This window comes from Humulus lupulus, chromosome 8 (genome assembly GCF_963169125.1).
Source record: "Humulus lupulus chromosome 8, drHumLupu1.1, whole genome shotgun sequence".
In the NCBI taxonomy this organism is placed as follows: domain Eukaryota; kingdom Viridiplantae; phylum Streptophyta; class Magnoliopsida; order Rosales; family Cannabaceae; genus Humulus; species Humulus lupulus.
Window position 1 is genome coordinate 74716088 of NC_084800.1, and position 72089 is coordinate 74788176.

The following is a 72089-nucleotide window of genomic DNA, read 5'->3' on the forward strand; positions in this document are numbered from 1 at the left end:
ACACGGGCCGGCTCGACTGAAGAGTCCCACGGGGAGAGTCGGCTGACCGCGAAGGAAATCCTCGCACCGCTAGTTCTTCCCCTACGCCCAACTCTTCTCGAGGAGGGGGAGTTAGCACTACGGGATGAGCAGGCCCGGCTGATCAACCGGACTTGGGAAAATGGCCGGTGTTGGAGGGACGACACTTACAAGGCCCTGACGATCCATCGCCAGGTTGAATTCTCGGATCGTCCTGCCAAGTTCAGCGCTCCCCAGCCGATCGTGGACCGGCTAGTCGCCGAAGCGGGCTTCCGCCCTAAACTCGGCCAGGACACAGCCCCCTTGGCGGCTGATCTGCTGGCCAAGTTGGGAGCACCATGTCCAACCTTCAGCTGAAGAGGTACGCCATGATAGCCAACCCGGACGTGCTATTCTTCTCCCAGGCTCTCCGCCACCAGGCCACCGCGGTAACTTTTACTTATCTTATACTCCTTCCCTCACTTGTTGATGATGGTTTTGTTTTCTAACTTTTCTTTGCTCCAGGTTGATTTGTTGTCCCAACGGAGTGCCGATCTGGTGGCCGAGCTTGCCATAAAGATGGAGACGGCCAAGCTGGAGTTGGAGGCAGCCGTGAATCAGAGGGAGGCCGCCAAGGAGGCTCTTGGCCGGGAGACAGCCTGCATCCAGGCAGAGGTGGCCCGTGTGAAGGCGGAGCGCGAGGAGCTCGACCGCGCCAAGGCCGGGTTGGAAGAGGAGTTGTCTCGAAAGGAAAAGGATGCCGATGAACGGGCGACACTCTTGGAGACGGCCGTGGCGCAATCCGCCCTGGATAAGGAGGAGATCCTGGCCTTGAAATCCCGAGTTTGCGAATTGGGCGATGCTCTGCTTCAGGAGAAGGCGGCGCATGAAACGACCCGTCACAAAAAGGAAGAGGCCGAGGTCCTATTGGATGTCACCTTTGACGAGGCCATCTACATGGCCTGGTGCAAGGAGAAAAGTATGAATCTCCTTGTCTTTCCTGATCCTGAGTCAAAGCGGGCCGAGTACGAGGCCAAGGAGAGGGAGGATGCGCTGTAGGCCCGAACCCCAGCCTTGTACCTTTATTAGTGTTTTTGGCTTGTAATTGAATTTAAAACACTGCTACTTTCTCTAGTTTTTACGAAGGCTTCCTTCCATTGTTCCAAGTAGAAATTTCATTTTGTTATCACGACTAACTGATTGCAAGGGTTTAGTCCCGGTTCCAACGCCCTGGACTAGACCCAACGACTTAATTTTCCAAGTTTCTAATCCCAGCACCCAGTCCAGGGCCCTCGGGTTTGGTTTAACTTGAAGTTCTGTTCTCCTTTTATCAATTTTAGGCCCTGGCTTTGCCCTGGGACGAACCGGATGCTTTTACATCCCGGACGTCGATTGTCCGGATTGGACGAGCCCTGAGACCCGTCCTCTTTATTTTATTTCCCCGGACATCACTTGTCCAGGGCGGGCCCGGCCTTGGTCCCGGTTTTTCTTTACGTGATACCCCCGGACATCGTTCGTCCGGGGCGGGATCGACTTTTGAGGCCCGGTCCTCTGCTTTATAACTCCGGACGTCGTTCGTCCGGGGTGGGACCGACCATGGGCTCGGTCCTATTTTGTACCCCTGGACGTCGTTCGTCCAGGGTGGGACCGACCTCTGGCTCGGTCCTCTTTTATACCCCCGGACATCGTTCGTCCGAGGTGGGACCGGCCTCGGGCTCGGTCCTCTTTGTTTTATACCCCCGGACATCGTTCGTCCGGGGCGCGACCAGCGCTTGGCGTGGTCCTCTTTTATACCCCCGGACGTCGTTCGTCCGAGGTGGGATCGGCCTCGGGCTCGGTCCTCTTTGTTTTATACCCCCAGACATCGTTCGTCCAGGGCAGGACCAGCCTCGGGCGTGGTCCTCTTTTATACCCCCAGACGTCGTTCGTCCGAGGTGGGACCGGCCTCGGGCTCGATCCTCTTTGTTTTATACCCCCGGACATCGTTCGTCCAGGGCGGGACCTGCCTCGGACGTGGTCCTCTTTTATACCCCCGGACGTCGTTCGTCCGCGGTGGGACCTGCCTCGGGCTCGGTTCTCTTTTATACCCCTGGACGTCGTTCGTCCGAGGTGGGACCGGCCTCGGGCTCGGTCCTCTTTTATACCCCCGGACGTCGTTCATCCGAGGTGGGACCGGCCTCGGGCTCGGTCCTCTTTGTTTTATACCCCCGGACATCGTTCGTTCGGGGCGGGACCAGCTTCGGGCGTGGTTCTCTTTTATACCCTCGGACGTCATTCGTCCGAGGTGGGACCATCCTCGGGCTCGGTCCTCTTTTATACCCCCGTACATCGTTCGTCTGAGGTGGGACCGGCCTCGGGCTCGGTCCTCTTTTATACCCCCCCGGACATCGTTTGTCCGAGGTGGGACCGGCCTTGGGCTCCCGTCTCCCGGACTGTAGTCCGAGCATGGAGTAGCCTAAACTTGCGCCCCGCCAGGTGTTTGCTTATGCATGGGATGGTACCCCCCGCAAGTGAGCGGAGACAGGTCTGGGGTCACTTGAGAAAGATTTAGCATAGTTTTGACAATAGCCCTTTATGACGTTTTGCACACGTCATTTCCATTGTTTAAAAGACATTCGCCCTGAGGTGTACATTGTTTACAACGAAAATATTAAACTGGGAAAAGCTCCCGGACTATTGATAGTATTTTCGGAGATGCTTCGCATTTCAGGCTCGCGGGACTTCCGAGCCATCGAGCCGCTTCAAGCGATACGTTCCGGGGCATACCTCGTGTTGGATCTCATATGGCCCCTCCCAATTAGGGCCCAGAACCCCCACTCCCGGATCTTGAGTAGCCGGGAAGACTCTTCGCAGGACTAGATCGCCGGTTCCAAACTTATGGCTCTTGACTCTGGAGTTGAAGTGCCGCGCAATTTTGCCCTGGTACATCTTCAGCTGCACTTGCGACTCTTCCCGGATCTCTTTGATGAGATCCAGCGATTCCTGGAGTAAGGCGTGGTTCTGGGTGGGATCATATGTGTCGCGTCGGTGGGACGGGACGGTCGTTTCGATTGGGATGACGGCTTCGCATCCATAGACCATAGAGTAGGGGGTGTGTCCGGTCAACGTCCTCTCGGTCGTCCGGTAGGCCCATAGTACGCGGGGGAGTTCCTCGGGCCATTTGCTCTTACAGGCCTGGAGATTTTTCTACAGTGTCCCCTTTAGGATTTTGCTCACGGCTTCTGCCTGCCCGTTTGCCTGAGGTCTGGAAATCGCGGAGAAGCTCTTCACCATACCGTGCCTTTGGCAAAAATCCGTGAAGTGGGCGCTGTCGAACTGCTTCCTGTTGTCGGACACGATTTTGTAGGGGAGGCCATACCGACACACTATGTTGTTGATGACGAAATCTAAGGCCTTTTTGGAGGTGATTGTGTTCATGGGCTCTGCCTCAAACCATTTTGTGTAATAGTCCACAGCCACAATGGCATACTTTACCCCTCCTTTCCCTGTCGGGAGGGATCCCACAAGATCGATCCCCCAAACTGCAAAGGGCCAGGGGCTATTCATCAAGGTTATCTCTGTCGGGGGGGCCTGTGGGACCTTCGCGTACCTCTGGCACTGTTCGCACTTGCGGACGTAGTCGATACAGTCTTTCTTCATGGTCGGCCAGAAGTATCCTTGGCGCAGGATCTTCTTGGACAGACTGGGCCCGGCAGTGTGATCTCCGCAAAAACCTTCATACACCTCATGGATGATGGCGCTCAGCTCAGTCCCGGACACGCTCCTGAGGTAAGGCATGGATAGCCCCCGGCGGTAGAGTTTTCCGTCCATTATGACGTACCGGTGGGCCTGGTACAAGAGTTTCCTGGCTGTGACCCGGTCGTTTGGAACTTCCCCGGTGGACAGGTATCGGATCAGCGGTCGGTCCCATCCAGGAAGCGGAGTGGTCGATGGTGTGTACGGCGGGGTCCCTGATGCTCGGGATGGGGAGATGGTTGACGGGAACCAGCTCGGCCTCTGCGTCGGTGGCCAGCTTCGCTAGTGTATCTGTGAAGACATTTTGCTCCCGGGGGATCTGACGGATGGAATGCGCTGCAAACGTCTAGAGCATTTCCCTCGTTTGAGTCATGTATGCCGCCATTCTCTCTCCCTTGGTTTGATACTCCCCCGAGATTTGTCTCACGACTAGCTGGGAATCACTGTAAATTTCCAGGTTCGCTGCCCCTACCTCTGGGGCCAAGCGCAGACCGGCTAGGAAAGCTTCATGCTCTGCCTCGTTGTTCGATGCCTTGAACTGGAAACGGAGGGCATTTTGTAGCTGGTGCCCCTGCGGTGACACCAAGATGATCCCGGCCCCGGCCCCATTCTATTTCGGGGCCCCGTCCACGAAGATTTTCCACACGGGCGCCGCAGGGGCCTCGGGAATACTGTCTTCCGGAGAAATCCCGGAACATTCGACGATGAAATCGGCCAGGGCCTGTCCCTTAATGGACACCCTGGGCACGTAAGATATATCGAACTGGCTTAGCTCCATGGCCCACTTCAGGAGTCTTCCCGATGACTCGGGCTTCTGTAATACCTGCCGTAGGGGATGGTTGGTTAAGACCTTTATGGTGTGGGCCTGCAAGTAAGGTCGAAGCTTCCTAGACGCCATCAGCAGGCAGAAAGTCAGCTTTTCGATCAACGGGTAGCGAGATTCAGCGTCTAGCAACGGCTTGCTTACATAGTATACCGGGAGCTGTGTCCTTTCTTCCTCTCGTACCAACGCGGCGCTGATCGCGTGCTCGGTCACGGCTAGGTATAGATACAGGGACTCCCCTTCCACCGGTTTCGCCAGGATCGGGGCTTTGGCCAGGTGTTCTTTCTGCTTCCGGAAGGCCTCTTCGCACTCGGGCGACCACTCGAAACGCTGGCTTCCTTGAAGGACGTTGAAGAACGGGATGCACTTGTCCGTGGATTTAGAAACGAAACGGCTCAGGGCGGCCACTGGCCCCGTCAGGCTTTGCACGTCCTTGTGCTTCCGGGGAGAGGCCATGTCGATCAGTGCCTTGATCTTATCCGGATTGGCTTCTATTCCCCGGAAACTCACTATGAAGCCCAGGAACTTCCCGGAAGCCACGCTGAAAGTGCACTTCTTAGGATTCAGCTTCATCCCGTACTTCCGGATAACCACAAAAGCCTCCGCCAAGTCGTCCGAATGTTTCCGGGATGTCTTAGACTTGACCAGCATATCATCGATGTATACCTCCATGTTTCATCCTAACTGGGCCCGAAACATCCGATTGACGAGTCTTTGGTATGTTGCTTCGGCATTCTTGAGTCCGAAAGGCATGACTATGTAGCAATAGATTCCCTTGTCGGTTTGGAAACTGGTGTGCTCCTGATCAGCCACGTGCATATAGATCTGATTGTAGCCGGAGTAAGCGTCCATGAAGCTCAAGATCTCATATCCGGATGTGGCATCCACCATTTGGTCGATCCGGGGAAGCGGGAAACAGTCCTTCGGACAGGCTTTGTTGAGGTCCGTGAAGTCAATGCACGTTCTCCAAGTCCCGTTCGGTTTCGGCACCAGGACGAGATTGGCCAGCCACACGGGGTATACAGATTCACGAATGAAGTTGATAGAAGACAGCTTCTCAACCTCCAGTTTAAGGGCCTCGGCCCTCTCTGTCCCCAAAGGCCTGCGTTTCTGGTGGACCGGAGTCGCGTTTGGGTCAATACTCAACGCGTGGCAAATGATATTGCGGTCTATCCCGGTCATGTCGGAGGGGGACCAGGCCAGAAGGTCCTGGTTTCCCTTGACTTGGGTGATGATGGCGGCCCGGATGTCTGCCGGCAGGCTCTTTCTGACTTGGATGATCCGGGTCGGATATGTTTCACTAATGCACACCTCTTCTATTTCGTCCATTGGCTCCAGGACGCAATCGTCCCCTATCCGCGGGTCCAGGTCGTCCTCTTCCCGGACCATCCTCTCAATGGGCGGGAGGAGAACTGGTTCGACGGGCTCCTTGCGGGACCATGTATATGGGCCGGGCGGAGACATGGTATCACTTCCTGGCGCTCTTTTGGTCGCCCCGGACGGTTCCTACCCCTCCGTTGTCGCATGGGAACTTCATGCAAAGATGGCGGATGGAGGTGATGGCCCCGAACTCGACCAGTGCGGGGCGGCCAAAATTGACGTTGTAAGCGGTGGGGCAGTCCACCACTACAAAGGTGCAGAACTTGAACGAGTGTTGCAATTCGCCCCCCAGCGTAACCGGCAGCTGGATCTTTCCCATGGGGAGAAGCGCATCCCCGTTGAAGCCGTAAATTGAGTCGGGAAGGATGCCAGATCCGCTTCCGTCAAGCCAATGGCGGTGAAGGCAGGCTTAAACAACAGATTGACGGAACTTCCGTCGTCCACCAACACGCGGGACACCAACTTGTTCGCGATTTGAGCATCTATGACCAGCGAGTCATGGTGCGGAAAGTGGACATTGCGGGCGTCGTCCACTGTGAAGGTGATGGGGATGTTTATCAACTTAGGGCGCTGAGCCGGACCCTGGACAAGGGTGCAAACTTCCTGGTTGTTGTCCAGCTCGCTCAGGTAGCGCTTTTGGTCATTCCTCGAAGGCCCTCCCAGGTGAGGTCCGCCCGAAATGGTTGCCACATGTTCGTCAACTCGAGGGGGTGCTGCCCCAGAGGGATAAGGCATTTCGGGGCCGGGAACTTGCCCGGCGAGGGCCCCCTGAGGGGCCTGCGCTGGAGGTCCCTGTGCATACCCTCCCTTGGGGGGGTATGCCCGAGTCGTTCCCGGGGCCGTGGGTTGCCCGGGGCGTACTGACACGCCCGGGACTCCCACGGGCATCCTCACCCACTGGTGGAGGTGCCCCAGTTTGATGAGATTTTCAATCTCATCTTTGAGCTGCCGACACTCATCGGTGGTGTGGCCCACATCCTTGTGATAGGCGCATCTTTTGTTGGTGTCTCTCGGATTCCTTGCCCCCTTAAACATGGGGCTAGGCTTCCGGTAGTGGACCGCCCTCTCTGTTGCCAGATAGATGTTTTCCCTGGTGTCCACCAAATTGGTGTATTCTGAATATTGGGGCTCGTGGCCCCTCTTCCCCTTTTTGGCCGGCTCTGGCCTTTGCCTGATCGCTTCCCCCGGGAGGGATTCACGCTTGCCTCAGTCACTCCCGTTTGTGACTGCTGGGCCACGACGGGGGCCATGCTGTGTCCCGCCGGCGCGACGCCATAATCGAAGAAGTGGGTTGACTGGGCCGGGGCGTACCCCGAAGTGGCAGGGCCGTATACCGTAGGGGTGTAACTGACTCTGGGCGTGACGGCCTGTCCCGGGGCAATGGGGGGCGTGGCGTAGGACTGCACCGGGAACTGTCCCGCATATCCCGGAATCGTCTGAGAGGCGGGATGAGAAGCCGGGGGCCACCCGAAGGCCTGGATCTGGGCTTCCTCCCAGTTGATGAATCCTTGGGCCCTCCTGATGAATTCTTCCAAGGTGGCGGCCTTGCTGCGCTGCATGTCATCCCAAAGGGGGGACCCAGCCCGGATCCCGGACTGCAGTGCCACCAGGCGCTGTCCGTCGTCGACTTTCGTCTTGGAGGCTTTTTCAGTAAAGCGCTGGATGTAGGCCCTCAGGGTCTCCGCGGGGAGTTGCTTAATATTTGCGAGGGCGCTAATTTGCATATCCATCCTCATGGCGCCCACAAACTGCTTTCAAAACGCTGACTGCAGCCCAGACCAGGATTGGATGGACCCCGGTTTAAGCCTCTTCCACCATTCTTTGGCGGGACCGCCCAAAGTGATCGAGAAGCAGAGGCATTTGCCGTCGTCGCTGACATGGGCCACTGTCAGGTGTCAGTTGTACCGGGACAGATGGTCCATGGGGTCGGTATTTCCAGTATAGGCAGTGAGGCTCGGCATCTTGAACCCCTTGGGGAGTACGGCGTCCAGGATGTGCCTCGCGCATGGCTCTTTATCCTCTTCGTCGGAGTCAGTGTCCACGACTTGTTGCTTGCGGACCAGGCGATCAGTGACCTTTTTTAATGCGGCCATCTGCTCCATGAGCAGCTTGGCCGTGCCATCCTTCAGGGGAATTCTCTCGTTCCTCCTGTCATTTATGTTGTTCCTGAGGTCGCCGTCTCGAGGTAGGATTTTTTCCTTGCGAGCTCGCTCTTTCCGAGCGTTCAGTCCATCGCGTAAATCTATCTGGGAAGTGTCGTCCCCTGAACTGAGGGCGTGACGTTCCTCGCGGCGAGGCCGTTCCCGACGGTTCTTGTTAACCGAGGCACTTGGGTACAAAGGCCTTTCCCGCCCGTTTGGCCCTGGGGCGTGCCGGGGCTATGCATTCCGCGGCCGCGTCCCCTGCGGATTGATCAGGTGGCCTCGTCCTAGGACGGGGCGCACCTTCTCTTTCCTAGGCAGCGGCCGTGAACGTGCCCCGACTTTCTCGACGGGGGTGGTCTTCTCCCGGGTCTTCCGTCGCTCCCCGTCCGGGCCTCCCGGAGCCAGTTCAGAAAAAGGCTCCGGGGGATGGACCGAGCTGGCACCTCTGGGGACCCCGGCTTGCTCTCGGGGAGCAAGTTGCTGCGTTTCTGGAAGTGGGCCAGTTGTGGGGTTGGCTGCCGGACCCTGCGCAGCCATGAGCGCCTGCAGGGATTGGAAAGACTCTTGCATCCGTCGATACGCCTCCGCCTGCTCAGCGATCCTGGCTTCCTTATCCAGGACTTGCTGCCTTAGTCTGGTCACCTCCAAGTCTTGCTGATCACCGCAGGGGGTCTTGGGATCCGCAGCTTCGTCGTGGTATTCCCCCTCATTTTCCTCTTCATAATACTCCTCCTCGTTTTCCACTTCATATTCTGTCCCTCCCTCGTAGTCCTGCGACTCGTCTTGGTGAGATGTTTGAGGAGGCACGTCCTCGGGCAGTTCCTGAGGAATATGCTGCGAAGGCAGCGGGTCTCCGTTGCCCTGCTCTGGATTGGTAGGGTCGAAGGTGGTGTGTCATGTGTTCACCATCGTAGTAAAGGCCTGACGTTAGCACTAGTTTCCTTCAGCTCTCAATGAAAGCACCAAACTGTTAACCGAGATTTTCGGCAACTCTATTAATAACTAATATTTATTGATAATAATAATGAAAGCAGACGATTAACACAGGGTTTTTACGTGGTTGGGGCGTTAACTAGCCTTAGTCCACGAGTCTATATTATTAGAGCTTGAAGAAGCTTTTACAATGGAGTTTTCTCTCTATATTTTGACAGAGTTCCTGTCCTTTTTATGTAAGGAGAGACCCCTTTTACAGTGTTCTATAGCTTATATTTATAGACTTAGGGGAACACCGGGTCTGGGCCGGGTCCGACCCAGGGCCATCGAAGAAATGAATATATGTGGCCTTTCTAGTGGAGGCCCAATACAAAAGGTACAAAATACATAAATTCCAAGCCAGCTAAGGCCCAACAGGTTGACCTTAGGGCTACATATCGCCCGACAAAACGACGCTTTTGGTCTGGCCACTTCGAGTCACGAGGCAGATTCAGGAGACAAGACCAGTCAGAGTACTTGGCTGCGCAGGCCTGACACGTCGGCGTGCAATCCCGAGGTGACCTTTTCTGCAGGTGAAAAGTGGGGACAACGCCCACGTGGAATGAGGCGGCTTCAAGATCCTAGACGCTTGGCCCCTTCAACCGGGGGTGAGGTGATCCGGGTCCATTTACCTTTGTCCCGCTTCGTTTACCACAAGCCCGGACCGTATCAGGGTCCGGGACCTGGACGTGTAGGCCTCGAGGGTTCGAACGCTCTGTGCACCACCCGGACTATCGTCGCGGAGGACGGGCCCGGAGGGACATCCCAGACCCCTCCAATGGGCCCCGACATGCATCTCCGGTCCACACCCTTCCCCTTAGCACTCTTCGTACCAAGAGGCCTTGGGCCGGGCCCGCATGCATACATGGCCCCTGACAACAGGCCTGGACGAAGACTCCGAGCCCATGCAGGAAATGGGGATAATAGGTAATACTTTCTTTCTCTAAAAAATAATGTATAAAAAATATAATACATTATTGAACTTTGAATAGGCTATGTTAATAATCTTTGGTTTTGGTTTCCCTTCCCATATATATAAATGGACTCTCTCTGTATTAGACTAAGCATTCAGATAATATCAAATTATTTTCGTTCATAAATTTGTCTCTCTCTTCTTCACAACTGAATCTAATATGGTATCAAAGAATTTCTCTATTATACTTTCTTGATTTTTCTTCCTCTTCCTCATTCGATATTCTTCCTCCTCAATGGCTCGCACACGCTCCGGTCGCACCACACCTTTTGCAGATCCAGTCAGTACCGACTCTTCTAACCCCATTAATGGCACCTATACTGAGCTTCCTCCTCCCATCAATGGTGGTCCTTCTCCCTCTGTCTCTCAATCCACCGATCACACCATCTCAAAGAATGACCTTTACAACCTCTCCAATGCCGACCACCCAGGAGTTGTTATTGCCAATATTCTTCAAGGAACTAGTAATTAGAATGCTTGGTCTAGAGAAATTAAGCGCTCACTGGTTGCCAAGAACAAATGGGTTTCGTTCTTGGCACACTCACTATGCCGCCTATCAACAATCCTTCCTACAACTCTTGGATTCAATGCAACTCCATGGTCACGAGTTGGATTCTCAATTATGTTTCTCCCCACATCGCTAATAGTATTATTTACCATAACAGGGCTTCAACCATGTGGCAAGACCTGCACGACAGATTCCATTAGAGTAATGGACCTAAAGTATATCAATTGAAGCAATCAATTGTTAATAATCGACAAGGGGACCTTGATATCACCACGCACTTCACCAATTTAAAATATCCTTGGGAAGAATTTTGTGCTTTTCGTCCAATCATAGTTTGTGCTTGTGGTGGTGGTAAGGAACTTCTTGATCATCAACATCAAGATTACATTATGTTTTTGTTGTTGGGGCTCAATGAAGTTTACAGCCCAATCTAATCCCAAATCTTGATGATGGATCCTCTCTCCACAATCAACAAGGATTTTTCTTTGGTCATTCAAGAAGAAAATCAAAGAGGGATTCTACCTATACCACCATCATTGGCTGCCCCAGTTCAAGCTCCTCGGTATAATGGCAAGGAACCATTGTTGTGAACTCACTATGGCTTGCAAAACCATACACGTGATAAGTGTTATAAGCTTCATGGTTAACCTCCTAGATGGAAACCTAAGCCACATGATTCTACTACACACTCTTCGTATCACTCAAAGCAAGACCATCAACCACCTCAAGACTCTGTCGTTGCTGTCTGAAATGATGCACCACCAACTACTCTCACTTCTGCTTAGTGCCAACAATTGATGACCATATTAGCTAACCAAATGCAAGCTCATTCCACTGAAACCTCTGCTTCTGACTCTCAAGTTTCTGGTAACCACTCTAACTCATCTATTTGTTGGCTCATAGATACCGATGCTAGCCATCATATATGTCAAGATGTTACATTATTTCACTTTTTTAATTCTTCACTCCATCCTTCTTTTATTTCCTTACCAAATGGTTTAAATGCTCTTGTTTTAAGAGCTGGAACTATTAAGCTTTCTCCCACATTAATCCTCTATGATGTGTTATATGTTCCGTCATTTAGTGTCATTCTCATCTCTGTTAGTGCTCTATGTAAACAATCACAATGCATTCTTCTGTTTGATTTAAATCATTGCACAATTCAGGACAACCGCTGCCATTCTCAAATTGGGAGGGCTGACTGTGTTGGCAACCTTTATATGATGGATTTTGCACATGTTGCTGCCATAACTATAACTATTGATACTTGGCATTCCCAACTTAGACATCCAGCTCTAAACATGATTGAGCATAGAAATAACATGCTTTCTTTTAGTACTTTCAAGAAGACTCATACTCCATGTACTATTTGCCATCTTGCCAGACAAAGAAAAATGTCTTATGTTTCCAATAACAATGTTTCCGATTGTATTTTTGATCTAATTCATATAGATGTTTGGGGCCCTTTTACTCAAGAAACTAGAGAAGGTTTTAGATATTTTCTTACAATAGTTGATGATCATTCTCGATATACATGGTTATTTTTGTTTAAATCTAAATCTGATGTGGTTGCTATTATTTATAATTTCTTTACTGTGATTAAAACTCAGTTTGGTAAAACTATAAAAGGGGTTCGGTCTGATAATGCCAGGGAATTGGCTTTTTAATTTTTTTTTTTAAAACTCAAGGTACTATACACTACTTTTCACGTGTTGATTGTTCCGAGCAAAATGTGGTAGTTGAAGGCAAACACCAACATTTGCTCAATGTTGCTAGAGCTTTAATATTCCAATCAGGTTTGTCTCTTGTGTATTGGGGAGATGCTGTCCTCATACCCACACATCTCATAAATAGTTCACCAACCAAACCACTCAACAAAAGACTCCATATGAGGTATCACATTCTAAAACCCTACTTATGATCATTTACACACTTTTGGATGCTTGTGTTTCATCTCTACCTTAAAAGGAAATCGACACAAGTTTGATCCAAGAGCAAAACCATGCATTTTTATAGGGTATCCCCAAGGTATGAAGGCTTACAAAGTACTTGAAATTCAAAAAAATAAAATCACCATTTCTCGAGATATCATTTTTTATGAGAATGTCTTTCCTTTTTTGTATAATGTTTCTGAAAAATACACTAATTCTTTACTTTCTGACTCTATTTTACCTCACTTTGTGCCAAAAAATTATGACCAAGACATCCCTGATGCCCATACATCATTGCATGGTGCTCAAGTTAAACATTCAACACTTCCAAAGTCAGATTCGACACCAAATCCCATACCTCCTACATCTATCATCACTCGATCAGGGAGGATTTCTCAACCCACTTCATATTTACAAAAATATCATTGTTTTAATTCTCATACAACATCTAAATTTATTTCAGCACATGATTCCACTGCTTACCCACTTTCAAAAATTCTAAAGCTATTGGCTGTAAGTGGGTTTGTAAAACCAAAAGGAAAGCTGATAGTACTATAGAAAGACTCAAAGAACGACTTGTTGCCAAAGGGTATACTCAACAAGAAGGTGTTGATTATTTTGACACCTTTTCTCCAGTTGCTAAAATGGTTACTGTTAAGTTACTATTAGCTCTAGCTGCCCAAAATGGTTGGTTCTTACACCAGCTAGATGTAAATAATGTATTTCTCAATAGTGACCTCCAAGAGGAAGTCTATATGATGATTCCTCAAGGATAGCCACTCAAGGGGGAGCACAAAACTTTCTCTAAACCAGTTTGTAGATTACATAAAAGTTTATATGGGCTTAAACAAGCACCTAGACAATGGAATACCAATTAACTAATGCTTTACTTGCTTATGGTTTCAAACATTCATAAGTTGATTACTCTCTTTTCATTAAGAATGACTCTAATGTCTTTCTTACTCTTTTGATATATGTGGATGATGTTATGGTTGTGAGCAATTCACATGAAGTCATAAAATCATTAATTTCATATTTATCTTCTTGTTTCCAATTAAGAGATCTTGGTTTTGAAATTTCCATGTTTAAAAAATGACTCTTCTTATCTCAAAGAGGCTATGCTTTACAAATTTTAGAAGAAACAGGAAATATAGGGTGTCAGACAGCATCTACACCAGTGGAAGTCAATATCAAACTATCAAATGAATATGGCGAACTCCTTGAAGATCCCACATCATATCGACGACTTATTGGCAAACTTCTCTACCTCACAATCACACGGCCACATCTGTCATATGCCATCAATCGACTTAGTCAATACCTTTCCAATCCTTGCCAACCTCATCTCATTACTTCCCAATTCGTTCTCCATTACATCAAGCAAACATAAGGCTGAGGCTTACTATATCTAGCAAACAACACTATTGCCAAACCTTCCCCAAGTTCATTATGGCATTCAGATTATAATTTGCAAGTATTTTGTGACGCTGATTGGGCTGCCTGTCCGGATAAACGCTGCTCCATTACTGGTTTATGCATCTTCCTCAATGGTTCTCTCATTTCTTGGAATTCCAAAAAGTAACAAATAATCTCACGCTCATCTACTGAGTTTGAATATCGATCCATGGCGAACTCCACTGCTGAAGTGATTTGGCTTGTTTCATTACTCAAAGAACTTGGTTTGTCTTAAGCAAAACCAACCCTTCTCTATTGTAACAACCAGTTAGCATACACATTTCCTCCAATCTTGTCTTTCATGAAAGAACAAAACACATAGAGATTGACTGCCACATTGTAAGGGACAAAATAAATGAAGGGGTCCTCAAAACTCTTCATGTTTCCAGCCACAACCATCTTACCGATATACTAACCAAGCCTCTTCCACTGACTCAATTTCATCACTTAGTGTCCAAGATGGGTCTTCATTGAATTTATGACCCATCTTAAGGGGGAGTATTAGATACAATAAATTGTAATTAGTTATTAGGATTACTTTTCTGTTAGACTTTTCTTTTCCCCATTTCCTTGGTTTTGGGTTTCCCTTCCCATATATATAAAGAGCCTCTCTCGGTATTAGACTAAGCATTCAGATAATATCAAAAGGTATTCGTTCATAAATCTCTCTCTTTTTCTTGACTGAATCTAGTAGTTATTAGTTATGTTTACAACATAACAACTAATATTTTTAATATATTTTACTGGAGTAGTATAATTTATATATATTTACAACTATCTAATTAATGAGTTGCACAGATGGTCCAACTTGTCCAACAAATTTGCATTATTATTTTGAACTGAATATATTTTTAAAGTAAAAAAAATTCTAATGTGATCGGTCAAATTAGACGATTTGATTTGTCCTCTTTTATTAATTACTAGGTGGAAGCAACATGTAATATACGTTTGTTTAGTTTTAAAGTTATAAACATGCTTATTCAAACATGTATTTATTTTTATTATATATTTTTAATTATCATACACATTTTAAATAAATAAAAAAAGTATCGTAAAAATAAATAGAAGATGTTTAGTATAATGTATGACAAAAATGTATTAAAAAAAAATTAGGGCAAAACATTTTCTATTATTTTGATAAAAAAATGGCTCACTTTTAATTTTTTTTACATAAATACTTACATCAATAATCTCTATATATATGACATCTAAACATAACATTGACATATATATATAAATTACAATAATATTTAAAAAGAAATTAATAATAGAATAAAATAAGAATAGAAAAAGTTAAAATGTAGAGTATTATACATGCATCAACTATTTTTAGTTTTTAATGTATATCGCAATGTCTTTTGGTGAATTTGATGAAAAAAAAGCTCCAACCACTTGATAAAAAATAAACTATCAAACAAATTTATAAGATAAACAAAAATGATACGTATGACTTTATTATTTTTAAATAAATATGATTTAATTATTTAAATTATCATAAAATATCTTAAAAATATCATATTTTAATTAATTAATTTATTTTTAAGTTTATGTTTGTTATCCCTGTTTCCTCCCCACACTCGCGACCCTGTATGTTGAGTCCATAGGCCATCCTGAAGGGACCCAGACCGAGCCCAATAGACGGGGAAGGAGTGAGTCCTGGTGGCCCAAGTATCAGTAAGCCCAACATTGTCCCGGAATGTAAGCCAGGACCACGAAGTTGGCACGTTTCATCATCCCGAACCCCTTGTAAAGTGTTGTCCGGGGTGCGATAAGGAAGATGTTTCCTCCAAGTCTGAAAATAGACCGGGAAAATAGTGAATGAGCCTGGGCTCTGGTAAACGAACCAGGGTCTTGGTAAATGAATTAGAATGTTAGTAAACGAACCCGGACCAGGCGATCAGGTTGGGCGTGACAAATTGTTTCCGACACTGACATCACCTTGAGAAACACAGAGTTTTGTCTCCATAACTACTCTGACGGATCCTGTCCCTCGGATCTCCTTAGAAGCCCACGCGAACCAAACTGAAGCTGCGCGCTGTTGTCAGTCTTACAACATGGTTATGCTCAAGCTGGCCCAATGGGCCCTGATTAGTGTATTTTATTTAATAAAATCTGTTGACCGCGTTTTTGGCCAACAACGTGAGAACGTCAAAAACGATAAAACTTTCAAGAGAAATTAAACGACACAGACATTCTTATAAAGAAAGTAAATAACACACGCAATTTTTATAGTGGTTCAGCCCCAATGTGTTGGTAATAACCTAATCCACTTAGAGTTGTGATTATAGATCTATACTCAAGATCAGATGAACTGAGCCAACTGAGTTTCTTCAGTACAGATTACAAGAATACAAGAATTCTTTCAGATACAAGCACTTCCTCTCTCTAGAAAATTCAGACCCAAAATTTCTCCCAAAAATCCATATCTGATCCCATAAGCCATATATTTATAGGCTTAGGATCATACATCTGCTCTCCCCTAGAATCGGGATATTTCATTATATTTATTATATTTAAATTACAAAAATATTCAAAATGTAACAGAACACCCAATTTGTGGGAAGAATGAGAGATTCCCGCGTATGCCAAGACTGATTCTTGTTGAAGCCGTTTCTGGGAATCTTGACGTAGTCTGTTCTACCTGGTTGATGAATATCACCTTCTGGTCGGCCATACCTCTACTGGACAGTCACGCACTTGGCTGGTAGGACACGCACTCCTCTGGTCTAACATGACACTCGGTCTAGCATGCCATGTCTTTGGTCTAACATGGCACTCTGGTCTAGCATGTCATGTCTCTGATCTAACATGGCACACTGGTCTAGCATGTCACATCTCTTGTCTAACATGGCACTCTGGTCTAGCATGCCATATCTCTGATCTAACATGGCACACTGGTCTAGCATGACACATCTCTGGTCTAACATGGCTTACTGAGCTACTCCTAAGCCATGTCACTTTATCACAACTCTGAGGAGCCAATATATTTATTGACTTATTAATGTGTCTTTTATGGACCGTGTACTGCTACTTGTCTCCTCTATTGCCACGTCATCGATCTCCAATTTTTGGGGATAACAAAATCATTTGTATTAAGCCTCCATCAGTGAACAAATAGTGTTTATACCCTTATTGGGCCCAGATTAGTCCGGTCCAAACACAAAGCACTCAACTGCCTATAAATATGAACAGTTGTGCACTGTGGAAGGGATCCGATTTTTCTCCGTAAGCATACACTCTGCTCAAACTCAGAGAAAACTCCATTACTAAAGCTCCTTCAGCTCTAATACAACAGACTTGTGGACTAAGACTCTTTAATGCCCCAACCATATAAAATCCCCTTGTGTGATTATCTCTAATCTTTTCTTTTTTAAGCTCTTTTATCTTTTAAAATTTTAGTTTCCGAAAAACTCGATAAACAATGTTTGTTCTAGTTTTGAATTTGACAGCGAGAATAAGAGATTATATATTATATGTTTAATATAATATAAATATTATACGTAGATTTTAAATTAAAGTTGATTGCTAGTTAAAAAAAAAGTTTGTTGCTAGTTGATGGTAGATTATATGTTTAGTATGATATTATTCTAATATGTGAAGTTTCAGTTTGATTAAATTTTATTTAAATTATAAAACGTGTGATTTTATTATTTTTTAAATAATCATTATTATAAAATATCTTAAAAATATTATATATTAATTTGTTTGTTTATTTAATTTTAAGTCATATTTATAATATAGCGTTAAACATAAGAATATTCTGTTATAGAGAAAAAAAAACCGTTAAAATAAAAAAAATTTGTTATCTCTACACACTTTTTATATAAAAAGATACTTTTGACTCAATTTTCCTAAATTACTACAAAAGAGAGTCTTAAAAAAAACTATAAAAGAGTCTCATATATATCTTTTAAAAAATAAGTGTGGAAACACAAAAATTTGTTGAGAAATTTTTTATCAATTAGCAAATACAATTTCCTTTTGTGATGATGAAAATAGACTGGTCAATAAAAAACAAATTAACAATCTAAAAGCATATATTGATTCCATTCATGATAACTTCGTCATCACTAATATCGTGCTTACTCTCTGGGATAAAAAAGACCACACACACAATCTTATTTCTAGTCACTTCAATTTAAAGTCATGTACATTGTATTTTTAAGTTTCTTTTAAATATGTTAGAATACTTTTACTACTATTATTTGATCTAGAATCAATTTATAAAAGTGGTAACTACTCGACTATATGAGAAGACCAATCATAAAGAGAGATAGATATACAAAAACATTGAGATGTCCTATTCAATCATTTTATAATGTTCTCATTTCCTTTCTAGACATTATGTAGATTGGCATTCAATTTGTATTTAAAATTATTTATAATTACATTTGGAAAGTTTAATAGGTGAAAATAAATCTTACAAGCTTTAATAATAATATTAAGTGTTCCAATAATCGTTTCTTTAATTACTAATGTGTCCCTATTATTTTACTATAACGGATTATACTTCATAATTGATATTAATGATAATAATAAATAAATTTGAATAAAAAGATAAACGGTTTAAATCAATTAGAATACATTAGATGAACAAAATACTTTTCGATTTGAAACAATATTGTTTAAAATAATTTCTAAATTAATAGACTGATGTTGACAACTGAATTATCATTATATATTTTATTTTTGTTGTTTATTTTTTACTTTTTATTTTTGATCTAATTTAGAGTAATTAGTCTCATATATCTATGCTTTCATCATTCCAACTATTTATTTTACATAATATAGATCACTATATAATAATTCTAGTATATAGATCACAAAAATGCTAATTTATTTATTTATTTTTATTTTGTAGTGGTGACAACAAATCGTAAGAACTAAAATCGATTTGACCTTGGAACATCAACACCCTCCACCTACACGCAAAAATCACATGTTCATCTTTCATTATGAACTGAGAAATATATTACATAAGGGATAAAAAACGTACTCGAAAATATAAATATAGTAACTATATTATTATCACAAAATATAATCCATTAAGACAAAAAAAATTATTTCAGAATATTAAGATGGAGAGAAAAACATACATATTGTGGAGCTTACCATAAAAAATAAATGCAAATGAGCCAACATCAAACCTCATTTTAACACAAAAATGCATCCATTAATCCACTCACCTCATAATTTTTCTTAATTCTATAAATCATGTAAGGCTCATTCTACATATCATCACCAAAAGTTATGATCAAATTATTATATAAAATGTTTTAATAGTAAATACAAAAACCTATATATATATATATATAATTTAAATAAATGATAAAATTAATTAAATTGAAAATGACCTGTACAACTTTGATTGCTTTGTGAGTGATGTGAGAAGATTCCTCTATCTAGTTATACTTTGAATTCTGAATACATTTTTTCTTTATGTCCTTGTTTACTTTTCCTTTTTTGTTTTGTTTCAATCATAGTTTCTAGGATTATATTTATATCTTTTTTTTAAGCATGGAAAATGGGGAGGGATATTTGAATCGTTAAATTGTCAGGGGCAAGGAAACTAATGGTAGTTAGATTACCATAGATATATGTCATTAAATACATAAAACTCTCATAAAATTGGAAAAATAGAATGCAAAAATTTTAGGCTGCTAGCTCATCATGTTCAGTCTTTGCCTTTATATTATATAAGTACTATGTAAAAGCATTTTTAAAATTATAAATATTGTCATTTTACCGGTTCCCTATTTTAAAAATAAAAATATATATAATAAAATAAATTAGAATTTTATAGTATATATAAATAATTATATTAATAATCTTTATATATATATATATATACTACAGCTAAACATATTATATATATATTTATATAGTTACATGACATATATATATATATAATATAATAATATTTAAAAAGAATTAATATCAAAAATAAAATAAGAATAGAATAATTCATAGTGTAGACAGTAGTATATATGTATAAATTATTTTTAATTTATAATGTATTTTACAATGTCCATTAGTGAATTTGATAAAGAAAAATAACTCCAACCACTTGATAAAAAACAAACTATCACACAAATTTATAAAATAAAAAAAATGATATGTATGTTTTTATTATTTTTAAATAAATATAATTTAATTATTTAAATTTTCATAAAACATCTTAATAATATTATATTTTAATTAATTAATTTTTGTTTAAGTTTATGTTTGTTTTAATTTTTGAATTTGACAGTGACAACAAAATGTTATATATTATATATTTAATATAATATTAAATTTAAATTTAATTAAATTTTATTTAAGTTATTAAATATATGGTTTTATTATTTTTAAATGATTATTATTGTAAAATATCTCAAAAATATTCGATTTTAATTTGTTTAAGTATTTATATACTTATTTAAGTTTAAGTCATCTTTACAATCTGCCGTTAAATATAAAAATATTCTGTTAAAGTTAACAGAAAAAAATAAAATTCGTTAAAACTAAGAATTTTTGTTATCTACACGCTTTTTATATAGAAGAGATATAAATAGATATAGATATTGATTTTTAAAAATAGTAAACATAATAAAAATAAATATAAGCATTATTATGGTGATTTTTTTAAAATAATAATATGTGCACCCAAAATATACATTCAAACATTACATAGTGATGTGACAATTTAGCATAGCCAATCACATTTATTAAAATTGGGACCCACTGTTTTATAAAGCGGTGCCACATCACCGTATGTAATATTTGAGTACATATTTTAGGTGCACATAACATTACTCTTTTTTTTAACACTGCCTATAGGTACTAAATTTTTATATTAAGATATATATATATATATTTTTAAAGAAAGTGTATTTTGATTTAAAAATATAATTATTACACTTATTTTTGGCACAATAACTTGATAAAAATATGTTGACTCAATACACAAAATAAATTGTTGGCCAATTATGGGTAGCTAGTTGCTATTTAAGTGATCACTATACAAGAAGATGTTTGGTTGCCATACATATAAAACTAGGCAGATAACGTGTATGTGTATTTTTACTTCCTAGGTTCTGGCAATAACCAATAATGAGTGTCTCGCTACCTAAAACCATTACGCTAACAAAGATCATAACAAGGTTAAAGATTCTATATTACTAGAGATTATTTACTCATTTGTTAATTACAACTCACCTACCTCAAGAAACTTAACTCGCCCTAATTCATTTGATTTTGAGATTGGGGAGAAAAAATAATAGTGAGCGTATCCCTTTTAGTCAATCGAACTATACTATAAACCTTCTTTTCATATAGTATTGAATTAATTATTCTTAAAGTTGGTGTGATATTTATTATTATAATATTAAAATATTTATTGATTAAACAGCGAAATAATACTAACAATATAGTATTTAATATAATGCTATTTTAATTTCCATATATATATTTTTTATAATAATGGAATGAGAATTGAAAATTATAAAACTCCCAATAAATTTTATATTAATTATTGCAATAAAATTCTTGATTCCTAATTAGCTCCCCCCCCCCCCCCCCCCTTTTTTTTTCTTTCAGTATTTGGATAATTTTTGGTGCATTTTTATTTTATTTTTATGATGATATATATTGTAGTTATTTAGAGTATGTGTAAATTTTAAAAAAATTCTGAAAAATTTACAGTAATAAAAATAAGATTCAAATATATTATTTTCCATACGCTTATAAAAAAACAGTCACGCATGCAACAAACTATTTAAACATTATTATCGACACTATAAATCATATAAATTTTTTTTCATGATAATCTAAATAATTATAATATATATAATTATAAAAAAATTACGCTAAAAATCATCCAATTATCGAAAATAAGAAAGAATGTAAAAGTGTGCCCTTTTTGGGTGCGTAAGAGAAGCCCCTAAAATATATTAAAGTGAATTAAATTTCTAAAATGGTTTAATTAAGTTAAACTCGATGGTTTAAAATTGTTATCCAACCTAACCCTTTGTCTTCTTTATGATTATGCTCATTAGAATTGGACAGGTGAATAATAATAATTAGGGCTGATCATTGGGCGAGTTGGTCGGGTTATAAAGTATTTTTACCCGTCCAATGTCATAACCGGGTTAGCAAAAATGAACCCGTAACTTGCCAAATTAAGAAAAAAATAAATTTAACCCGTCTAGGTGGGTTGGTCAGGTCAACCCGTCCAAACCGAAGTAATATATATATATTTTACATTTTTGTAGTTTTTTTCTCTTTTAAATACTAGTACTAATAGTGTGAAGTTTATCTTTTTAAGTTTAAAACAATATTTTTAATTTATAGTAAAAAAATAAAACAAAACTTAATTAATTTATATATTTATTTAAAAAAATTTCTTATATATTAATTGACAATATATTAATAATTGCATCAATATTAAAAATATTAAACAAACTAACAAACATATATCATTAAAATGAAAAAGAAAATTAATATAGTCAAAAGTCCAATTACAAATATAAATTTAATATATTTATTTAAATGTATTAAAAATAATAAGTTCTTAATTGGGCGTGTTGATTATTATTTTCAACCTGCCCAATATAATAATTGGGCGGTTTAAATTTTGGTCGGTTTATTCGAGTTACGTTTTTTAGCAATTTTTTCGGATTAGTTTGGACGGTTTATTCGAGTTGAGTAGGTTGTAAAAATTTCTGCATAGCCATAATATTTATTATTATGAATAATAATAATAATTTGTGCACATAAATTTTGTACTGAATTTTTAAACGTATATATTTTTGAACTAATATAGAGTTATGAATAGATGGTTTTTGATTATTACCGGTTTTATTTTGACAAAATGTCCATATTTATTTAAAACACATTGAGAAAATCAAACAATCTTGAAATTCCAATTCTCCAGGCATGCACGTCACCCAATTGGTTCATCAACCCACCACTCTCACGTGTCACACCACCCCATTCTCATTTCTTTCAACACTGAAATGATTTCACACATTTGACGATTTTACCCTTCTCCACCAAACCACTGTACGTCACTGCTTCTACTTACAACCATACCATTCTCGTCATTTCCTTTATTCTCTTTAGGGAATTCAAGCAACCACCCGTGGCCGTGCTTGTAGACGAACAATCTGGAATCTTTTCGCAGCATATACCTATTTCCATAATTTGCTTTCTATAAATTAAAAATATTTATTTACAACTTTTTACACAGTGGTCCCCACATTCTCTATTCTCTTCCATAAAATGGCTCGCCGTCATCAGACCTGAACCAAAAAAAAAAACATAATAAAGAAAACGAAAATGGTCATCGCAATTTTTTTTTGAAATAGTAGCCAAGTTTGTTTTGTTCTGTATTCTATTCAATCAATATATAAGAGTTGGGGATGGGTGCGTAGGATTAAGTGTGTGACACTGGTTTAGGCGGCACACGATAGCCTCGACCAACAAAAACTCCACCATCGTCGTTTCCCGGTGATGCTCGCTGTACTCTGCTCTCGTTCCAAGCCTAGGATCCTCAGCGCTTTCCTCTCATCTTTCTCGCACGGCTCCGCTGTTCACCACCATCACACCTATAACAACTACCAGTACGCCCGCTTCGTTCATGGTCCGGGTACCGGCTCCGGTCCCGGTCCTGTTCAGTTCGCTGACTTAGGGGTTGGTCACGCGCGCCATGACCACCGGCGTCGGCACCACTCCAGTGCCTGCCAGCTCGGCGCATCTTGTGGCGGAGCTGCTTCCATCTGGCACGCCATCCTGCCGTCTGCCGGTGGTCGAAGGTTCGATAGACGCCGCCCCGCGATTCACTTCGACCTGAGGGGCGAGGGCTCTTGGAACGCCGCGCTCGACGCGCGGCCCGCGCGCTGGCTCCACCGTGCCGACTCGGCTTGGCTTCTCTTCGGTGTCTGCGCTTGCCTCGCTCCCGTCGTCGATTGCTGCACCGACGCGAGCGCCGAACCGCCTGCTTCGGAACAGAAGATTGTCGTTTCTGATGAGAACATCGATAGCTCCGCCGATTACAGGGTTACAGGTATATTTTTAAAATTATATTAGTATAATCGTCTGCTACGTCTATACGTATATGTATATCTGGTAAGCCTATATGTATATACGCACTCCTATACTCATATTCGTGTAGCTATAATACATATTATATATGTGGTGTTTTGTTCATTTTTTCCCCTCTTTCTTTCTGATTTTTATATTTCTCGGAATCTTTTTGATTTAGTTGTACGGTTATATGCTTAGTAGCTAATTAGTGATCATTATCTGTTTGATAAAATTACTGATGCATTTTGATCTTGATAATGTTGAACGTTACTTACTACAATGAATTAAGATATCAACTTTTTAAATCGGACCCGCGTGTTGTGTATGGTATGTGGAACTTTGTGTTTGCCTTAATCCTTATACGATAAATGCATGTAGTTGTACTGCTGGAAATTTAGAACTCTCTGTCAGTGTTTTTTATATCTTTGCTCTTTTCTTCGTGTATTTGTATATTTATGCTTTTCTATTGAAATTATTTGAGGACATATTTCTAGTGCAAGTTGATAAGATGAAAACATTAAATGGAACAGGGGTTCTTGCTGATGGTCGGTGCTTGTTTAGAGCCATAGCTCATGTGGCCTGCTTAAGGAATGGAGAGGAAGCTCCTGACGAAATTCGTCAGAGAGAACTCGCTGATGAACTAAGAGCTCAAGTAATTATTTTAATCTCATTTGTTTCTCTGATTGCTTTATTTTTTCTATTTGAGACTGGTACTAAAATGTTTTTTGTTTTGTTGGATTGCAACTTTCTGCTATAGGTTGTAAACGAGCTTTTAAAGAGGCGAGAGGAGTCAGAATGGTAAGCTTTTGTGATTTGGAAATTGGGTTCGAAGTGCCATTTGGTTTTGGATGGTATGCTGAATTGTGGGTTGTTTCTAGGTTCATTGAAGGAGATTTTGATGCTTATGTGAAAAATATTCAACAACCTTATGTATGGGGTGGAGAGCCTGAATTGCTCATGGCATCTCATGTTTTAAAGTGAGTTTTTTTGCACTCCCGTTATCATCATATCTTAATTACATCAATTTCAAGTGACTTCATATTTGCATTATGTGCTTCCAATTTTCCAATACCTTTCTCTGCGTAAGCTGTCTCTATTGTTGACGCAACCTCTCTATTCCTCAGGACACCCATATGGGTTTTCATGATAGATAGAAACAACGGCAGATTGGCTAACATAGCCAAGTACGGTGAAGAATATGTTAAGAATGAAGAAAATCCCATCAATGTTCTATTTCATGGCTATGGCCACTACGATATCTTGGAGACTCCTTTGGACAAAAGCTGCCAAAAACCAAGTATGCTACAAGTTTGATATGGTTCTTAATATATACTATTGCAGTTCGCCGTAATAAATTAAACTCGCAATAAGAGAGTTTCTTTCACCATTAGCAAAAGCTGTCAAGTTCAATAGCTGATAGACAGCATTAACTTGTTCAAATTTTTGTAGATGTCTCCTTTTTCTTCAAAGGTTTGGGTATACAGTACACAGAGGCTTTATAAGAGTCTTTTTCTCGCGGGTTTTTAACTTTGATTGGTTAGTTCTCATTATCTTCAAATATGAGTTTTTAGGAATTTTCAGGACACCTCGTTCCTCTGCTTTTGGGTTGTTTTACACTCTTGTAGTGTTTAGCCTCACACACCTACCTGCTCTGCGTATTTGGTGGCACTGCACTATCTATTAATCTTTAATGAACAATCTTTCTCCCATAAAATAAGAATAGAAGAGTGACAATTTTACATAATTGCTTCCATTTTTTTTTATATTCTATTAGTAGGTGGGTACCAAAATTGCATATTTTTCTGCTCTATTTTGTTTGTCAATATATGATGCTGTCTCCAATTGGTAAACACTTTCCAAACTTGGAATACTGACATGTATATCAGTTTTAGTCGGTTTTGTATACTTTACACCTATGTAAAGCACTAGTGAAATACCTTTAAATTATTTTATTTAAGATTGATACACACGAACCATTATTGTATGTCTCAATCTCTTATTTAATTGTTATTATTTCTATTACAAAAGAGGGTCGAGGAGTCGACATTCAGACCCTCAGTATTGAAAATCTGATTAATAATCGAGTTCATTGTGACCGACAGATATCTGTTTCAGTTTACCAAATTTATTATCCCAAATTATCATTATTTTCTTTAACGAAGGTGAGAAAGAGATTGACAAAGTTACAAGTGGAACAATTAGAACCGCAACACTTAAAAGAGAGATAATACACTCACAGCCAATTATAAGTAAGTATTATAAATAAAAAGACTTTATTTTCATTGGACAAAAAGAAAAATTGAACGCTTTTTGCCTTTTTGGTACCTTCTGCCCATCTTCATGTATTTTTCCCAGTGGTGCACCAACTTCCACAGCCCTTTATGGGCATCGCTTTCTACTACCGATTGTTCTTTCTTGCAAAAGAACATGCGTGAGAACACATTTTTCTTTACTTTTTGCTGATCTTTTTATTCATAGGATCGTGTTACACAAATATGCATCATATCTCTATCCATATATATATATATATATTCCTGAAGCAAGAGAATTACTAATATGACCCTTTTTTTGCTCCAAAATTGAAGGTGAAAGTGGAACTATTACCCAACAAAGAAAACTGACAAAGATGTCAATGATAATAATAATTGGATTTCTTTTGGGAATGACTTAGATCTAAAATGATACCTGGTACGCTATTGTTAGTACTACATTAATCATTCCCTCAAGCATACCAATAAAAATCCCATGGCCCCTAAAAGTTTTTATTGTCAACATCTTCTAATATAACACTTTTGGTGATCCATAACTAAAAAGAAAATTTCTACTTAAAATACATTTGATATAATATCTTATATTTAATTTTCTATTTAAAACAGCTCATTGCCTGGACATTGTCAGACTGAGACACAATTATTTCATCCACAATTCCACCAAACAGGGTGTGACCCATGAAAACATGGGCATGATAATGACAGAGAAATATCACATCTAAGAAAGTTGAAGTTGATATGGAACGAGTTAGCGGTGATTGTATAAGTTGGGGCAATATCTGGGAAATAAAATTTCTAATTTGGGACCTGGCAACAGGGAAAGAAACAAATAGAACAGGCAGGCACACATTGGGTCTTTACATTTTTAAAAGCTATTTTAAGTCATCGGTGGATTTATAAGTATTTTAGGTTTTACTTTAAAAAATCTACATAGGATAAAGTTGGGAAAGGTAGCTTTGTGTGGAAGAGCTTCAAAAAAGCTAAAAAACCAAAAGTTATAAATTAGGCAAATCAAGTCCTTACTGTCTGAGCTAGCAAATGACACACAACTTGATTAATATCTAGAACTAATTATACATATAGTGAACTAATCTTACACGCACGTAATTTATATACAACGACTGTTCAAATAAATATATACTTTGGCAGCTATGAAAGAGAATGCAATTTATTCTTATTTCTTTGTTTCTTTCTTTCTCAAAGTATATATAGCTGCCAAATGTGTCTTATTCATTTAAAAAGAGATGGGAATTTAAGCAATATTAAATACCACACGTATATCATATGATGTAAATGGTTGCAATGTTACATGTTGTCTATAATTGTCTAGGGCTTGGGAGATGTTGTTCTGATGACATTTAACAGTACAACAAAATACGTACACGCAAGTCATTTCTAGGCCTTTTTGGAGTGTTTGTTTTGCTGAAAAGTATTACAAGTTTTTTTTTATACTTTATTTCATCACTTTTCTTTTGAAAAAATTGACCTTCTTATGTATTCTCAGTTCTAACATATTATATTAAGCTTTTCTTTTTCTTTTTACAAAATTCTCACATTTTCTTCAATATACGAATAACATTTTTTTAAAAGATTTTTTTGTATGTTTTGTCAGATCTCCCCCCAAAACCAATTAGAAAACTAGATTAAAGCATGCATAAATACATTAATTTATTAATACTCAAATTTGCTTAATTTTATTTATAGAATCTATTAATTATATTTATTAAATTTGTATCATTGTCATATAAATTTCAAATAAATAAACAATAATATATATAAAAGAATGACATAAACATATGAAATGAAAAATTAAACCGAAACATTATTTATGGTTTTTATATATATATAATATGATAATTTTTTTAAACATAAATTATAATTTTTTTAATAAAAATTAAAACTATGTTATAATGATATTTTATAATAATTAAATTTATATTAATATAAATATTAAATATCTACTCTTGTATTAAATATAATAATAATAATATTTTTATAATATTTGAATTCATATTAATTTAATTAGTAAAAAATTAAGATTATATATTATTATCATATTAATATATTATAAAATTTAAATTTATATTAATATAATTATTAAATATCTAATTTTGTATTATATATTATTATAATAATGATATTTTATAACACTTCAATTTGAATTTAAATTTATATCAATACAATTACATATGAAATAAAAAATTAAACCGTTTATGATTTTAAGCCATGGGTGGATTTATGTTTTTTTATGATTTTAAACCAAAACACTGTTTATGATTTTAAATATCATTTGTTATAAAAATAAATAATAAATAATGCTTGGAATTGTGAGGGTATGCTTTTTACTCCCAAATATTATAACTGAAAATATAAATTAATTAATACTTCTATGAATGGAGCATATTTAACCTAATTTTCCTTTCTACCAACCTTGCAGGTTCTAAGTGAGCACATTATTCACACCACATATAGCACTGACCCATGCAACTCACCAACTTCCTTTCAAGCATTGACAACACACTGTAATGTATATATATAACAAGTGTGAATATTATATACCAAATATGACCATACTTTAATTGTTTCTATCTCACATAAAATATTAATTGGTGCAAAATATGCAAATCTCTTAAAGCTTCTAATTAATAAGCAAATTCACGCCATACTCAGGCTTCACCACCAAAATCTGAATTGGAGAGTGCTCATACTTTGGTGACAAAGAGAAAGAGAAGTTGGACAACAAGACAGAGATAAGGATTTAAAGCTCAGCCATGGCGAAATTCTGTCCCAAACACAGACGAAATTGGTGAAATTCTGTCTTGTTAATAGACAATAAATTAAATTGTAATCTTATGCCGTTTTTTAATCTTAATAGTAATAAATTCTATTCCTATAAAAAAATCTTTTATTTAAATTATATTAATTAATTATTAAAAATGATATAAAATGAAACAAAATAATATAATAAATACATACAATTTTTTTTAAACAAATACAAAATATCATTTAGTTATAATTCAATTAAATAGTATTTTATTTTTATAAAAATATTGTCTTTTTTTTATAGGAAAAAAATGAGTTGATAGTGTCCTCACGCCCCTGCCATTTCAAGAATCTACTACGATAAGACGTGGAATATAAGGGGACCTGTCCCATGCTTTTCAAGGAGTCTACCAAATACCACTAGGGACCACTTCAACCTAAGAAGAGCAGACCCACAAGAAAGGTAATATTTCAATCTCACTGTGGTTGGTGTGAATCTATCCCGGAATGGCCAGAATAGAAAACCTTAGTAGGTATCCTTTGTGACTATGCCACCACACACTTGAATGTTGATATAAAAATATTGTTAATAGTCCAAAAGTTATTTGTCTTGTTTATTTTGACAATCATAAAGTTTGTTGTGGAGTTTTTAAAAAGACGAAGAATCTTTAACTAAAACTCCAGAGTATAACTTGATATAATTTATGAAAATAATAAGAAATCATTAGACATATATGTATACCGTTTCCATCTTGCAGACCATATTAGCATCAGGGAGCTCGAGCTCTTTCTTTCTATTCTGGGTTTGAGGCCAACAACATTAATACCCATGAAACCGCTGTGGATTCAAACCCAGTCAAGTATATATATGTTCTTGAAATTGTCAACGATAAAACGCTCCATGGCGTTTGGGCTTAGATCACTACCACTGTTAATACTGTTTTTGGCACCTTCGAGGATAATTTGAAGTAGGTCATTATTATTACTTTGACATGTTGATCATTTTCTTTCTTCCACAACTTTTAGAATCAATGCTCGAATCTCATTTTTTAATTTCTTTGCTTCTCTATTGATCTTGGATTGGTACAGAATATATAAAGTAGTTAATTTAAATTTAGTTTGGAGATTAAATAAAACAGTATTACTTATATATTATATTAATCACTAAAAAAACATTTACCTACTATTTTAGTGATCTAAAGTTACTTTTCCATAAAGCATGCAATAAGATCCTATTTATATGATGTGTCAATATATATGCCATGTACATTACTGACCCAAGCAAATAATATGTCACACGTTCCTTAAGTTGTATATATTAAAAAAATGAGTTTATATAGTGCTTTTTGTGTTTAATTTGTAAAATGTTTCAAATCAATCCCTAAATCTAATTTTGATAAAAAACAAATTAAATATGACAACACAATTTGTAGGCAAAAATATTGTGTTTTTATTCTGAAATACTAATTTAGTGAATTATTTGTGATTTTAATTCAAAAAAATTTAACTAAAATTAAATTTAAAAATTTATTATTTGAACTATTTTACAAAATATATCATTCAAAAATTTATTTGTAAATAATAAGATAAAACAAGTAATCACACTTACGGAATATAATCCCTTCTTCCTGACGGGGATTTTCCTTGTTCAATATGTCAAGAATATTCCCCAACAAAAACGAGGATGGCGGGCCTCTGATTCCTTGCTTTCGTAGTTTGGATCGAATCTTTTTGGGCTTCAGAATTAGAGTATCACACACTCTAAAAACCGTGCTCATTAGGCCCACCAACACTACTGTGAGCAGCAATAATTGCAACTCCATAGCTTCTAACAATGCTTTTTTTCTCTGTTGATTATTTCTTGTTCAGATAATAGCTAGAAATATACATACATATATATACAGGAGAAATGCTACATATAACGGTGGAATTTTATCCCGAAACACGTGGCTGTACTTTTTTTTTCTATTTTTAATTGCACATGGTTATACTATTGAGTATAATTTTAATAATAGGAACAAAAAAAGAACAAAAGGAGTGCTACTATTGGCCTTTCAGTGTTTCTCGACCCGTGAATAGTTTTCGGCGTGATTTTTTTTTATAACCGTGTATATTGTAGTTATTTAGAGCATTATGCAAATTTTCAGAAAATTCCGAATAGTTTACAGGACCGAAAACTAGGTTCAAACATGCTGTTTTCCATGCGCATAAAAAAAATTAGTCACGCGTGCAACAACATGTTTGACCTTAGTTTTCTGTACTGTAAACTATTCAAAATTTTCTGAAAATTTGCAGGATGCTCTAAATAGCTACAATATACACGGTCATAAAAAAAAATCGCGCCGAAAATTGTTCACGGATCGAGAACAGTGAAAGCATCCTGCAAATTTTCAGAAAATTTTGAATAGTTTACAGTACGGAAAACTAAGTTCAAACATGTTGCTTTCCACGCGCATAATAAAAATTAGTCACACGTGCAACAACATGTTTGAACCTAGATTTCAGTACTGTAAACTATTCGGAATTTTCTAAAAATTTGCAGAATGCTCTAAATAGCTACAATATACACGGTCATAAAAAAAAATCGTGCCGAAAACCGTTCACGAATCAAGAAACACTGAGAGCCCTACCAATATGGTTTAAAGTATAAAAGAATTGTCGTGTATATATATATATTGTGTATAAGCATAGTAGTAAGAGATAAACGAACCGAGAAGGAAGAAAAAAAGTGGCACTCCTTTTGTTCTTTTTTTGTTCCTATTATTAAAATTATACTCAATAGTATAACCATGTGCAATTAAAAATAGAAAAAAAATACAGCCACGTGTTTCGGGATAAAATTCCACCGTGATATATAACATTTCTCTATATACAGGGGCTATAACTGTAGTTGATAAAATGTAACTTTAATTTTTCGACATTAGTGGTGTACATTATAGCTATAGTTATAAGAGATCTTTTATAAATTTTTAAGAAATGTTATATAATTTAGAGTACTGAAATTATAATTCAAATAATAATTTGTTGCTGGTGCGTGTGAAGAAGCCATTTGAATTATAATTTCAGCACCTTAAATTATTTATAATTTTTTAAAAATTAAAAAAAAAAACTCTTTATAACTATACATACACTGTAAAAAAAAATGAGATTATAATTTATAGGTACAACAAAAATTGACAAAATTCCTACGAGTAAGAGATTTTTCAGAGTATATACCGTGAAAGTGCCCGTAAATATATATTTGATGAATATGTATATCCAAGTGTTTATAGTAGGGGTGAGCATCTAAACCGGCAAACCGCGGCGACCGACTGCGCCGCTCCACACTACACCGCAAACCGCGGTGTTAAAAGTGGAATGATTTGGTATAGTTTGTATCTTAACTAAATCGCGTGGTACGGTGCGGTGCGGCGTACGGTTTGGCGGTGTGAAATTTTGGTTTGCACCACACCGCACCATGTACTTACAAATATGTTAAAAAAAAAAACTTTACACATATAACATTTTTTAGTAACCCAATCTAAAACTAGGAGCCCACTTAAATTAAGATATAACCTTATTCTCTAACACATCATACACGACAACAACTGATTTATCTCTCATCTCATTTGCGCCTCCTCCCAATCACATCTCTATCTCACACATATATTTTAACACACTTATACCGTGAAAAACCACCCAAACCACACCGCAAAAAATGGTTTGGTTTGGTCGGTTTGGTGCAACGAAATCACACCGCATGATGTGTTCTAGCTATTACACCGCACTTGTGACATGGTGTATTAAAAAATGTTCAAACCGTCCAAACCACATCGTGCACACCCCTAGCTTCCAGGAATATACGAATAGAGAAAATCCATAAACAAGGATCCCTTATTAGAATTGTGTGTTGATCAATACCATATAAGCTAGGGTATTATATGTATTGGAAATAAGTATTGCTGACACAAAATGTAAAATTAATATATATATATTTATATATATATATTTATATATATATCATATATTTATATATATATATCATATAAGCTAGGATCCTAGACTAGCTAGTATACTTACAAGATGGTACCAGATTTAACACAAGATCCAATAAGTAGCGAATGGAATTTTATTGTCCTTTTAAGCCCTCTCATTGTAAGTTTCAGCAATATATATCCCTTATTCCTTTCTCTTTAGTCCAAGAATCCTTGTATATATCAAGTGAACAAAACATTATTAAGAGACAAGAACAACATAAGTAGATGATAACAAAAAGTGCATTGTAATTGAAGTTACACAATTCTTAGCAAAATTATTGTTTACGGGAATTTGCGGCATAAATACACAATTTTTTATTTTTACAGTAAAAATATCCAATATTCAATATATGATAAAGATAAATACTTAATATTTTTTTTGCAGCAAAAATACCTAAAGTTACTAAAATATTGCTTTTGTCAGTACATCCTGTGTTGGAACAATTAAGCATGTTTACTAAACAAACATTTGTCACTCTGTATTCAGTCAATTTTATATATATATTTTTAAATATTTTAAATTAGAAAAATAAATTAAATATTCTATATGAGAGAAATTTAGTTACTTTTTTTTGAAATATTTGAGATTTTGAAAAATGATTATTGCTTTTGTTTTTTGGTCACTCAATTAAAATTTAACTGTTGGAAATTACATAAAATGTGGTATTTCTTGTATAAGTTTGATAAATATGAGAATTTTAACTTTATGCATTTTTTTATTTTTGTAATTTTCTCTAACTTTCTTTTGTATTAAACACTATTGAGGAGTAAATTTCCAATCATTGAGTAAATACGTACTATTGGGGAGTAACTTTCTTTTTCATTAAACACAATTGAGGAGTAAACAAGTTTTCAAATATGGAAAGACTAAAAGTAAAATTATCTGAAAATGAATGAGTCTCTGATAGACATTCAATTGGCTAAACCAACTTTGTGAATGTATTCTTGAGTTGAACTAGATAAATATTCTTTTAATCAACAATATAACATCAAACGAAAAATAATACGGTCCTCAAACCAGATGACAAAGATTATGTTTGTAATATTTAATACTTTTAAATATATTATTTGTTTGGTTAGAGGATTAGGTCTAGTTTTAAACTCCCACTCTAATCACATCCCTAGTCCATATTCATGCATAATAGCTTTTGCATTCCCCATTTAAAATTGAGGTTTTTTCTTATACATATGTATACATTTTTTACTTTTTTATTATTTCTATTTTTTTCTTACAAAATATGTACTCAAGTTTTTAAAATTATAATTTTTAAAGTTTTATAATTACAAGATTACAATCTCATAAAAAACAACAAAAAAACAACTTAAAAATAATTTATTACATCAATCTAAAATAAACTAAAAAAAAAAAACAATAAATAGTGGAACAGCTAAACATTAACCTAAAATAAATATAAAAAAAAAAGACAAAACTGTAAAAATATAATTTTTTCCTAAAACTGTAAAATTGAAAAAAAAATTGACTGTAAAAATGTAATTTTTTTTAGCAAAATTAAATATATATTTTTTGTAAAAATCTCTTTAAAATTTCATCAAATATGCTTCCATAATTAATTGCTTTGATATAGTCATTGATTGATCCTGCACGAGTAAACACTCGCATACTTCAATATGATTTTTTTTTTTGAGGAAAAAAAAACCTTCATACTTTCAACTTCTAATATCTTTCTATCCATTTATATACCAACAAAGTAAACGAGTTGATTTAGAAATTAAACTATAAATAATTACATACAAATGTCAACACTTTAAATTAGTTTTAATATATAAATATATGTATCTATACAAACATTCCTATTACAAACATTGAAAACACATAGTTTTAAGAAGCATAAAAAAATTGCCGCCTACATACCATAAAAAACGTACTTTATTTATTTGTTTCGATGAATAAAAAATAGACGGCACACGTGAAAAACATATATGTGACTGATCCTTCTTACATTCTTATAATTATGAGTGATGAGAGGAGTGTTATAATATTTTATATAATATAATGTTAGATTAAATAATGTAATAAAATAAGATTTTTCACAAATTGTAATATAGTATTGAAAGTTACAAAAATTAGATACAAGTCTGTCAAAGTCTAATAATATATTTTGGAGTTACAAAATCAATTACAAATTTGTAACTTTCAAACATTACCAATAATATGTAGATTGAGAGTTACATATTTGTGTTTGAATTTCATAAAGTCATTATGTGACATGACTGTTGAAGACATATTTTTAACTCCCATTAAGTGTATGGATGTTACAAAATCATGTGGGAAGAGATTGAGACGTTTTTGGAAAAACTAAAATTTGGGTGCTGAAACAACCCGGTGGCCGCAGCCACAAGCTTCCTAGGCCGTCACTTGGGAGTCAGAAGCCAGTCATGTCTCAGGCCGCGGCCTGGGGTGCTGACAACCAATTCAATTTTTTGTTTCTCCAAATTGAACGGTTTTAATATCCCAAGTAACTCCCATATTTTTATTTTCATTCCATAAACACATAATTAATCATTGGTAACAACCATGAGGTTGGTGAAATTTGAAATTCAAAGGGTCTCTCAAAACTCTATAAATAGGAGCCTAATGCTTACTTGTAAGACACCATTTTCTATCCATAAAACACTTGGTTGGAAAATACATCATAGATGCTTGATAATTCTAGAGAGTCATTTCTTTGTGAGATTCTTCAGTGCTTAGAGAATAGGAGGAAATACGCTTTTGGACAAAGGTCTTGAATCTTGTTCAAGTTGGTGATCCTAACTACTCTACACTTTAGTTGTGTGAGAGTTTGTGTTCTTTCTATTGTTCTTATTTCTTTCTTTTGTTCTTCTTGTTATTATATATATTTTGAGTTTGTGATCTTTTTTTCTTTACATCTTTCTATTTACTTGTATTTTGTACAATTGAATTATAATATTTCGTTAATTAAACATCTTGTCTATTCTATTTTTGCATAAAATTGTATTTTGATTTTCCATATTTCCATTAAATAATATATATTATCTAACAATCACTACTACCCATTATTATAATTATTAGGGATATTTGCAGGGAAAATACCTAAGTTGTTAGTTTTATAACACTTAAATACCTAACTCTTTTTTTTTGCGGTGAAAATACATTCCGTCAACAATCCTTGGCATCCGTTGGTACATGTCCGTCAAGTGCCATGTAGAGGTACACATGGAAATTTATAATTGGTCCACGCACTATTATTTGAAAAACTTAAAAATAAAGCTGACATAATTAAATAAAACTAATAAATTAAATAAACACTAATATAAATAAAAAATAAAAATTAATATAAATAAAAACTTAAAAACTTAACCATTGGAAAAACAAACGTGAAGAGCATTCGTCTGAATGAGGAAAAAGGAAACGTGAAGAAACGACTGGAGCATCTGCAAACGAAAGGGGTAGGGCATTCAGACAAAGAAGGAAGAAACAACTTCAAAGCATTTGGATGAAGGAGGAAGACGAATCGAGTTGCAGACGTTGACGACGATCACTATGGCGAAACGTAGGGGACCTAACGACCCACCACCGGTGTACGGTAAGTTTGCTAGAACCCATTTCAAATTTTTTGTCTGTGTTTTGGGGGTTCTAAATGAGTTAAATTTTTTTTTTACATTTTTATATCAATTTTGTTGGGGTAAAGGGGTTGGTGAAGATGCTTTAAAGCATATTTAAGAATAGAAAGTGGGGTCCATACGTATGGATTTTTGTGGGAATCTCTATGTGACAATTTTGGAGTTTTGGCATTTTTTATGGAGTAAAATAGTGCATCTGATTCTTTGTTGACTATTTTATCCACTATTACTACTTTTGACTTGGTTTGCTTCCCATGTGTACTGCTACTTTGGTGCATATTGTACATTAATTTACACATGTGAAAATTCTGGGAATTTTACAGTCAAATTGCATCATAGGGGGCATTAGCTCACGCCCTTTGGTAATAAAAGATATGAGAAAGGGAAAATAGACTACTTTGACAATGTTTCGAAGAGAAAATTCAGCATGCTTGTGTTAGAGGATATTGCTAGCAAATTAGACTATTCTATGCCTTTCAGGTTTCTATATAAGCCACATGGGAAACATCTTAATGCTGGGAAGATGGTTGTTGGGCCTAAGGAAGCTTCATAAATACTTAATGAAATGGATGTCAAGAGAATATCAGAGGTTGAAGTGTATTTGGTCCTACCTAAGGCTACATTTGGTTTGGAATGGAAGGAAGACCCCACTGCAGTACCCCATATACCTGACCTTCTCCCTAAAATATTAAGGAGATGTGTGATTGAGGAGTTACCACCTGATACTGATGTGGTGCCTGATGTGGTGGGTATACATGTAGTGGAACTGTCATCAGATAGTGAGAAAACTCAGTATGGTGATGATGATGAGGCATAACATTAGAATGAGAATGAGGATGATTATGAGGCTGCAAGTGATGAAGGTAATGAGGAATATTTTTATGTCCATTTTGCTTCAGATAGTGAGGAAGCAACTGTTGAAATGGATGTTGGGGATGATGCACCCATACTTGAAGCTGACACACAAACTCAACAACCTTCTCAAGCTGACACACAAAATGAGGTGGTCTTGCCAGATTAAGTGAATGATGCAAGACATGAGATGCCTGAAAGTTCTAATCAGAGGCAGTCAAGAGGGTGTCTGCTAGAGGAAGACTTTGAGTTAAACGATGAGTAGTATGAGCAAGAGGTTGAGGCAGAAGAAGAGATGGGTAGGCCATCTGATCCAACAAAATGGTGGGGCAGCGTGACAAATTTTTGTAGCCAAGGTGTTCAGGGAGATGAGTCAGATGGGGTGGACACTGAAGAGGACTTGCAAAGTCTTGGAAGTGATGGTGAAGAGGCTGGGCCTAGGAAGTCAAAAAAAGATTACAACCCTAGGTCCAACTTTAAGGATTTCAAATTTGTATAGGGAATGGAATTTGGGACTGCAAAAATACTAAGGACTGCTATTAAACAGTATTTTATTGAAAGTAATAGGGAGTTTAAATATGTAAGCAATGACATGAGAAGAATTAGGGTCAAATGCAAAGCTAAACAATGTCCTTGGTTGTTATATGCAAGTGTTTCAAGAGCTGACAGCACTACTTTCAAAGCGCGGACTTTAGTAGATAACCACAACTGTGGTTTGGTCCTTAATAATAGTCATGCCGATGCTCCCTGGTTGTCTAAGTATTTTTTAGAGCAGTTCAGAATCAATCTAGATATGAAGTATAAGACTTTTAGAGAGATGACAACTGAAACCAAGCACTCACACGTTTCCAATTGGATATTCTACAGGGCAAAGGCCAGAGCAAAAGTATTGCTTGAAGGTAGTGTCTCTGAGCAGTATGCTATCTTGGAAGACTACTGCAAAATGATCTTGGCTACAAACCCAGGTAGCACTGCCATCATCAAATCAAATATGGTAGAAGGAAAAATGATATTTGAGAGGGTATACATCTGCTTAGAAGCTTGTAAGGAAGGTTTTAGATCTAGTTGTAGACCACTCATTGGTCTTGATGGGTGCTTCCTCAAAGGGTATTGTAAAGGATTGCTTTTGGATGCAGTAGGAATAGATGCAACAAACTCAATGTATCCTTTTGCTTATGCAGTTTGTGAGAAAGAAAACACTAACACTTGGTCTTGGTTTTTAAAATTGTTGAAGGAGGATCTAGATATTGACAGGCCTTCTCAGTTTGCTATGATGAGCGATAGGCAGAAAGGGTTGGAGAATGCTATTGCTTTTGTTTTTGAGGGTGCAGATGTGAGAAACTGTGTTAGGCACTTGCATTCCAACTTCAAGAAAGACCACCCATGTTTGTTATTGAAACAACAACTATGGGCAGCAGCAAAGACAACCACTATTCTAGAGTTTCAAAAGAGGATGAGAGAGTTAAAGGAAACTAGTGAAAATGCTTACAACTGGTTGGCACTAAAGACTCCATCCGAGTGGTCTAGGTCACATTTTAGTGAAATGGTGAAATGTGATATGTTGTTAAACAACCTGTGCGAATCTTTTAATGCTACAATAGTTGATGCCAGAGACAAGCCGATAATTACTTTGCTGGAAAAGATTCATTATTGGCTAATGAGTCGGTTTTTCAATAAGAGGGAAAGTCTGAAGAAGTGGATACATCTCATGGGGAAAAGAATATTGCAAGTTGTGGAGAGGAACAAGAATATTGCCAAGAATTGTCTGACTACTAGGCCTGCAACTTATCAATTTCGAGTTGACTGCCCAAACAATTAGTCATTTGATGTTCATTTGCAAAAAAGGACTTGCAGTTGTCGAAGATTTCAACTCACTGGTATCCCGTGTGCTCACACACTGGCTGCCATATGGACAAGTGGGGCAGAGATAATGGACTATATCCATGAATGTTATAAGAAAGAGACATTTCTGAAAGCTTATGCAGGAATCATATACCCTATGCCAAGCCCAGAGCAGTGGCCAAAGACTGGTTTGAACCCTATATACCAACCTTTTGATACTAATATGCCAGAGAGACCAAAAAAGGCCAGAAGAAGAGAGTCTGATGAACCACCGCCAATTTCAACAAAAACCCGAAGGTTTGGTCAGATCCACTTGTGCAAAAAGTGCAAACAGCCAGGCCACACAAGCACAGCATGCCCTAACCCAACAACTGCTCAGGTAATGCATTATTATAACAATTTCTACATTGCTTGGTCATATCTTTTGATAAAAGATTACACTAGATTAACTTCATGAATTTTTTATTTGTTAGGTTCCTGCTCAAAAGAAAAGGGGTAAGCCACCGGCTGCAAATCCCACTGAAGAAACAAAGAAAAGAAAAGAACGATTGGCAAAGCAAAAACAAAGCTTTTCTCAGCAAGGGGGTCCCAGAACTCGAGCCAGACAACATGAACTTTCTCAGCAAGGTGGTCCTTCGACTAGGTCCACACAACATGCCTAAACAACCTGCTAGAAGAATGTTCACTTTTGACAAAGCTTTTGAAGATAGGGAATGAACTAAATTATGTCTAGTTAAGGACTTTTAATGTTTTTGTGAATACTTGACTTCACTAGGTCTTATTTTTTTGATAGCTACGGGCAACATGACCTTTACACTTGATGTAAACCAAATAGGCATTAGATCTTAGTTTGTTTGCTAGTTATGGACAACATGGCCTTTAAACTTGATGTCAATACTATCTGGTACAGGTTCTTACTTTGGTAGTGCATCTTAATGAAGTGCACTTGTTTATTTTTTTACTTTAGGAATTGCACAATACAAATATAAAATTTAAAACCACTAGATTAAACATAAACCATCAAATTCAATTTAAACAAATAATACTTACAAAAGGGTCCAACAAATTGGATCATAATTGACAACAAAACATTACAATGATATCCCATAATTAAAACCATTTGTTGATACATATTAAAACTACTACAATGGCTGCAACCTATAATTTTTTATTACTTTTTACTAAGGTTGATCATTGGGCGGGTTGGTCGGGTTACAAGGAATTTTTACCCGTCCAATGTCATAATTGGGTTAGCAAAAGTGACCCGTAACTTACCCAATTAAGAATTTTTTTTTTTAACCCGTCCAATAATTTGGGCGGGTTGGTCGGGTAAACCCGCCCAAACCGAAATGGTATTTTTTTTGGCGGGTTGGTCGGGTCAACCCGCCCACACAAAAGTGGTATTTTTTTTTACATTTTTGTAATTTTTTTCTTTTAAATACTAGTACTAATAGTGTGAAGTTTATCTTTTTAAGCTTAAAATAATATTTTAAATTTATAGTAAAAAAATTAAAACAAAACTTAATTAATTTATATATTTATTTGAATATATTAAAAATAATAAATTCTTAATTGGGCAGGTTGTGTTATATTGGGCGGGTTGATAATTATTTTCAACCCGCCCAATGTAACAATTGGGCGGTTTATTCGGGTTGCATTTTTTGGCGGTTTTTTCAGGTTGGTTTGAGCGGATTATTCGGGTTGTAAAAATTTCTACACAACCTTACTTTTTACCACCCTAACTTCATCTTCATGCTGTACTCCATCCTTGCAATCAACATTAGATACAAGAATCATATCCTTTCCCACAGAAAGATCACTCAAAGCTTGCTGTGTGCTCCAATCGACATATGTGTTTCTAGAAACAAGTTCATCCTCCAACTGCTTAATTTTCTCAACAACCCAGGTATGACCACCTTGCTTCGGGCACACATATGAGGGTCTAACCAGCAGAAATACCCACAACCACCATTACTTTGTAAACACAAAAGAAATCATCAAACCAGTAGAAGTTAAGAAGAGATGAACAAACCCACAATTTTTTTAAAAAAAACTACAAATTAACCACACCCGATACTTATGGCAGTACTTGAATCTTCTTCCAGGATTATCATTGGTCCAAGAAGTTTTGATGACGACTACTTTTGATGACCGACAATTGCAGCTCCATTGTTCCATGGTCACATTCGAACTCTTATGCCCTAGACCTTCATGTTCTTCAAATGATACACGAAGGATAGGGTTTTTAATTTTTAAGTTTTTCTAGTGGTTAAGTTTTTGGTTTTTAGTTTTTATTTATATTAGTTTTATTTAATTATGTTAGATTTATTTTTAAGTTTTTCAAATAATAGTGATGTGTCATTCATTAGGTGACATGACCTGTTTAAAATTGTGTGGACCAATTATAAATTGCCAAGTGTACCTCTACATGTCACTTGATGGTCAGGTACCGACGGATGCCAATGATTGTTGACGGAATGTATTTTTATTGCAAAAAAATAGAATTAAGTATTTAAGTGTTATAAAAAAAAACTAACTTATGTATTTTCACCGCAAATATGATTTATTATTATTATTATTATTATTACGCCATAGATGAAAATTTTGGCAAATATATTTTGTCACAAATTACAATGGACGGTTGTATTTAAAGATTGTCTGAAATTATATATTAATGATCGATATTTTGTAATTAGTTTTATATTTTAATGTAGAATGAAATATGTGGCTAAATATTATATGTTTATTGAATATGTATGCAAAGTTGCATGCATACGTAACTAACGTGACTATTGTGCTTTTGAACAACTAATTACATTATTTATCAATGTCAGCGACAACATATTACACGTATCTATCTCATTTAAAATTGGGAAAATATTAGTTTGGCTACCGTATTTTTTCTAAATATGCGATTGACCCTTATGTTTTGTTAAATGACAATTCAGACCATATGTTTTACAAAATAGATCAAAACAGTACTTGTGAGAGCATATTAGTTTGAATGTTCATTAACTTTATGTACTTGACAATTAAAGTTCTAATAAATGAAAATTTCAGCAGCAGATTTTGATGTATTTGTACATTTGAATCACTTGAATGGTATTGCAATTTGCATGATTTAATTGTTATGCACATATTTGTAAATAGTTAAAAGTTTTGGTGAAAAAATGTATATGTTGACTTAAAGGATTACTTCCACTAACCAATGAATTATTGGAAATTTTTATGTAATTTGTTAGAATATACTTTGGACAACGTAAAAGCCTATTCAATATAGGGTACTGTTATATTATTTAATATACTTTTTTATTTTGATAAAAATGTAATTCATTAAACTAGGCTTCAGCCTCAATAGTTGGTTCAATATAATGAGGCTCTAGCTAGGTGTGCATGTGACATATACAAACAAACAAAATCAATAATGATTTCCTCATGACTATACCAGTACTAAAATATTTAAAATTATGAGAAAAAATGCTTGGTAAAATACAAGTTGAGCATGAATGCTTTGAACTTGTATTGATTCCAATGGAATGATGAGCTATTTATACACACAGAAAGAGTGGTTAACTATCCACACTACAATGAGAGCTCACAACTCTAGCAAAAGAAATCAAGAGAAACTAAACTCAGAGTAAAACAGAACAAAACAGAAATAACAACCATAGGCACCTTGAATAGTATCAAGTTGAAACGTGGAATGTAGAAAAGACAGAGCCTCATAATGATTATATGTCTACTTACTATTGTTTCGTTCACTTTTTATGATTTTTTTTCCATATATATATATGTATCTATTTATATTGATCGTCTCGTGATACTAGGAATTTTCTTATATTTGATTATGAATTCTTATAGCACGTGATAATAGATTTATCTCAACTTTCAATTGGAATAATAAAATGTATATAAACTTTTAATATTACCATTCATACCCTAGTTATATTTTATTTTTTCCTCTTTCCATTATTATTTAATTATTTAATTCGGATTTGACTCACTTTCATTATATATTATAACATTGTAAATGTGTGTATGTGTTGAGACAGACTTCAAAGAAACTTTTTTGCAACAGTTTGCAAGAGGTATGCCTCTAACTTTTATTTTAATACTATGCAAATGTTAGAGGAGTTTGAATATCTTAAATATTCATCCATAGAGAAGTAGGTTCTGACATTGTTACTGTGTGTTGCGGTGATAATGGAAGGTTGATAACTTGTGTGTTTTAGTGAAGTAGGATCTGAGAAATTTGTGTGCTGCAGAGATAAGGAAGAAAGCTTGTGTGTTGTTTGAATTGATATTGGCAGATGGTTGGTTGCTAGTATAGGGAAAATGTTGTTCGATTTTATGTAGATTTGTCTATGATTATCCTATAATTTAATTGTGTTTGTTTGATTGGTTTGATTATAACATATACTTGTATGAATGTACTTATGGCATGTTGGCATACACATATAGCATAGCATTTTGTACTTCTTGTTTTATATATGTAACACCCTAAACTCCAGGGACCGTTACGGTGTAGATTTTGAACAGTGCTAAACTCGCTAATCGAGTCATTTAGCCATAATCGTGTAACTAAGTATGGTTAGCAGTTTATGATAAAAACAATTTGTTGAGATATAACGTTTCACTAAAATGTTTACTCTATACATTGGGATCCCAAAAATATAATTTAAAGATTAATTACAAGAAAATATTTACAACCAGTCGATCTAAGCGGCAAAATAGGGTTTAACCCTAGTTCCTCTTTAAACCCTCGGCCGTGGCGGTCGAGCAGCCACATATGTACATATCGTCATCTAAGCTCTCCAACTCAAGGATGGTCTAGCTTTCTTTTGCCTTTACCTGCACCACATAGCACCCGTGAGCCGAAGCCCAGCAAGAAAACTCAATATGCTCATGAACAGTAATAACATGTCATCAAATCATAATGTGCATGCCTAGCAATTACAGCCCTGTCCAAGCATGCAAATAAGTTCAGATAATGTTGGGGAATCTAGGATGAGGAATCCTGTCCTCCTGAATGGATGACTATCAAGTCAATCCTAATCAGATGAGTGATTTAACACTTTGTGGTTCTGTTAACCATACTGAGTGACTGATGAGCAAGTCACTATGGGGCTCAGCACCTACATGCATGCGAATGATGATCATCATAATCATATAGAGCTTATAGCCCTGAACAGATGAGTGAATATAACTTTGAGGTTCTGTTTACCATAATGAGTGACTGACGAGCAAGTCACTACGGGGCTCAATATCCATAGCCATGTGACGAAGCAGTCACCTGGGCTTTCTGGCCATGGCTCTAATTAGATGAGTGACTAACGAGCAAGTCACTATGGGCCCAAGACCCATAGCCATGTAACGAATCAGTCACTTGGGCCTTCTGGCCCTGGCTCTAATCAAATGAGTGGCTGATGGGTAGTCACTACGGAGCTCGGTACCCATAGCCATGTGACGAAGTAGTCACTTGGGTTCTCTGGCCCTGGCTCTAAGTGACTAGCCATAGTAGGACTGAGCATCGGTCGGTTTGGGCGGTTTTTTTCTATTCTAAAATCCAGATTTCGGTTTTTAGTTCGGATTGGTGCGATCCAAAAACCGACCGACCTACTTACAACACCAAAAAAACCAACCGATTTAGACTGCGGTTCGGTCGGTTAAAACCGCCCAAACCGAACTTGATTTTTTATTTATTTATTTAAAATAATTTTTAAGGAAATTTAAGTTAAAAAAATATAGATTATTGGAATCCATTTTTTTTAGCTTTTTATTTAATATGAAATTGATTAATTTGATTTGTTAACTTAAAGTTTTTAACTTTATGATTTGAAAACCTAAACACATGGTTACAATGTTATATCCACAAATTTGGAACCTAACCATATTCGGTCGATTTCGGTTTGTACGGTCGGTTTGCGACCAACTTATAAACCGACCGATTTAATGTTGGCTTTCGCAAAGGTGGTTTCAACGGTTTTCGGTTCCATTGGTTTCAGATTTTTCGGTGTTCAGGCAGTCAGTTTGAGCGGTTTATTCGGTTTTTTGGATTTTTTGCTCAGCCCTAAGCCATAGGCTAGACAAGTGCTTTTAGTTTTCATCGAACTTGAGGTCGATTCGGCATTAATGCTCATTTGAGTCATTCAATGCAGATGTCGATTAGTTCTAATCTTTGTCAGCTTGCGTTAAACATGCTAAGACTGTTCTTGACTTTTTAGTCAATACCATGTGAATTGCCGAACTTGACAAGTGAGTCACAGCTTCACAGTTAATACTGACACCATTTCCAATTCTGACTAATTAGTCAGTGCCACGCACAAGTAAGCAATGCTACCAGGCATATCTCATATGTCAAATATCCAAATGCAGGGCATTCACCATGCTTACTTAACAATTGCTAGCATAATTAGGATCATGCACAAACACAGAGACTCAAGCTCTGATCAATCTTATATTCATCATTCATGGCATGCCCTAATCACATGTTTCTCGTGCATCACATGCATCACATACTAGGTGCAGTTTTCTTACCTTTGGTCCAAGCACAGGTTACCAATAAACAAGCCACAAGCATGATCCTGATTCCAAGCCCCTAGCGATAACCTAGTCACAACCATAATATAAAACCTCATCAAAATGAGTAGATAAAAGGTTCCCGGACCAAGACCTAGCCTCCGGGACGTCGAATCCCACTAAACCGGGTAGTAGGAACGATCCCAAGGCTTAAGGTTTGAGTTCCCATGATCAAAACATCACTTTGGCCACAAATGCCCTCAAGCGCTGCGACCCTACCTCCCAAGCATCGTGGCCCTAACAACCCATCAGCAACCTTCACCTTCTTCATCAAGCCTGGGCCGTGGCCCGACCACGAACCCAACCAAAATCCTCGATTTCTCCATTTTAAAACCTTCCAAAAACCTATCCAAACATATCCAAATCCAAAAATCAAAGTTCCCAAACATCCTAATCATCCAAAACCATTAAAACCCAAGTGTCAAATCATCCAAAAACTCATCAAAATACAAAATCCAATTCAAGCTTAAAAACTTTAAAAACTTGGATTGCCTCCAATTGAATTGTTTCCCAACTAAATCCTCCGGCCAATAAGCTTCTAATCTTTCCTAGAATCGCTATGCCTTGATCCTCATATTACACCTAAACATGCATATTATCATTTAATAGCATAATAAATCTATTATGGCCCTCCTGGCCTCCTAATCAAGGTCTTAAACCTTATTAGGGATTTTGGGGCATTACAACTATCCCCTCCTTATAGAAATTTCGTCCTCGAAATTTATCAGAACCGCCCAGAATAAGAATTTCGCACAACTGATTCCAGTTTCTGTTGGATTAACTTATACAGGATCTTTATTTATTTTCATGTATACCTAATATTAAACAAATTAATACGAGATAGCCTAAAACATGTTTCTAAAATTGAATTCAAAGAGAAACAAAGAATAGAATACTTACAGTATAGGCAGCGGAATTAAAGAGTCCTTCCTTCAGTTTCTCTAACTCTTGTATCCTCACTGTCGCAGAGTATTATCAAGAAACTGAATCGATCTTCTATTTTCTTCACAATCTTCCAATGTATCCTTAGAACCATCTAGACTAGTGTGGGCAATTCTCAAAACATGAGATAGATATAGAGAGAAGAAGAGAAAATAATAAAGAGGCTTAGAAAAGGACTTATGTTTAGAGAGAATCTAACACTATCAGAAAATCTGACTTGTAACTTATCAAACTTATGTTTAAGCACTCCTTTTATAGACTCAATTAGGCCATTTAATTTAATTAAAAAATCAATAAAATAATAGCTGTAACGCCCTACTTCCTTAGAGCCGTTACTAAGTGAGTTTAAAAACATGCTTTCAACTCGCTAATCGAGGTTTTAGATCAAACAGTGTAATTAAGTTATAGACAAAAGAAAAACTTTAGAAAATAATAATTTCCATAGAAATTCATAAAAGTTTTACACTTGGGATCCCAAAATACAGTTTAAAAATATTTACAACATTTAAATTGAACCAGGTCGACTAAACGACAAAATCTAGGTTTATTTACAAGCATCTCCCAAAATCCTCTGGCTGTGGCAGCCAGGCTGGCCAAACATGTACAGGCTGCCTCACGCCTGCTGTACTCATGGTTGGTTGACCTTATCTTTACCCTTACCTGCACCATAGAGCATCTGTGAGCCGAAGTCCAGCAAGAAAACCCACAAACAGATAACATATGCAACACATATAAACAGACCACCAATGAGCTAAACACATACGGCCTAGCCGTCCCAGGCATTTAACAAGCCCTGGGTTCGCGGACCACGCCGTGAGGATATCCTAGGTATCCTTTTAGGGACTCGCCCTGGCAACTCGCACTCTACGTGCTCAACGCTGCTCCCGACCCCTTGCCGTTCTCGGCCTTCCACTCAATGTGCCCAACACCGTTCCTGGCCCTTCGCCGTTCCCAGCCCTTTCCGACCATTCACAGGATAACACACATAGCATAGTAAGCAAATACAGAATTCTAGCATACTCAGCTAAAGGGCTATGCCCCGCAGTTCTAACATATTGGGCTTGGCCCTGCATATCAATTCTATTCAAACACATTGGGCTCAGCCTTGCACACAAGCTCTATGGGAATAAGGGTTTTCTTACCTGAGTCCCGAGCTCCCCGAGCACCGATGTCCCGAGCACAGTCCTCTAACTTGAGCCTCTCCAAACCCCTAGTCACAACATATTAACAATATCCATCCATCAAATTCTAATCTAATAAATATCTCTGAGCCATAACCCCAACCTCCGGGACCTTGAATTCTATCAATCCGGGTGATAAAATCCATCCCGAGCCTTACCCATTGAGTTCCCAAGCCTAAACACCCTTAAAAACTCAAACTGGCACTATGGGCCGCGGCCCCACCCTCAAGAGCCGCGGCTAGCCTCAAAACAGAGGCTAGCACACCCCTACAACACACACGGGCCGCGGCGTGCGCACCAAGCACCGCGGCGTGCATGAACTCCTCGGCCACCCTCGGCCGCGCGCGCGCACACGGGTCGCGGCGCGCCCATCCTAGGGCCGCGGCCCTCATCACCGAACCCAGATTTTGTCACCATTTTTCCACACCTTTCCTCAAGCCAATTCACCCAAAACTCATCTATCAAACCCAGATATTTAACTCATATATTCCAGCTCTATAACAACTAAATAACAACATCAAAACCCATCAAAATCTACTCCAAAACTCAACTAAAACCCCCCAGAACAAATTAGATTCTACCCACAATCATAGCTTAGAAACACAACTGAAATTTAAGCATAACTCCCATGGTAAAGCTTACCTCTTGCTGAATTAAACCTCTGAAGTTGAACCTTAATCCCCAAGCTCCTAGCTCCTTAACTTCACAGCCCAAAGTCCTCAATTCCCTGACTAGTTCCTCCAAAGTTCTCCTTTGATATGCCTTAGAGAATGAAAGAGAGAAAGGAATAAGAGCTATCTTCAGTTGGGAGGAAATATGTGTCAGTTTCTAAAGCTTCTGTAATGACCCACTACTCTAGACTATTTGGACCATTAACGAAACTATACATAAAATCCTTAAAAGAACTTACATTTGCGAAAATACCATAATTTTTATTAAGTAACTTATAAAAATAAGAGTTACTTACAAAGTAAATACCAAAACGGATATGGGATCCCATTGTATTTAAAACAAAAACATAATTTAAAATAATAAGACATTACATAATTAGTGCGGAAAATACATGTAAAAAGACATAAAACCGAAACTACATCCTCGAATCGAATAACGCTCGGCCCCTTGACTCCATTCATCATCGATACACATCCTCTAAGCGTCACGAATCTTACCGCCTCTAAAGCTTATTTTCCTGCACATAAAACAGAAAGGAATGAGCCTAATGCCCAGCAAGGAAAATCTAACACATAGTCATATACATAATTTCATAAGAAACATAAAGACTTAACATAATACATATAACATACACTTATTATAATGGCCATTATTACTTGGGGTCCCATAGACTAAACAAGCATATGCCCATGGGATTAGTGGGGTCCTACTAGCTAAGTAGGTCATATGCCCATAACCCATTTGGGGTCTTGTTAGTCATATGAGTCATATGCCCAAGCCTACAAACATATATACATATCATAACACATTTAATAACATAAAACATATAGATAACATAAGCACATAACATATTGATTCTAGCCTATTTTCCTTACCAAAGTTACCGGGATATAATGGACTGAGTTGGGACTTTTTGGAACACTCCTAAAACCATAAGAAAGAGTGAGTCTAAAGAAATGAGATGAAATGAAAGAGATGGAAAGACTAAACCATAAAAAAAACATACTTACCGACTTATATGCTTAAGAACTTGGATTCCCTAACCAAAATAAGAATGAGGTTAGGGGACTGAGTAGAAGGTTTTGAGAAAGGAAATAACATGAAATAAATGAAATAGAGTTTCAGGTTTACCTCAAAGATTTGCAAGATCAATCTAACCTCCACCGAAATACTATAGAACTCACTTCCCAAAGTGTTTGATAAGCTTATGATGTTTAAGCTTATAGTTTTTCCCAAACCAAGTGTTTACACTCTCACACTCACTTAACACTAGCAGCTTCTGAACTTAGAGCAAATGGTGAATAATGGCTGGGTACTAGGTCCTATTTATAGAGTTTGGGAATGAAAGTATCTTGATTTTACTTGAATAAAAATAATGGCTTTTTAGGTGAAAATCATTTGAATAATCGTTCAGCAGAGGCTGAAGACTCGTTCAAAAGATGCTGGACTTATGGAGGAGTTTGAATGGCTGAAAGGAAAAGAATTCAAAAGTATTTGAATTTAGGCTGGAGGAGGCGATATATCGCCCCCTATAGGCGATATATCGCTTGGACCATTGTTCCCGAGGCGACCGTGCATCGATTCGTGTTTTCCGTATCTACGTGCTGCGATATATCGCCCCTATAGCTGCGATATATCGGCACACGCTGAATATTTAAACACGAAATTACACATTTTTAGCTAAGTTTGAATGGAGTAAACAGCCTTGACTAAGCCCTCAACGTACTCAAAGCTGCTGACTGACCCTATAACATTTAAACTTTACTCTTTATTAAATTTAATCCTAAAAAATACTTAATCCTTAATCACCATTCATAACATGTGCTTAAAATCCTATTGGTTGATGTCTAAACCTTATAGTATAATAAATATAATCCTTAATATCAGTCATATTAATCAAACCTTAGGTTATACTTAATATTCTTAAACTATAGATTAAACTTAGAAAATCTATAAGTACTACTATAAGTGTCCAAATAATTCCCGGTCTGAACCAAAAATCCATAGTAACAAAGATAACACTAAACATACTATAATGAAATGAGATTACAAAGAATTTGGGTTTTAATTAGGGCATAAAACCCCAACAAACTCCCACTTGCACTAATTGAAACTAATGCCTTAATTCTACTAATCCCATTTCCTTGATATGCTTATCAAATGTAGCTTTTGGTAGTGTCTTTGTAAACAGATCCGCAAGATTGTCTTCAGTTGCAATCTTCATAACCTTCACATCTCCCCTGGCCACATATTCTCGAATAATGTGATACTTCCTTTCTATATGCTTACTCCTCTTGTGACTTTGAGGTTCTTTCGAGTTGGTTATCGCTCCTGTATTGTCACAAAACAACACAAGCGGTTTATCCATTTCTGGAATAACACCAAGATCCGAATAGAACTTCTTTAGCCAGACTATTTCCTTAGCTGCTTCTGACGCGGCTATGTACTCAGCCTCCATGGTGGAATCTGAGATTTTAGACTGCTTTACGCTTCTCCAAATCACATCTCCACCCCCAAGAGTAAATACCATTCCAGAAGTAGACTTCCTGTCATCGACATCAGTCTAAAAATCTGAATCGGTGTAGCCTACAGGGTTCAGTACACCACCCTTGTAGACTAACATATAATCCCTAGTTCGTCTCAAATACTTCAGGATATGATTAACTGCTATCCAATGTTCCGGTCCTGGATTTGATTGATACCTGCTCACTACTCCCACTGCATAGTAAATATCTGGTCTAGTACACAACATGACATACATCAGACTTCCAACTGCAGATGCATAAGGAACTTTTCTCATTGCATCTTCCTCTTCAGGAGTCTGGGGAGACTGCTTCTTTGAAACATGAATTCCATGGCGGGATGGTAAACGCCCTTTCTTGGAATTTGTCATTGAGAAACATTCAAGCACTTTATCAATGTAAGCTGCTCAAGATAGAGCTAAAAGTTTGTTCTTTCTATCCCTGATGATCTGGATACCTAGAACATAACTCGCTTCACCCAAATCCTTCATCTGGAATTGAGTGCTCAACCAATTCTTCACATCTGATAATTTCTTAACATTGTTTCCAATGAGTAAGATATCATCTACATAAAGAACCAGGAATACCACTATTTGATTTGCCTTCAGTTCGTAAACACAGGGCTCATCAATATTTTGTTCAAAGCCATAGGTTTTGATTATTTCATTAAACCTAAGATTCCAGGAACGAGAAGCTTGCTTAAGTCCATAGATGGACCTATTTAACTTACAAACTTTTCCTTCTTGTCAAGATACTTTAAATCCTTCTAGTTGATCCATATAAATGACTTCGTCAAGCTTTCCATTAAGAAAAGTTGTCTTGACGTCCGTTTTCCAGATCTCAAAGTCGAGAGTGGCTGCTATGGATAGGAGGATGCGAATGGATTTGAGCATGGCTACCGGACTAAAAGTTTCCTCATAGTCCACGCCTTCTCTTTTGGTATAACCCTTTGCCACTAATCGAGTTGTATAAGTCTCGATATTTTCATCAACACCTCGTTTCTTCTTGTAGATCCACTTGCACCCAATGGCCCTAAAGTCACTAGGTGCTTCCACAATATCCCAGATGGAATTTGAGTACATGGACTCCATTTCCTGTTTCATGGCTTCAAGCCATAGTTCCTTTTCAGGGATAGCCATTGCCTATTTGAAAGACAACGGATCATCATCACTAGTGTCACCAACAACCATATTGGTTTCACCATCCAAACCATAGCGAACTGGGTTCCTAGAAACCCTCCCACTACGACGAGGTTCCGTGACTATTTGCTCAGGAACAGTGGTACTTTCTTCATTTAAACCGACTTGCGTCGGTTGGACGTGAAGAGTGGGAATTTCATCATCAACTCGCGTTGATGACGATGGAACATTGGTTGGAGTCAATTCTTTAACCATCTCCTTTAAAACTACTTTGCTGCGAGGTTTAAATTTCCGGACATAGTCATTTTCCAGAAAAGTAGCATTTGTAGAAGTAAACACTTTCTTTTCTGAATCACTATAGAAAATTCCACCTTGAGCACCTTTAGGATAGCCAGCAAACATGCAAACTTCATTTCGCGGTTCTAGCTTTCCCTCATTTTTCCTCAGGACGTGAGCGGGACACCCCCCAGATTCTATAATGGCGTAAACTAGGTTCACAACCATTCCAGCATTCTAAAGGTGTTTTGGGGATTGATTTTGATGGCACGACATTGAGAATGTCATTCGCGGTTTCAATTGCATGTCCCCATAACGAAGTTGGTAGAGTTGAGTAACTAAGCATGCATCTAACCATTTCCAATAAAGTTCTGTTTCAGCATTTCGCTACACCATTTTGTTGCGGAGTACCTGGGGCAGTAAGTTGTTTCCTAAGTTCAGTTAAATGATCTTGGAACTGCATATCCAAATATTCTTCACCCCTATCAGATCGCAAGATCTTTAACGTTTTACCTAATTGGTTTTGAGCCATTGCTAGGAATTCCTGAAACTTTGAAAATGTTTCTGATTTCCTATGCATTAGGTAAAGACATGAGTATCTAGAGTAATCGTCAATGAAAGTGAAGAAATACTCAAAACCACCCCTGACTTGTACATTCAAAGGTCCACAAACATCTGAATGCACAAGACCAAGTGGTTCTTTGGCCCTATCACCCTTTGCAGAGAATGGACGCTTGGTCAGTTTGCCTTCTAGACAAGATTCACAGACAGGTAATTCACCTAAGGTGAGTTCCCTCAAAGGTCCATCCTTTGTAAGTCTTTGAATCCTATCATAGCCAATGTGACCTAGTCTCAAGTGCCATAAATACGTTATATTTTTGTTATCGGTCTTTTGACGTTTATTGGTCCTAGGTTTAGCTACTTTGAAAAAATCATTGTTAAGAGTGAGGGGTTCGTTAGGTCGCAGAATATAAAGCCCGTTTTCCAAACATGCAATACACAATTGTGATCTATTGAAAGAAATAGATATATTAAAACTTGTGAAAGTCATAACAAATCGTTCTAATTGCAACATGGAAACTGAAATTAAATTTCTACTAAAATCTAGAATAAAAAATACATCTTTTAAAATTAAATATTTATTTTCAAACTTCAGACGAGCTCTTCCTCTAGCTTGGACCGCAACGAACGCTCAGTTCCCAACTTTAAGCTTTAAGCTTTAAGCTGCCTTCGTTCACTTCCTCCCACAATTCAAGAAGCTTTGTTTTTTTTTTTTTGCTGCTAGAAACTTAGGGCAATCTCATTTCCAATGCCCCTTCTCTTTGCAATGAAAGCACTTATCTTTACCTTTCTTGTTTTTCTTGTTTTCCCCTTAGGCGTTTGTGCACTTGGTTGTGCACTCGTCATTGCAGCCTTTGCAGGCTTGGGGTTGTTCTTTTGTCCACCTTTTCTCTTGTTTCTAGCTTTCGAAGACGAAGCTAGATGAGCTTCAACCTTAGCTAGATCAACAGCAACATCAGTAGTCTTATTTTCACCTCCTTTACTATGTCCACCCATGACAGGTTCAATAATCTGAAGCTCGTTCATGAGCTGCGTCAGACCATAGTTGAGTTGAGCACGAACGTGCAGACACAGTGCCATCCGAGAATTTATGGTGCCATCATGAACGTGTAGAGACGGTGCTATCCAAGCATTTACGGTGCCATCACGAGCATTGACGGCGCCATCACTAACGTGCGGACACGGTGCTCGTTTTGGGGATTCCTCAATCATGAAAAATTCAGAGTTGTCACCAATCAACTCTTTGTTGATATTTTGCTTCCAATTACGGAAGTTTTCTCCAGTGAGTTTCTCCATCGAAAGTTGAGAAAGGAAGGGAGTAGACACATACACTACTTATCTTAAAACTACAAATTCTCAATAAAATAGAAATCAATCACATTTGCTCAATAAAACTTCTATTCACACAAATTTCAAGAAATAGCACAACATATACAAAAAATATGTAAGATATGAGAAAAAAATACCAAAAACAATCATATCTCTATTTCTTTAGATTTTTAACTAATCTATGATATCCTTGTCCCGGTTGGCGAGAGTAAAAAATACCACTAGTTAAATAGAGTTGTAAACTCATTTAATAATGGACACCATTATTAACAACCTACTATTCGATCAAAATAAGAAAACAAAATCTCTTATTTTATGAGCTAGACCCACGGTTTCAATAATCATAGATTTAGTCCTAGTAGTTACCGTAGGGGTGAGTCTAGTAGAATTTGACCTATAATTATCTATCTTTCGAAATCTAACCTTGTCAAAATAGCTAATGAACACCTTCCGTAGGGGGACGAATCAAAGCGCCTCGAGGCCCCATTAAGCTATTGACTATGTTAAACCAACGGTGGAGATCGAATAAAATTCTTAAAATAAGCTCATTATAAAACTAAAAATAGTATTTTTATTATTTATTTTTAGAAAATTAATGACTACGGTTTTCCAAAAAAAAAAAAATAAACAAATTAAATTTTTTAAAACCAAAGTCCTATAGTTTCTTATTAATTCTAAAGTGTCACATAAAAACAAATTCAATTAATTTAGAATTAATTTGTTGCTAATCAATATTTAGGTTTAACTAATATAATGAACCTATACAATTAAGTCCAACTCAGGTAAATGAGTCTTAACAATTGAGCTTGTATGGAGGAGGGCTGGGTCCAGTATGTTGTTCCCACTACAAAGGTCCCCTATCTTCCATACAAGGTCCAAAAGACATGAATTTAAACCTTCATTTTATTAATTGTTATTAATTGATTAGGCCCACCATAGTCATGCAAAGCAAATGGGCATTCACAAGTGGAATCACCCACAAAAGAGGAATTTAAACTTTACACTTTCTAATGGGCCCAAATAAAACCTATCATTTTATGAATATTTTATTTGGCAAAATACCATATATCTAACAAACATATGAGCCACTATATGCATCTAAGCCCAATTGCAAAAATACCACATATAGTGCAAACAAACATGTTATAATTGGATGGGCCTAATCATGTTACTATATGAGCAATTCTATGAATTTATGCAAAAATACCACAATTTATGTCATTTGCAAAAATACCACAATTAATTATCTAGAATTTATCAAAAAAAATTCAAATTAATTAAATTTTTACAAAAAATAAGTCAATTTAAATGAAATTTATCAACAATTAACAACAGTTAATTTAAATTTCATTTATTAACAATCAACTTGGTTTTAGGTTAATTTGATAAAAAAACATATCAATTTAATTTAAATATGATTTATCAAAAATTAACCAAAGTTAATTTAAATCCCATTTATTAAAAAAATATTTTATTAATTGGCTGAAAAAATGATATTTTTCAAAATTTAACCAATTTTAAATTTTAAAATCAATATCTTAACTATTTTCCAAAAATATCTTGTGTTGTTATAACTATTAGCTAATATTTTAACCATTTAAAAAAAAATATAAATAGTTATAAAAACCCTAAAATATCTCAAAATAGTTAAACAAATTCAAATATCCATAAAAATATCTAACTAACAATATTCAAATTTCAAATAATTTAAATATTAAAAACTATAGAATAAAAAGATATTTATATTTTCAATTAAAGTTTTGATAAAAATATCAAGAATTTAAATGAAAATATCTTAAATATCTGATATCATAATTATAATATTTTAATATATTAAAAAATTTAAAATTAAATTGTTAGTTTATTTTTAAATTTGAATCTTTGTAGAAAATATCTAATTATTTAAATCTCAACTAACAAAAATATTTTATTTAGAAAAAATAATTTTAAAAGATAAAACAAAAAAGATATTTTTGGTTTTGATTATAAATAATAAATTTCAACAAATTTTATTTTTCTTTAATTTAAAAAAATAAAAAATTTGGATGAACAGTACCACGGGTACTGTTCATCGCGTGCGCGCGGGTGGTGCGTGGGCGGGGCGCGCGTGCATGGCAGCGAGTGAAAATTTTTCCAAAAAATTTTTTGAGCAATTTTTCAAACAAAAACAATTTTCTAATTAATTTTTAACATGTTTTTACACAAAATAAAGCATATATAAAATTTAATAGCATAGAAAACACATCAAAATAATATAAAAATTGCTAAAATTCACATAAAATCAATATGCTCATAAAAACATTAAAACCATCAAATTATTCAAACATATCATATAATCCAATTTTAAACATGTTCATACATGGAAATAAAGATTACCAAATGCTCTGAGGCCAGTTGTTTGATTAGCTTATACAAGATCTTTATTTATTTTCATGTATATCTAATATTAAACAAATTAATACGAGATAGCATAAAACATGTTTCTAAAATTGAATTCAAAGAGAAACAAAGAATAGAATACTTACAGTATACGCAGCGGAATTAAAGAGTCCTTCCTTCAGTTTCTCTAACTCTTATATCCTCTCTGCCGCAGAGTATTATCAAGAAACTGAACCGATCTTCTATTTTCTTCACAATCTTCCAATGTATCCTTAGAACCATCTAGACTAGTGTGGGAAATTCTTAACACATGAGATAGATATAGAGAGAAGAAGAGAAAATAACAAAGAGGCTTAGAAAATGACTTGTGTTTAGAGAGAATCTAAAACTATCAGAAAATCTGACTTGTGACTTATCAAACTTATGTTTTGACTTCTCTCTAAGCACTCATTTTATAGACTCAATTATGCCATTTAATTTAATTAAAAAATCAATAAAATACTAGCCATTTTGAAGCCCTAAGTCGAAATTATCATGGGCTATGGGCCCGTGAAATTTCTCATTTGATTATAAGCCCATTGGACTTAAAATCAAGGCATGTATTATTTTCTATTGATTTAATTAATTAAATAATTATTTAAATCATTTATCAAATTAATTATTTATAATTTGAACCTTGATTTAAATTTATTTATTAATTTAGATACCAATTTATCTTAATTAATAAATCTGCCATAATTTTTCTTTTCTTCTCAAAATTACACAACTCTGTGAAACTATCCAAAATTGACCTGGTCAACTTTGATAATTCTAATTGATAATTAAATCAATTAATTGAGACTATTTAGATGATTTTATCCAAGGTACAATGGGGAGCAAATAATCATAAAAATAAAACATGTGAGCAAAGTGATTGACCAAGTCAAAAAATGATTTCTATTCTTTTATTGATAATAAAATGAGATTACAAAGAATTTGAGTTTTAATTAGGGCATAAAACCCCAACAGTAGTGTCAATCTCTCATAATGATTCGGCATCTATGTCAAGCACTTTGACCTCTTTATTGAAGTTTGTATGACCATGGGATAATGAACACCACAAGAAGATTAATACCCCATCACATGTATTTGCATTCGACACGATTGCTATGCTTTTCAAGGATGACGTGACACAATTTTGCAACATGAACAAGATTGGACAAACTCTGATGATATTGTATTTGAGGTATATATTCATGCCTTTATAATTTAAAGTTTAAATTATATGCATGCCTTTTATAATTAAATATGATTAATTTCTAGGTTGTTGGATGATATACTACATACTAATGGGTTGGATCATTTGTACGCATTTTAGCATCCAGGTGAAGTTAGTGTAGGTCATGAGAATAAGCGTGCTCAAGCACTTAAAGATCGATTCATTCAGATGAGCGAGAAGCAATTTCTTATTTGTCCCTGGAATAGCAAGTTCATATTGAGTTTTGAAATGTTAAGTTCAAATAGTCATCTTCTAAATATTTGGTTGTTTGTTTTCTAGTGAACATTGGATGTTATTGCTATTTCAAACTCACTCACATTTAGTGGCGTTCTTGGATCCCATTAACCTTTAGTTACGCATTGAGATTAAAAATATAGTTATGTTGTATGTTTATATAAGTTTCATTCCTTAATGTATATTATCTTTTTAATAGTACTTGTTTGCTAATTAAAATACTTTTATTATGTATAGTGCTTTCACGCTATATGACACGAAAAGACCTATAAGCCTAAAGTATTATAGTCCAAAGGCTAGTAATATTAAACTTTATAAAACATACGATTTAGATTATAAGTATGCTAACAAGTATATGTAATATAATTTTATATTTTTCTATGTTATCAGTGCCAACAACAACCAAAAACCACAGAGTGGTTTCTACTGCATGAAGTATGTTAGGGATCTCGTTTCACAACAAAAAACCATAGCATATCTATTGAGTAATGTAATAATTAAATGTGTTTACCTTTTAACTTTAGTAAAGTTATATTTTAATTACATATATATTTGACATCTAATTTATAATTTTAATTATTTGCAGTTCAATTCAGATTTACCGTATACTGATGCTGAACTTAATGAAATTCAAAAGGAGTGGGCAAAATATATTCTGCCGCATCTCACTATATGATGGTATGCATGCTCAGTACCTATGTGAGGGGATTTAGTCATTTTTGGAACTTTGTATTTCTTTTATTAGAAATTGTTCGCACTAATCAAATATCAATCTAACAAATTATAGGTTGAGTTAATTTAGCTTTTTGATGTGCATACTTTCCTAGATATCCGTTTTAAGAAATTTTTTTTTGGAACTTTGCTAGATATCCATTTTATGAACTATGTATTTCTTTTATTAGTAAGTGTTAGAATTATTCAAATACAAAGGTAATGATACCAATGTTGATTGATTTAACTTTTGATATGCATTTTTTTTACTGCAATTGCTACGTTGATTTTGAAACCAGTGGGCATTGACAACATATGTGCAGTGCCCTCTAGTGTGGAAACTTTGCGACAGTTAAAAACTGTGGACATAGAGAGTCAACCACGACAACTATTACTTGTCGGCTTTTTGCCAGCAACGACGACATGTAATAATTGTCGGTGTTTCCAGCAACGATGACACCTAATAACTATCGGTGTTGCCTGCAACAGCGACACCTAATAACTGTCGGCGTTGCCAGCAACGGCGACAACGTCTAACTGTCAGCGTTGCCTGCAAAACTGTCGTCGTTACTTAATAACGAAAGTTAAAAATTGTCAGGAAAGCCTATTTTTGTAGTAGTGATATATGTATAGACTATATATATATTTGTGTGTGTGACCTTGTGTGTATGTGTATGTGTATGTGTATGAGTATGTGTATATATATATGTATGTATGTATATATAAGTATATAGATATACATGTGTGTGAGTGTGTGGTGTATATGTATATGTATTAAACAATCACTTTTAATTAATATATTATTGTATGTATATTTTATTTGGATAATATTGTAATAGTTGTGTAATTTGAACAAATTATTAATTTTATGCATATTTAATTTTGTTATTATATGAATTAAAAAATATTATTTAGTTTTTTAATTATATAAAACTATTAGGGGTGACTTTTGTTGTCGCTAATAATATAAAGGTCGCCGCTAATATTATATTATTAGGGACGAAATTTGATCCAGAAGTCACGATTATAAGGGGCGGTGTTCAATTTATTAGGGACAAAACTGTTGTCGCTAATATTAATTATTAAGGACGATTTTGTTGTTGTTGCTAATAATCAACATTAGCATCGATATATTAGTGGCACAATCCAACTAAAATGAAAAGTTTAAATAGAATAAAACCCAAACTCAAAGACACTAGTTTTGCTTTCTCAAAAAAAAAAAAAAAAAAAATTGTGGCAATACATCATTACACGAAATAGATAATTTTTTACTAGTTTTTCTTTATATTAATATAATTAAATATATTAGTATTTGGCATTTTCTTTTCTCCAGATATCATTGTGTTAATGTGTTTGTCTTATTAATTTATTCAATGATACCTATAACGAATCTCAATACACATGTCACATGGTGTGAATATACTCAGAAATAATTACTACGAGAAAGAGAAAGGCATATAAAAAATAATAATGTTGATATATATGGTGATAGTTTTAATATTATAGATTATAATATACGGTAACCACTTATAATATTATAATTGAAGTGCTGTTGACCTTAAAACAATATTAACCTTAACTCATACATGCATGAATTGCGCTTATTGATTACAATTTATCAACAAAATAAAAGCAAAATATATAATTAAATTAAAAATCTCAAAGCTTCTTAACGAGTAATTTCATTCCATACTCAGGCTTGACCACCAGTTTGTGAATCGGCGAGTGCCTGTAGTTGGGAGACAAAGAGAATGAGAAATTGGCCAAAAGAAGAGCCATAAGGATTTTGAGCTCAGCCATGGCGAAATTCTGTCCCAAACACACACGAGGCCCAACGCCGAATGGCATGAAGACATGGGGTTGTTTGCATGAACCACTCACTCCATTGGCGAACCTTTGTGGATTAAACACATGAGCGTCAGGTCCCCAAATCTCAGGATCTTGGTGAAGTGAGGCTATCATGATCCAAACATGGACCCCTTTAGGCACATTAATATCACCAAACTTCAAATTTTCTAATGCTTCTCTAGTCACAATTAGTGATGGAGGGTAGAGGCGCAAAGACTCGTGAATTATCATATTCACCTACGTAAGAAAAACATAACATGAAATTATATATAAAAAAAATAAAAAAATTTGATCTATATTGGTCATGTAAACTCACTGTTTTCATCTTGGGAATCATGTCAAATATAACACAATATTTACATTTCTGATGTAGAAAATGTTGATGGGTCGATCATGTAAGCTAAGTATTATAGCAAATTAAAGGGTACTCACTGTTTTCATCTTGCGAACCATGTCTGGATCAATAGGGCTTTGGCCACGAGTGACTTCCAAGACCTCAGCTCTTGCTTTGTCTTGCCATTCTGGATTCGTAGCCAGCAACATCAGTGTCCATGCTGCAGAAACTGCAGCTGTCTCATACCCAGCTAAGTATATGGTCTTGAAATTGTCCACAACAAATCGTTCAACATCATGTTCTTGCCCTACATCACTAGCTTCTAGTATCATTTGCAATACGTCGTCGTTTTGAGTTCCTTCGTCTTTTCTTTCTTGTACCGCCTTTAGGATTAACTTACGAACCTCTTTTTCAAGTTTCTTTGTTTCTCTGTTGGTCTTTGAAGGGAGATATCTGAAAATATGTTATCAAAAAAATTGTTTTGTTTTATTAGTTATTATATAATTCGAGATTTGTAAGGATTGAATGTTTTGGTTATTTATAAGCTATAACCGAACCTCAATAAGGGAATTCCATTATATAAAGCTCTCTTAGTCATGTTCTCTTCAAGTCCTCTAAGCTTCAAGAAAATCTGGTCCCCTTTGGAATAGTTTCTTCCAAAACATGCTCTTGAGATCACTTCTTTGGAGTAACCAACCATATAGTCGTCCACTTGAATATCAGAAACTCCTCCCTCTCTCTCAATTTGACTACTCCACGTGTTCACTAGTGTCGTTCCTGACTCAACCATCAACTTCATCATTCCCTGTTTTTTTTTTGACCAAAACAACAAGTAGTGTTATAAAACTATATCAACTAAATTTCAAAATTAAATTATACAGTTACATGCATATAAATATATATACCTTGACACTATCAAAAGTGAACTTGGGACTGAGTATTTTTCTCTGGTGAACCCAGTGAGCACCATTGGAGCTCAAAATGCCTTGGCCAAGCAAAGGACCAAATAGTTTCTGTTGGTGGGCTGGCTTTCCCAAGTCTAAAGAAGTGCATCTTGTTATTTGCTTCATCAAATCAGAATCGTTCATTTGCAAATATTGTATGTTTCCAAGTGAGAACATGAATGTTGAACCTGCATATGCCATATATGCATTTACATTATACACACATAACATAACATAGTAATAATAATAATAATAATAATAATAATAATAATAATAAGAAGAATAATAAAAGGGAAAACTACTACAAATAATGTACGTACCATATTGTTTAGTCCATTGCTCAAAGGATGGAAAGAGCAAAGGAGAGCAATTATGGTCAATGATTTCTTGACCTTGTGGTGGCTTCTTGACTTGAGACCTTGCCTTCTTCATTTCAAGAATGTTTCCGAACAGAATCGCCGGCTGTGGCCCTCGGATTCCTTGCTTTCGGAGCTTCGATCGAAGCCTTTCCGGCTTAAAGATCAGAGCTTCGAAAACTTTGATCACCAAACTAATAACTACGACCAATACAAGGGTTGTGTACAACAGCTCCATATTGCTTTTTTGCTAATTAATTGAGATATATTTTTCTCTCTATAATTAATACTGTACGTGTTATTTGGTTGCTGATCCTGATTCATTCTCCAAATATGATAGTGAGGCAAGTAATTAAGAACGGTGGTGACGATATATAATATCGCTGGTGGGATACTATTAGCTGCCTGATTAATTAATAAGCAATTAAAAATTATGGACTGCAATTATTAATTAAGTAAATTTTAAACTAAGTCAAACTTGTGCAGCTAGCGCTTGTAGCTGTCATGTCATTGATATATTCCTTCCTTCCAATGATGTCTAAGCAAGTATTAAATTAAACATATATTTTTATTAATTTTTATCGAAAGGAACAAAAAAAAAACAAAACCCTAGTTTATGCTGCCTAGCCTTTTAATGGATTTCAGACATAATGAAAAACGACATAAAATAATATTTCATCTTATATGTGTCTCATATTAATTATGCTTATATATACTTGTTTAAAGCATTATTAACGACTATAATTTTCATATTGCTTTGATAGGTCAATGCATAATAGATAATCTTTCATATTAGTTGGTCTGTGGTACAAACACTTGGTGCATATATTTAGGTCTTATTTTGAATTTGGATTTTCAACAAATTTGATTACGGATTTATTTTAATATTTTTTATAAATATTTATAATTGTTGTAAATTTAAAAAAAAAATTATACTATATTTAAGTTTTAATTTTTTTTAAAAAAAAATCATAATTTATTGATTCAATCTAAATATGTGAAAAGGAAAGGGAAATTTCATCTTATATGCATAATAACTTAGTGAAAATTTTTAATATGCCACCATAAGTTATTATCCCAAATATATGACAATTTCAAATTTTTAGATAAAAATACCCCTAACATTCAAATACTCATTTTCTCTCTCAATCCAAACTTTTTCGAAGCAAAATTGATGGTGTTTCGATGCAAATCAATGGTGCATCGATTGTGTTTCGATGCAAAATCGATGGTGCATCGATGGTGTTACGATGCGATCATGAAAACTTGATTTTTGGACAAAATGATGTTTTTTCGATGTAAAATTGATGATGTTTCGATGCAATCATAAAAACTTGTTTTTTTTTGTTGCCAAAATGATATTTTTGCGATGCAAAATCGATAGTGTTTCGATACAATCATAAAAACTTGTTTTTTGGCCAAAACGATGTTTTTTCGATGCAAAATCGATGGTGTTTCGATGCAAAATCGATGGTACATCGATAATGTTTCGATGCAAAATTGATGGTGTTTCGATGCAAAATTGATGATACATCGATAGTGTTTCGATGCAAAATCGTTGGTACATCGATAATGTTTCGCTGCAAAATCGATGTTGTTGCAATGCAATCATGAAAACTTATTTTTTTGCCAAAACGATGACTTTAGGTGTTTCGATGCCAAATCGATGATGTTTCGATGCAAAATCGATGGTGCATCGATGATGTTTCGATGCAATCATGAAAACTTGATTTTTGTCCAAAACAATACTTTTTCAGTGCAATTTTGATACAATTTCGATGTTGTGCACTGAAATTTGACGAAAACTTTGAAGGTTTATATTTTTTCACTCAAATGTCGGTTTCAGATGATTTTTTTAATTTTGATATTTTGCGAGATCTACAAGATTAGAATGTTAGAGTGATTGAGAGAATAAGAGAAGTTAGAAAGAAAGAGAAAGTTTGGATTGAGAGAGAAAATATGTATATGAATATTAATGATATTTTTGTCTAAAAAATTAAAATTGTCATATATTTAGATAGTAGCTTATGTTAGCATATTAAAATATAACATGAAATTTCCCAAAAAAAATCCTTTTATTTATTTATTTTTTCCTTCTAAAATCATAAATCGAAAGAAGACTTTATAGAAAGATATACAATGTTTACTTACCTGATGAAGTCTATCTCACACAAAACTCTCTTTCTCTGTGTGAGATTTTTGCAATTCATTCGGATTTTTGGGGATCGTGTTTTCATTAATTTCACGTGTTTTTATTATTATTTAGTACTTTCAACCTTTCTTTTTTGTTTATTTAATTACAAAAAAAAATGATACATGAGAAAGTCATTTGTATAAAATATACAGCCACATGCCGTAGCATATACTTATATACAAGTATATATTTAGAAGGACCGCAATTTTTTTAGTGAGACTTAATATAAAAAAATATCTACGCTAATTGACATCAATAAACATAAATATACAATTACCTACTTCAAATAAAAATACTTTTGTGGAGGCTTAACTGCTATGAAAAATATTTGTGGTTTTTATTGCTTTTTGATTAATTAAGATTTATATTTCTCTCTATGTATTATTGTATATACGTGCTTGTATTTGGTTGGTGATCATTAATTCTCCAAATATTTATAGTGAGATAACTAATGATATTTGTTGTAACAGGTACTAGCGAGTCAAACTCAAAATCGATGAGCTGTTACATTTACCTGAGAAATAAATTGGTTGCAGTTTTGTGCCGGTCCTTTTAAGTGAAATTAATTAAAAGTCAAACTTGTGTGGCTACCTAGCTATGATATTATTTATGATACTCTTTCAGTTCCAGACGAAAATTGTTTTGAATATCTATCATTTTCACGTGTCAATAAAAAAAATATATCAATTTAATTGAAGGAACAAAATACAAAGGTAAAAGAAAATTGAAAGTTTGAAACTCTGACTCTCACTTTTTAAAAAAAAAATAATTACATTGATTCTAAATATTAGATCTTTATTCAACAATTGTAAAAAATATTTAATAAATTTTGTGAATTTGACATCTCAAATTATAATGATAATATATATTTTTTTAAATATTAGAAGAAAGTAATGGGCAAATGTATGTATGTTTGTTTAGTTTTATTTAAAAAATGTATTAATTTTTTTATTATTATTACAAATAATTACATTGATTCTAATAATCAGATCTTTATTCAATAATTATAAAAAAAATATTATTTTGGTCCTTGTATTTTTTTTAATACGCAATCAGCTTATGTGTTTTGTTAAATAATAATTCAGATTCTTTGTTTTACAAAATGGATAAAAATAGTACTATAGACCCGATTTCGGTCAAAATATTTTCAATTATAAGATCTATTATTGAGTCGTTGGCGATGCAATAAGTTTAGATAAGCAAAGAAGGTGGTCCAGAAGCTGAAAATTATGAAATATTACATTTGAAAATATTCTAACTAAAATCAAATCTAGGGTCCAAATTGTTGTTTAATAAAACACATGAGCCGGTCGCTTATTCAAAATAAACATATGAAACACACATATTTTTCCTTATAAAAGATATTTAATAAATTATGTGAATTCGACTTTTCAAATTATAATGATAATATATATTTGTCAAATTATAAAGATGATATATATTTGTGAAATTATAATGATGATATTTATTTGTCAAATTATAATGATTTTTAAATACTAGGTGAAAGTATCATGCAATGCGCATTTGTTTAGTTTTATTTAGAAATTGTATTAATTTATTTTTATTATTTTTGTCTGTGTTTTCGTCAAGAGGACACGTGGCACTCATCAAGTGTTCATGGTTCTCGGAAAGTTAGTTAACTGTCAAGCACAACATCTTGGGACTAGCAGTCTCCTGACACGTACCATGCTCCGCGTGTAGTAGTGTCGTTTCTGTACACGAGACAAATAGCATGTCCCAATGCGCCGCCTGACACAGGAAGATGTGCAGCCACTCTCTGACACCGCCAACAGCGTGTCCCCCCAAAAAGTGGTGGGTTGATACCTTGTAAATGGGCCACGTGTGATTTGTACAGGCCTTCCAATTGAGTATCACGAAAATTGTAATAATTGGGACTAAAGTCTCATAATTATGAGGGATATTAATCATTAATTATCCCCAACCACTATAAATAGGGCGGGGATACGCCATTGTTAGGAGTTCGACTATTATGTAATTTGAGCAGCATATACACTGCCTAAAATCTTCATTGGAGCTTGATCTCTCAAGCTTCAAGCATATTAATATAATAGACTTATGGACTAGGGTTGTTTTATAACTTGAACCATATAAATTTCTGTGTCATTTTCATTTTCTTTTAAGTTCTTATTTATTAAAGTTGATAGCGAAAAAGGTAGTCAACATTTTGATGCTTTCATTGAGAGTCGGAATGAAGTGTTGAAAAGTTCAACAATGGTTACAACAAGAAGAAACGCCCACGATGACACTACTCCTCACAATGTGGGCGAAAGAAGAGAAACTAGTTGGTCACCTCCACTTGTGAACCCGAAGGTAGCCCAAGAAAAGTATGTTGAAAGTACCGAGTACAACGCTGAGTACGGCGACGAGTATGGGGTCGAGTACGATGGCGAGGATGATGGATATTATGATGACAGTGACTACATCCAGTCCATGTACACGGAGGAGACACCGGAGGTGGTGGCTCTTAAAGGCCAGATTTCCTTTCAACACCAGAAACTTGATACCTAAGAGGGGAACATAACTACCCTACAAGAGATGGTTAATTCCATGAGGGCCACTTTGGCAGCCCAAGGGATGCAAGTGGACCCCCATGGCGAAGTACCACCAAGGCAGCCATTTGACATGCTTCCCGTGCACCCAGTTGAGGTTTCATCTGTGAATCCCGAAGGTGATCCTCCCGAGCACCCCATGGATAGGGCAGAGAATTTGCCAGTAGGCGTGCCACCAGTGCAGCCTGCTGAAGCTGGAGCTGGAGCCCCACTTAGGCCACAAGATCGTGGCAAGGGTAAAGTTGGCGAAGGAGCAGCTCAAGGGAAAAAGAGGGGGTGTCATCCATCCAAGCCCTTACATGTCTTGATAAGACATGACAATAATCCAGGGTGCTTTGTTCCAAGACCCCGCCCTACTGCTAGTATTCAAGGAGCCCGAGGAGAGCTGCCTAAGCGCACCACCACTGATCACGGCTGGTGAAGAGGTGCAATTCCACCTGCATCACAATACCCTCCGAGAAATCCTGCTCGAGGGGCTCATAGAAATGTTTACGCCAACCAAGGATGTGGGACAAGCGTCTCAGTAAGTAACAACTACATTGATTCAGATGGAGAAACTGAAGTGGGATATCCCGAGGACGACAATCGCCACCAGACACAACCCAATTTATGAGATAACCTTAATGCTCACAAGGGTAGAGCCACTCACATGGGTTATCCCGAAGAAAGGCATCAACCATAACTCCGAGAATGTCATAATGCTCGAAGGACGAAGCGCTCGACGCAAAGTGCAAAACAAAGCTCGGATCCTCTACAATCCTAGCTGGAAAGCCTCATGTAATGACCCACTACTCTAGACTTTTGGACCATTAACGAAACTATACATACAAATCCTTAATAAAACTTACATTTGCGAAAATACCATAACTTTATTAGAAACTTGTAGAAATAAAAGTTACTTTCATAAAATAAGTAGGATATGGGATCCCATTGTCTTTAAAACAAAACATAATTTAAAGTGAAAAAGAGTTACATAGAAAGTGCAGAAAAATACATGTAAAACCATAAAAAAAAGACTATATCCTCGAAATCGAACTCTCGACTCCTTGAATCCATTCATCACCGATACACATTCCCCAAGCATCCACGAATATTTCCCGCCACTATAGCTATTTTCCTGCACATATAAACAAAAAGGAATGAGCCTAATGCCTAGCAAGGAAAATCTAACACATAGCTCATATACATAATTTCATAAGAAGCATATGAACATAACACTACATAACGTAACATAACATAACATAACATAACATAACATAACATAACACTTATATCATACACTTACTATAATGGCCATTATTACTTGGGGTCCCATAGACTAAACAAGTCATATGCCCATGAGATTAGTGGGGTCCTACTAGCTAAGTAGGTCATATGCCCATAATCTATTTGGGGTCTTGTTAGTCATGTGGATCATATGCCCAAGCCTACAAACATACATATCATAACACTTATCATAACATAAGAAACATAAGATAACATATAAAACATATAACATATGCATTTCTATCCTATTTTCCTTACCAAAGTTACCGGGATATGTGGACAGCGTTGGGACTTTGGAACACTCCTAATAACCATTATGAAAAAGAGTGAGTCTAATGAAGAAAAAGAGATGAAAAGGAATGGGAAGACTAAACCATTGAGAAACATACTTACCAAAACCTTTTTGCTTAAGAACTTAGATTTCCTAACCAAAATAAAGATTAAGGTTAGAGGCTGAGTAGAAGACTATGAGAACTTAAAAGAACAAGTACAAAAATGAACTAGAGTTTTGGGTTACCTTGAAGACTTGTAAGACCAATCTACACCTCAAACTGAAATACTATAAAACCTTACTTCCCAAAGTGTTTGATAAGCTTATAATGATCAAGCTTATGATTCCCCAACCCAGGTGTTTACACTCTCACACTCACTTAGCACTTGCAGCCTCTGAACTTAGAGCAAAAGATGAATAATGGCTGGGTACTAGGTCCTATTTATAGAGTTTAGGAATGAAAGGATCTAAATTTTACTTGAATAAAAATAATAGCTTTTTAGGTGAAAATAATTTGAATAATCATTCAGCAGAGGCTGAAGACTCGTTCAAAAAGGTATTGGACTTATCAAGAGGTTGAATGGCTGAATGGAAAACAAATTCAAAATGTTCCAAAATATGCTGAAGGAGGCGATATATCGCCCCCTGTAGGCGATATATCGCCTGGGCCAGTATGCCCGAGGCTGTCGTGCATCGTCTCGTGTTTTCCGTATCTACGTGCTGCGATATATCGCCCCCTATAGCTGCGATATATCGGCACACGCTGATTATTTAAACACGAAATTACACATTTTTAGCTAAGTTTGAATGGAGTAAACAGCCTTGACTAAGCCCTCAACGTATTCAAAGCTGCTGACTGACCTTAAAGCATTCAAACTTTACCCTTATTAAATTAAATCCTCAAAATACTTAATCCTTAATCATCCATACATAACATGTGCTTAAAATCCTATTGGTTGTTATCTAAACCTTATAGTATAATAAATATTATCCTTAATATCAGTCATATAATCAAACCTTAGGTTAACATCAATATTCTTAAACTATAGGTTAAACTTAGAAAAACTATAAGTACTACTATGAGTGTCCAACTAATTCCCGGTCTGAACCAAAAATCCACAGTTACAAAGATAATACTTTAACTACTATAATACTACTATCTAACTTAGCTAAGTAAAGTTCTTGGACTCTACACCTGAAGAGGATTATGACTCAGACTCGGAGGACGAAGATGGGGAGCCTTGCGCCCCCTACATCGTGAAAGCTTTGTTACCACGAGGATTAAATTGCCTGCCACCACGTCTTATAATGGAACCACGGATCCCACAGACCATCTCTCAAAGTTCAACCACTTGATGTTGGTCCATCGCGTCTCCGAACATGCCAAGTGTCACGTCTTCCCATTAACCTTGACGGGACCAGTTGACGAGTAGTTCAAGAAGAATAAACTCGAGTCCATCCATTCCTGGCACTAGATGTCTTCATCTTTTTTAAGGCAGTTCATAGTTACTCGGAAGGTAAACTTCGAAGTCAATGCGTTGACCAACATAAAGCAAGGGTGCATCGGAGCCCTTAAGTCCTACATCAAACATTTCAAAGAGGAAGCAGCGAGAACTAAGCAAGTCGACGATGCCCAACAGCTAATGGTTCTACAAGGCAATATCCGAGCTTGTTCTCCCCTGTGGGATGACCTCCAGTGGAGGAGATGCCATAAGATCAACGATTTCATTCGTCAGGCTCAGGAGTATATCAATTGGGAGGACGCCCAAATCGGGGCATTCGGAGGGTCGGTTCCTTTCCCAGCTCCAATGGTCTTTAACTATATGGTCCTTGGAAACTCTTACTCGCCTTACATTCCTCCACTAGCAGGCCTTACAGGGCCCCAACAATTTGCACCACCCGCTGGCATTAGTGCCATGTCCAGCGCTAGTTTTAGTGATGCACCAACGAGATATGGAGCAGCTCCCACTGGGTACAGTGCATTCCAGCCTGTATTCGATACTGGTCCAGCCCAGTCCACTGCACCCAGTGACGCCCCGAGTGGTAGCAGGTGTGGTGGAAAGCCAAAAGGAAAGAAGCCCAAGATAGCAGAGACACTTTTGGAGGAGAAGTATCATCCTCAATATTCTGAGTACACAAATTTATTTGATACTCGGGAGAATATATTTCTAGCCACGGAGCAGCATGTCCATTTTCGAAGGCGTCAACCGATTCGAAGAGATTGGGAAAGAAGAGACTCGGCCAAATTATTTTGTTACCACAATGACGTGGGGCACCACACTAACGAGTGCCAGCAGCGTAAATATGAGTAGAAAATCTCATTAAGTTAGGACACCTCCACCAGTACGCAAGACCGAAGCTCTTCCGGCAAAAGGTCGCGCAGTGTTACCCCTTAGGCTGTAGTCCTAATACCAGGTGTCCAACAGCAGCAAGTTGCCAATGGACCGCACCCTGTTAACGGACGGGTGGGGACCATTTCCGGAGGACCCCACCTGGGGGGCACATCTAAAGTGTAACGACCCAAAATCACTATTATGGCTTAAGGGCCTTGACTAGTGTGTCGGGAGCGCATAATTGGTTTATGTGTGAATTTATTGATTTAATACATGATTATATGTTAAGAATGTCTGTATGATTATATGAATGTTGAATTGTGGTTAAATGTTATAAATGTGAGAACCACATTATCATGTGGATAAATCTGCAGCATGCGACCTGAGGCGATCCTAGGGAGCTGGATAGTGGGAAAAGTCACAACGGGGCTTAATAGTTGACTTAGGATAAGTCAGGGGTATTTTAGGTATCGGGTAATTATTTAGGTTACCAGGTTATGAAAGTAAATATATGGAGATATATTTGAGGTTAGGAAGTCTAGGCGGGAATATTGGGGAATTTTACTGTTTTGCCCTTGGGGACGTTTCCAGCACCCCGAGCCTCGGGATTGACTTAATGGGATAAGAATAGGTTAAATTAAAGGAAAACAGTAGAACAAATATTAGACCGACCTATCTTTCTCAGTTCTTCTCTCTCTCTCTTCCAAGGAAAAGCACAAGGAGGAACCACTGAAATTTAGTGAATCAAGCTGGGAATTTTTTAGAATTAAGGTGGGGATTTAGAGGCTCAACTCAAGGATTGTCCAAGGAACATCTTATTATACCCAAAAATTGGAGATCAATAACGTGGCAATAAAGGTG

The 72089-nt window shown here is 36.6% G+C and overlaps 3 protein-coding genes across 3 annotated transcripts; 2 read left to right on the forward strand and 1 right to left on the reverse strand.

The window, feature by feature from the left end:
• The first annotated feature begins 23159 nt into the window (after positions 1 to 23159).
• On the forward strand, positions 23160 to 25727 carry LOC133797824 (uncharacterized). The gene is made up of 5 exons (XM_062235896.1): positions 23160 to 23963; positions 24514 to 24635; positions 24741 to 24781; positions 24862 to 24960; positions 25108 to 25727. The coding sequence occupies exons 1-5, from the start codon at positions 23411 to 23413 to the stop codon at positions 25295 to 25297; spliced, it is 1005 nt and encodes a 334-aa protein (XP_062091880.1). The 5' UTR covers positions 23160 to 23410; the 3' UTR covers positions 25298 to 25727.
• Positions 25728 to 37989: 12262 nt separating this feature from the next.
• Positions 37990 to 39306, forward strand: LOC133795639 (uncharacterized). The gene has a single exon (XM_062233093.1). It carries the CDS (start codon positions 37990 to 37992, stop codon positions 39304 to 39306), a length of 1317 nt encoding a protein of 438 aa, XP_062089077.1.
• A 21365-nt stretch (positions 39307 to 60671) lies between these two features.
• LOC133795640 (cytochrome P450 714C2-like) lies at positions 60672 to 62832 on the reverse strand. Its single transcript, XM_062233094.1, has 5 exons — positions 62559 to 62832; positions 62200 to 62426; positions 61852 to 62099; positions 61393 to 61747; positions 60672 to 61197 (listed from the first exon to the last, which is right to left on the reverse strand). Exons 1-5 carry the CDS (start codon positions 62830 to 62832, stop codon positions 60772 to 60774), a joined length of 1530 nt encoding a protein of 509 aa, XP_062089078.1. The 3' UTR covers positions 60672 to 60771.
• Positions 62833 to 72089: the final 9257 nt, after the last annotated feature.

Excerpts from the sequence above, each read along its gene's own strand:
- LOC133797824 (XM_062235896.1), top strand. The coding sequence starts at position 23,411 with ATGCTCGCTGTACTCTGCTCTCGTTCCAAGCCTAGGATCCTCAGCGCT. Across the intron at positions 24,636-24,740 it reads CTGATGAACTAAGAGCTCAA|GTTGTAAACGAGCTTTTAAA; the intron begins GTAATTATTTTA and ends TTTCTGCTATAG. Across the intron at positions 24,782-24,861 it reads AGGCGAGAGGAGTCAGAATG|GTTCATTGAAGGAGATTTTG; the intron begins GTAAGCTTTTGT and ends GGTTGTTTCTAG.
- LOC133795640 (XM_062233094.1), bottom strand. The coding sequence starts at position 62,832 with ATGGAGCTGTTGTACACAACCCTTGTATTGGTCGTAGTTATTAGTTTG. Across the intron at positions 62,427-62,558 it reads GCAATGGACTAAACAATATG|GTTCAACATTCATGTTCTCA; the intron begins GTACGTACATTA and ends TGGCATATGCAG. Across the intron at positions 62,100-62,199 it reads TCACTTTTGATAGTGTCAAG|GGAATGATGAAGTTGATGGT; the intron begins GTATATATATTT and ends AAAAAAAAACAG.
- LOC133795639 (XM_062233093.1), top strand. The coding sequence starts at position 37,990 with ATGGAATTTGGGACTGCAAAAATACTAAGGACTGCTATTAAACAGTAT.